This window comes from Tachysurus vachellii, chromosome 13, assembly GCF_030014155.1.
Source record: "Tachysurus vachellii isolate PV-2020 chromosome 13, HZAU_Pvac_v1, whole genome shotgun sequence".
Classification (NCBI taxonomy): Eukaryota; Metazoa; Chordata; class Actinopteri; order Siluriformes; family Bagridae; genus Tachysurus; species Tachysurus vachellii.
Window position 1 is genome coordinate 18287804 of NC_083472.1, and position 70158 is coordinate 18357961.

At 38.8% G+C, this 70158-nt stretch overlaps 5 protein-coding genes across 13 annotated transcripts; 1 reads left to right on the forward strand and 4 right to left on the reverse strand.

The window, feature by feature from the left end:
- Window positions 1-1214: 1214 nt before the first annotated feature.
- nsdhl (NAD(P) dependent steroid dehydrogenase-like) lies at window positions 1215-9526 on the reverse strand. 4 transcript variants are annotated; one of them, XM_060885447.1, is made up of 8 exons: window positions 9399-9526; window positions 8929-8959; window positions 8154-8315; window positions 7694-7840; window positions 6443-6571; window positions 6095-6237; window positions 3258-3360; window positions 1215-2215 (listed from the first exon to the last, which is right to left on the reverse strand). In XM_060885447.1, exons 2-8 carry the CDS (start codon window positions 8947-8949, stop codon window positions 1883-1885), a joined length of 1038 nt encoding a protein of 345 aa, XP_060741430.1. In that variant the 5' UTR covers window positions 8950-8959; window positions 9399-9526; the 3' UTR covers window positions 1215-1882. The 4 variants fall into 4 exon arrangements, with proteins under 4 accessions (XP_060741430.1, XP_060741429.1, XP_060741428.1 ...); XM_060885446.1 differs by lacking the exon at window positions 9399-9526 and adding an exon at window positions 9071-9102; XM_060885445.1 differs by lacking the exon at window positions 9399-9526 and having other exon boundaries at window positions 8929-9136.
- A 221-nt stretch (window positions 9527-9747) lies between these two features.
- cetn2 (centrin, EF-hand protein, 2) lies at window positions 9748-13026 on the forward strand. Of its 2 annotated transcripts, XM_060885450.1 has the most exons (6): window positions 9748-9899; window positions 9970-10244; window positions 10576-10734; window positions 10814-10942; window positions 11017-11154; window positions 12184-13026. In XM_060885450.1, the coding sequence occupies exons 2-6, from the start codon at window positions 10185-10187 to the stop codon at window positions 12271-12273; spliced, it is 576 nt and encodes a 191-aa protein (XP_060741433.1). In that variant the 5' UTR covers window positions 9748-9899; window positions 9970-10184; the 3' UTR covers window positions 12274-13026. The 2 variants fall into 2 exon arrangements, with proteins under 2 accessions (XP_060741433.1, XP_060741432.1); XM_060885449.1 differs by having other exon boundaries at window positions 9748-10244.
- A 736-nt stretch (window positions 13027-13762) lies between these two features.
- On the reverse strand, window positions 13763-21991 carry gcna (germ cell nuclear acidic peptidase). The gene is made up of 13 exons (XM_060885042.1): window positions 21879-21991; window positions 21574-21667; window positions 20711-20894; window positions 20569-20632; window positions 20291-20340; window positions 20135-20201; window positions 19321-19397; window positions 18790-19158; window positions 18519-18678; window positions 17392-17536; window positions 16382-16517; window positions 16006-16210; window positions 13763-14295 (listed from the first exon to the last, which is right to left on the reverse strand). The coding sequence occupies exons 2-13, from the start codon at window positions 21661-21663 to the stop codon at window positions 14064-14066; spliced, it is 1779 nt and encodes a 592-aa protein (XP_060741025.1). The 5' UTR covers window positions 21664-21667; window positions 21879-21991; the 3' UTR covers window positions 13763-14063.
- Window positions 21992-23105: 1114 nt separating this feature from the next.
- On the reverse strand, window positions 23106-39559 carry LOC132856337 (UDP-N-acetylglucosamine--peptide N-acetylglucosaminyltransferase 110 kDa subunit). 3 transcript variants are annotated; one of them, XM_060885875.1, is made up of 22 exons: window positions 39126-39559; window positions 37608-37758; window positions 36319-36562; window positions 36139-36207; window positions 32668-32784; window positions 32500-32579; window positions 32198-32393; window positions 31584-31724; window positions 31390-31490; window positions 31148-31301; window positions 30868-30969; window positions 27734-27913; window positions 27429-27587; window positions 27254-27343; window positions 27031-27156; window positions 26776-26946; window positions 26577-26693; window positions 26304-26468; window positions 25241-25393; window positions 24889-25141; window positions 24574-24697; window positions 23106-24060 (listed from the first exon to the last, which is right to left on the reverse strand). In XM_060885875.1, the coding sequence occupies exons 1-22, from the start codon at window positions 39160-39162 to the stop codon at window positions 23883-23885; spliced, it is 3108 nt and encodes a 1035-aa protein (XP_060741858.1). In that variant the 5' UTR covers window positions 39163-39559; the 3' UTR covers window positions 23106-23882. The 3 variants fall into 3 exon arrangements, with proteins under 3 accessions (XP_060741858.1, XP_060741857.1, XP_060741859.1); XM_060885874.1 differs by having other exon boundaries at window positions 37608-37788; XM_060885876.1 differs by lacking the exons at window positions 36139-36207; window positions 36319-36562; window positions 37608-37758; window positions 39126-39559 and adding an exon at window positions 34045-36100.
- Window positions 39560-49664: 10105 nt separating this feature from the next.
- Window positions 49665-66969, reverse strand: LOC132856338 (UDP-N-acetylglucosamine--peptide N-acetylglucosaminyltransferase 110 kDa subunit-like). Of its 3 annotated transcripts, none has more exons than XM_060885879.1 (22): window positions 66627-66969; window positions 64977-65127; window positions 64328-64571; window positions 64155-64223; window positions 60798-60914; window positions 60631-60710; window positions 60328-60523; window positions 55881-56021; window positions 55681-55781; window positions 55439-55592; window positions 55109-55210; window positions 54387-54566; window positions 54080-54238; window positions 53900-53989; window positions 53677-53802; window positions 53422-53592; window positions 53221-53337; window positions 52976-53140; window positions 51902-52054; window positions 51548-51800; window positions 51235-51358; window positions 49665-50612 (listed from the first exon to the last, which is right to left on the reverse strand). In XM_060885879.1, the coding sequence occupies exons 1-22, from the start codon at window positions 66661-66663 to the stop codon at window positions 50435-50437; spliced, it is 3108 nt and encodes a 1035-aa protein (XP_060741862.1). In that variant the 5' UTR covers window positions 66664-66969; the 3' UTR covers window positions 49665-50434. The 3 variants fall into 3 exon arrangements, with proteins under 3 accessions (XP_060741862.1, XP_060741861.1, XP_060741863.1); XM_060885878.1 differs by having other exon boundaries at window positions 64977-65157; XM_060885880.1 differs by lacking the exons at window positions 64155-64223; window positions 64328-64571; window positions 64977-65127; window positions 66627-66969 and adding an exon at window positions 61982-64125.
- Window positions 66970-70158: the final 3189 nt, after the last annotated feature.

Genomic DNA, 70158 nt, shown 5'->3' on the forward strand with positions numbered 1-70158 from the left:
GGCTCCTGTGGGAATCCAGTGATCTCTGTTAAGCTCTGTTAAGCTCAGTGCACATAGTGGGCATCACTTTAATTAGGTCATATCAGCATGGGAATAGAGTGACATACTAATTATTACTTACAATAGGCAGAACTGTACGTCAGCGATTCTTAGTTATAATGCAGGTGGTCACATTTATAAGGGAAAGATCTGCTGAGTGGCTCACAGAGAAGTGACAACAGGAAAATTTACACATGGGACGTGCTATGTTGTCAGTAGCAACACAACACTGAAAGAAGAGGTGTGACTATGAGAATGAAGTCGCACACACGTATTCATTAAGACTTTACTACTCAGGGGTGGCTAGCAGGCTGGTTTCACCCTGGCTACTACATTAAAGATGACTCAAAAACAGGTCAGACAGCCTGAGCCACTGATAAACTATCAGAGTTTACAAGAATGCCAGGTATCTTTTCTATGTCTCCCCCCACATACATAACCACACCAAGATGAGGAATGACAGAATTGTATAAAATGACAAGCTGTGCGAATGCTTAAACGGTCAATGTGATGTCTAAACAAGCGCAGCTAATGAGGTGAAAGGATTGATAATGGCTTTGTCATCGAGGGCGTGGTCCAACAACCTGCAGTGTGTTGTGCAACACTCATGACACAAAGACACAAGCATGAAAACTCAACTTGCCCATCCCTAGCATCTGGAACATTCTAAAAATTTAGTTACTAAATATTCATCTTTTAATGAATATCAAGGAAGCAGCAACTGGAAAAAGTTACAACAAAAAAAAAACCTGCTCAGACTCCTAAGGCAAGTCAGATGTTAGCACAGGTATGAAAAAAACACTTTGTTAATACACAGCCAGTAGTGTAAACATAGCTGAAGCAAATGTAAATAGTTCCACTCCTATATTTGGAAGAGTTTTGAGTTAGCAGCAAAAATAGTGAAGGTGACAACAAATGTGAACTGCTCATATATTGTATTATATACCAAGAACCCTCATGGAAATATATAGCAGTAAAACCATGACTCCACATCTGGACTGCTCAAGTTATTTTAATAATACCACTGGAAAGGGTAAGAAAAGGTGAATTTGATCCGAAGGCAAATATCATGGAAGGAATTAAATAGGACAGGGCTTGTTATAACAGAAAAATATACTTTTATTTATTGAAGAACATCACATCATAGATGTTACTATGATACAGTACTTGATACAGTTTAGTTATATAGTTCCCACTATCACTTTAAACATCATAGCAACTATAAATATTTCATTTATATTGATTAATAGGCCAAAAAAAATCATAGCTTGTTATTGATGGTAAGAAGAAACTGAAGATTTTGCTATGTCAAAAAAATGAAAGTTACAGTGGTGTAACTTTACAGGGTTTAGTTGAATTACTTGGTAAATATTTGTAAAGGATTCTGATTGGACAGAAGGCACTGATATATTTTCTATAACAGCTGTTAGTGTCAGCTGTGATTCAATAACTGGTTTATATTAGGCTGGATTTGTTTTTTATTAACACAAAAACGAAAGAAAAAGATATGTAATAATTGTAGTTGTTATATTGCAAGTGATAACAGGAACTTGTTCAACAATATTAAATGTAACTATGAACAGAAAAAGTATGACATGTCAAAATGGTTAGCTTTGGGATGTGCCGTTATAGAAGAAGAAAACTGTTCTGTTTTTTTCCTTAAAAAGGTGCCAACACTGCTATATCCCTTGTGCATCATTTTCTTGAGCTGAAACATTTTTCACATTAAGACTGGAACAAAGCCATTGTTTGTCTTCCGTTCTTTTTTCCATCTACAGAGACCAGCAGCAACCAAGATGCAGTGATCCACACATCGTCCACATGATACAACTTTCATAAAACATTAGCTTCCGCTTTTCAGATGTGGGTAGCTGGCCACAGTTCGAGCTATAGCCTCCTGCAGCCTCACCACTGGCTGGTAGCCCATGTCCTGCTTGGCACGGGAACAGCTGTAGTAGTGATGGGTGCCAGCCAGTGCCACACGCATGGGGGTGAAGGTGGGCTTGATGTTCACCAGGGGGCGCAGTAGAGAGGTAATCAGCCACAGCAGAATAGCTATTCCATAAACCAGAGCATAGGGCAGGTGGTAACGAGGGGCATCGTAGCCTAAACCGACCAGCACCTGGGACATGAAATCCCAAAAACGGATTGGCTCATCATTGGTTATGTGGTATGCCTGTGAAATGATGAGATATAAAAAGGTTCTAAAAACAGTTCTGTGAAACAGTCAATCAACCACCAAATCAGAGCAAAAACATTCTATTATATATTAATTCCTTTTGAAAAGTAAAACATATAGCAGCTATAATTAGAGTGCTCCAAATATCCATGAAATAGGAATGTCCTCTTAATAGGAATTTTGCATTAATGGCAAATCAATATTCTCAAAAAGTCACCAAATTTCAATGCAGTTAAAGACTACACAGGACATTCCTGGCCTTGGTTTTCAACCACAGCACCACCATGTGATGGACATTCTTCATGTTATCACTTGGAGACAGAAATCCCACTAAACATTTATATCTATATTCCTTTAGGATAATAATTAATTTTACATTCAGATTCTGAACACCTGCTCATTTATGTAGTTATGCAATCAGCCAATCATGTGGAAGCAGCACAATACATACAATCCTACAGATGCAGTAAATGAGCTTCAGTTAATGTTCATAATGTTCAAACATCTAATTGGGCTAAAGTGTGATCTCTGTAACACGGCATGGTTATTGGTACCAGATGAGCTAGTTTGAGTATTTTAAAAACTCCTGAGATTTTCAAACACAACATTTTAATCAGAATAGTGTGAAGAACAAAAAAAACAGTGAGTGACTGACAGTTGTTTCTCAAAATACATTTAATGCATAAATATATTAGCACTGTTATCTTCATGTCAGGACAGGCACTGTAGCGTTTCTTGTTGGTGTCAGAATGTGTCACGGGCTGGTTGAAAATGAAAGATTTTTTAGTGACAAAGATGTAATCTAACACTTCAGAATACACAGTGGTTTAGGACAAACTTTACACCCTGATAGTATTTTTGATGTATGATCAAACTTTTTTTTTTTGAAGCAAGATTGATTAGAATTTGAGTATGTTGGCTCTTTCAAACTATAATCGTAAGCATTAATGCTATCTAATTAAACAGAATGTACTTTTCTGGATGCCAAACCTCCTACTGTCACCTGCATTGTTAATAAAGCACATAAACCCATACACACCTTTCCACAAAGTGGGGAGTCTGCTTTCAGATGCTCAGCAGCTAGAATGTGTCCGTGCACTACATTTTCCACATAGGTGAAGTCCACAAGGTTAGTTCCATCACTGTAAAATCACAAATTAAAAGAAGTTAACTTCTTTCTGTGAGTTGTATGTATTTCTAGCGATATTAGCACATTTATTATATTTTATTAGTAACTCTAAAACTAAATAATAATCAATAATTACTTTTAGACATTAACGCATCATGGAAATTAAACTGTACCATGTACTGGGCCCCAGTTTTCATAGTCTGATCACAAAATTATGCCAGAGACCCATTAAAATGCTAAGGCTTTTTGCTTCAATGCCCTGTACTGTATTTTGTCAGTCAGTGAGGAACTTCAGAAGTTTCAGTTCATTAACCTGCAGACATATAAAGCACTCGCCTAAGCTACTGCAGTATGGCAACTATAAGGTGAAGCTATTTGGACATTTCATCAATTCAGTTCTTCATTCCAGTGTGTCTTTGTGAGACAGCAAGAAGTTCTTCTCGCATAGTTTCAGAGAGGATGCAGAGCAACCAAATGTGCTCTCAAATTCAAAATCACTGGCAGAAGAAGAAACGAACCGTCACTGGCGGCTTCTTTCGTATGGATTTAATGGCCAAACCAGCATACTGGGATAAATAAACATTACTGGAAACTCACTGAGCTGTAGCTCTCATTCTGCTAGACATTTTCGTTAAGAGTGGTGGTTAATTATTCAGATGCCTCCTCTACTGTTTTAGCACTTCAGGTGCAAGCATTGACGATAGGGGTGAAGGGACTGTGACACACTTCACCTTGGAAATTATGTTGAAAATCAGTGCTTTGCATTCAAGTACCTCACTGTTTTAGGCCTCCAATGACTACATTGTCACAATCCTCTCATAAGGTGAAATAATCTGATAGTCATAACCAACTCTTCTGTCATAACTCATGACTGTAATAACGCAGCCTCACTCTAGCAGCCATCACCACTGAAAGCCCAGAATCTGATTCAAGGTGGTATTTTCTGTTCAATTTAAGCAATTCCAAGGCCTTCTATCTGGTTTTACTCCACTATCAACTGCAATTATCCTCTCTTAACAGCTGCATACAAGGCATTGGAGGAGTACATCACTTGTAGCACTCATACTAGGATATCTGTCCTTCCACTTCCACTTCACCTGCAATAGCTGGATTGTTCTTTGTTAAAAAAGAAGAGGAAGAAAGGAATCATACTTAAATTTCTTAAACCCTGAATTGATTATCTGGCAATAAATCAAGTCACAAAATATCAATGTCTCTTGCAAGTCACAAAATACAGCAATCCTTTGCATATTGTCTTTGCAGACATAAATTTAAATGATAATGCTAGAGCTATTCCATCTCAGAAGTGCTTACAAGCTGACCAGCATTTGTAACAGTGAATTGTGTAAAATAGCATTTAGCACCCCCTCTGGCCAGCAGAAGTATTGTGGTGTGTTCTCTGATGCCCCCTCTGTCTTACATGTGATATTAAATATCTTGTGATGTCTTGTGAAAGGTACAAAAGGGTACTAATCTTCCTAGAATCATTCTTTATATATGTAATTTCCTGTGCCAAAAACCAAGAGAAGATCAAACCAGAATGAACCTTTTGCGATGTTAAACTTTATCCAGTAACAGCATATGTGACAGGTTTCACCTTCCCTATATCTGGGAATATACATCTTTGGAGATGAGACCCCCTTGTCAGCTGCAACAATTGAAATAATGGTAAAATGGCATGCATAACAACATTCACAGATTAATTTTCTCATATGCCAGCTGTCCTAAGAACACTAACCGCTGTCTACACCACCTCAACACCAATAGTCACACATCACTCTAGGTTTTGCCACTAATCTCCCACTATTACTGTAGAACACAAACACTGTGGTCATTGTAACACAGATTCTCAAATCCTTTCAACTAATTTCCCTACCAAAATTTTATTGATGAGTTAAGATACATTGGACTCCCTGAGGTTTGATTTGATCATGGAGCTCGGTTCACCTCTTGAGTTAAAGAGATTGTTTATGGTAAATTTTGGAGTCAATATAAGCTTTGCATCTGAATATCATGCTCAAACAACTGGAAATGTGTGGAAAACACTCATCAATGGCTTAAACATGTAGCGCAACAAATAAGAAATTTTTAAATGGTCACCAGAGACACCAAGCTGCAAAGGGCAGTATTACCGATAAACATGAACAGTATTCACAGTCAACTTTCTCTCTTGTTCCACATATCCTGACTTAAACCCATGATCTCGGATACCCTGGCTGGGGTAAAACCCAGAAATAAACCCCAAGCAACTGTCAAAGTGTATCTCTAGCATGCATATACTGTTACGAAGATACTGGATTCAAGAAGCAGAGCTTGAAAGCTTTAATATCTCACTGAGGGGTATGGCCCCAAAGCGAGAAGTTGGGTTATGAAGAGTTTCATGCCAGACCTGATCATCTATTCCCATGCCATGAAAAGGTTCAGCTCACATCATGGCTGAATACACATTTCTGCATAATTTAGATTTGATCATTTTGTCTTAGACTTAAAGAAGTTCTCTGGAATGCCTCTAATTTTTTTGTGAGCTTTAGAAACATATATTAAAGCTAAAATAATTCATGAACTCTACATAACCAGTTTCTCCTAAACCAGCAAGTTATTAGCCACATTTATTCAGAAGAATATTTGTCACAGGATTTGCTGTTATACAAATTCTGATGCATGCATGAAGCAGAAGACGATCTCCTCCATGTCTGTAACATACAAGGACTTTTTTTCATTGCTCACCTAAAGTAACAGTCACTTACCCAATTATGAACTTCATCTTGCCTTTGCGTGCTGTGTCTACAAGAATGGGCACAAGCTGAGGGTCTCGCGGACCAAAGATCCCATGAGGACGAATTGCCACGGTGAGGAAATCTTTCTCTTTATTGCATGCCTCCAAGACAATCTACCCAGCAGGCAACAAGAAATAATTCATTGTTTACATTATTTAAAGAATGGCTTTGGTCAAATATATAAGTCCCTATTTAAATCTATATATAAAATATATAAGTCCCTATTTAAATCTATATATAAAATATATAAGTCCCTATTTAAAAGAAAACACAGTACTATAACAAAGCCAACAAACATAAAATACCTATAAAACCTACCTTCTCCTGGTGAATTTTGGTCTCTGTGTAATAATCAATGGGTCTTTTTGCATAAGGCAAATCTTCTTTTCCATTCTTGATGTCGGCTCCTTCAAACACCACACTGGCACTGCTGGTTAGGACAAGTTTCTACAAACCAGATAATAAGGTCATGAAATAATATCTGGCAATTCAGTGTTCAAATGAGTAGTGACTTCTGGGGATTCTAATAGATCACGATAAATGAACACACCATTCTGTCTTAAAGCAACAGCTTCTAAAAGTTTTGTCCAGAAAATATCCAGAGCAAATTTTTTATTTTGATCATTCAAGACTGACATTATGGTTACTGTGGATACTGAGTAAATAATTACATAGCTATACATATTAATAAAAATAATAATATAAAAAATGGACAACTGTAACTGACTAAAACAAAGACAAGCTAAAATAACGTTGTCAAAGATCTTTAATACAGCATTTCGATCTGAAAGTTTTGTCATTGTGCTTTTCTTTCACTCAGGAAAAATTTTGACCGGGCTATTTGTCAGTCTGCCCTGCACATAAGCACAATGTTGCCTAATTCAGTTTATGTGCAATTTGAAAGTACTGCTATTTTTTGTGATGCAGGGGGCAGTGTTTCCCCCTCAAAGGTCCAAGGTTCCTGCTTTTGAACTTGGGTTGCTGTCTGTGTGGATTTTCATAGTTTCTTCCAGTCTCTGTGTGGGCTTTATCTCTGGTTTCCTTCTAACTTCTGGCAATGGACTGACATCCTATCCTGGTGTGTATTCCCCACCTTTTTATGTTTGTGCTCACCAAAACTCTGTCTATGATGGAGCACGTACTGAACATAAATAAATAAACTATTTAAATGTAATAAATAGTATGTTTCACATTTGTTTCCCCCATATGTGCTTGCTGAACATCTTTAAGATCAAGAATAGATTTTTGCCATTAGAATAACCTCCCAATCTTATGGGCAGGATTTCCACTAGATTTTGCAGTGTGGCTGTGGGGATTTGTGCAGGACAACTGAGTTCCACTCCAACTTTATCAAACTGAGTCTTAATGGAGGGCATGGTCATTCTAGAACAGGTGTGAGCCTATTAGTTTCAATGAAGGGAGATCTTGATGCTACAGCATACAATGACATTCTATATAATTAAGTGCTGCCAGCTTATTGGCAACAGTTTGAGGAAAAATCACACGTGTCCATTGGTGTTCACAAATTTTTTAGCCATACTGTGTATGTCTGAAGAGAGTGTTCTATACCTGTACCCCAGCCTCTTGGCAAGCCTGAATAACAGAGCGTGTGCCTTCAACGTTAACTTTCCAGAAGAGAGTTCGGTCATCACAGGCTGGTGAAGGGGAAGCACAATGAAACACCAGTGAAACATCCTTCAGGACTTTCAGCAAAGCCTAAAAATGAGAAGAATTGTAAAAAACAATGAAACAAAATCTTGTGTTCTTTACCGATCATCGGATGTCTTAATATTTTATTGTCAGACCAATTATCAGTTATGTAAACAATATTGATGGATGCAAACACTTAAAACTCATTCATATTTCCTGGGATCCTTCCAATAATGTGTGTGTACAGATGAGGTTATAAATTCAAGGTCACTTAACCAGTCATTTCAGCAGTTAAATTTCACTTTTTCACACTTCTCATTAACATTTAATGTTGGAAAAATGCAAAATGTTTTTTAGAGACGTATAACAGTCTGTTCACCTGTTTGTCACATAAGTCTCCTTGGTGAAATGTGACTCCAGGAATATCATATCTCTGTGCAATATCAAACACAGCCACTGAGTATCCTTTTTCCACCAGACGCTCAACAAGGTGCCTCCCCAAAAAGCCAGAGCCACCAATGACAGCACATCGTTTACTGCTCTGTTCACAGGAAACATTGGGCCTTTTTTCAATCTCACATATTTGGACTTTTTCATTATTTTTTCTTTTTAGTACAAAGTTAAGCTTTTACTGTTGTTTTTTTTTTCCATTTCTCCTAGAAATATGTGGATTGTGTGTGTTCATGTTACCCTGCAGTGGACTGGTGTCCCATCGATTCATTTAGCAGATGATTTTATTCAAAGCACCATACAATTAAGAAATCATGAGTTAATAAATCATATTACATATTCATAGATTCTTAAAGCTTTATGTTCATAATCAGGAACTCCCCAGAGTTGTACCAGGTTTATTCATATTCAAATCAAATTGCTTTAATGGCATGACAAACTGCAAAATACAAAAATGGTGTATTTCTTCTACTACTACTACTACTACTACTACTACTACTATTAAAAAAAAATAATAATAATAATCAAAATAATAATAATAATAATAATAATAATAATAATAATAATAATAATAATAATAATAATATAGACAGACAGACAGAAAGCTATTGTTTATGGATGTTTAAAAAATGTTTGATGAACTTCCAAATTATATTGTATTCAACTTAAGAGAAAGAACTTTAAGTAAATAGCTTTACACTCACCGGTCGGATGCGGGTTGCCATTGTAAATGTACTGAAAGGGTCAAAAGCAGATAAAATAGTTTTCATAGAGAGTCAGTGTTCTCAAACCGACAGCAAACTCCTTTACAATGGATAGCTAACATCAAGCAGATAAAGAACACACCAAGTAAATCGCCGCATGCATACACACGTCTAGAAAGAAGACTTTGAACTTGTGATGCGGCTCTTTCAGTGAGTCGAATCATTTGAATCGTTTCACTAGTAAGAGCCAATTGTTTAGGGTTCTAAACGACACATTGCCATTTTTTAAACCAGACAAGAGTTTAACTAGTGATTATTCTGCTCCTTCAGCTACACATGAAATTGTTTAATGAAACTTGTGAAATCACCATAATATTCACAAATACAGTAAGGATCTCTGCATTAAAGAAGGAAATATACGTGTCAGCTCTGAGCCGGTTAAGGAGTCGATTCGTTTTCGAGCTACTTACCAGTATTTTGGTAAACCAATTACCTACTTTCAAATGGCTCACTATTGTCTTCATAAGTGCACTTCTATATGTTTTAAATGAATAGTATTTACATCCTATTTAGGGCACTATTTATCTGTCAATGTGAAATTTAAGTTTCAAGCTATGAACATATCTGCTGACAGGGGAGGCCGCTGCCATTGGTTCAACTGATCGTCTGTTCTCAAGGGAACGCATGTATCTAACCAATAGAGAGAGGCCTACGTAATATTACGCCACTGTCTCGACCAATAGATGGATGGCATCCTTTTAGTGCCCGCCCGGTTTTATATTAGTATATGTTTATTAAAATTTGTCAAGCTTATATAGGATGGGGTAAATTAGAGTAGCATTATAAATGTTATATTATAATCATAACAGTGATGATAAGCAGTTAAAATAATAATGATTTCCCAACAATACACTTCAGTACACTTTATATGCTGATATATGTGAAGTGTATCTCAGTACACTTCTATCTCGGTGAGCAATATTGCTTGTTTTGGGAGGATGTTTGAAGGTTTTTGTTTATTTGCTTGTTTTTCTCTGGCAGGAAAAAGCCACTTCATCGACCAATAAGCGTGTGACCTGCCCACCGAGCCAACCAATCACAGCCCGCTTCTCACCGGAGAGAGAGAGAGAGAAGATGCTGATGCTGATGCTGAAGTGTAGTGAAGAAGCGGCCATGTATTTACATCCTTTATCGCTGTAAAATCTCCTAATATCCGCTACAGGAAATCGGTGAGAGTATTCTAGAGTACTCACCACATGCTGGAAGACTGTAACGACAGAAAGACTCTGTGTTGCTACACTTCAGAGACCATAATGGTGAGTTATGAGTACATCATTCATCATCCGCCTCTCTGTGATCAATGAGGAACCCATGCTGGGAGTCAAGCTCTACAGTAATGGAGATTAAAGCACTAAAAACCACTCAGGTTTCCTGTAAAATAATACTATGTACTGTATCATATCTATGTACGAGCAGCATCTCAAAGATCAATCGATGTGTTGCCTAATATCCTAATATCCTTATATCCTAATATCCATAGCTTCTTTGATGTCAGCATTATAAACATGTGATGATTAAATGAGGATTTACAGCTTTAGTGTCTATTGAAATAACTATATATAAGATATCCCTGGTTATTTACGTTAGGCCACTACCGCCAAAAGGCCATCGCTTGGAGCTGTGGCTCCTCGTAAGAAAGCGAGTCCTAAACCTGAACTGACAGAAGAAATAAGGCAGGAGATACGAGAAGCCTTCGAGCTGTTCGACACAGATGGCTCAGGCTACATTGAGGTGAAGGAGCTCAAGGTGAGGTTTTACAAGGTGCAGAAATAACACATAAAAGCATGGGTGACTTAATGCTAATGTAGTTTTTCCACTGACCCAGGTTGCTATGAGGGCTCTCGGATTTGAGCCCAAAAAAGAAGAGATAAAGAAAATGATCGCAGATGTTGATAAAGATGGGACTGGCAAGATCTCATTTGATGACTTCCTGGCAATCATGAGCCAAAAGATGGTAAGACTTTTTTATTTTGATAGCAAAATTATCAAGAATAACCTGAGTTTTTACCTGTTGTTGATCTTTTTAAGGCTGAAAAGGACTCAAAGGAAGAAATCCTAAAGGCTTTTCGACTGTTTGATGATGATGAAACTGGTAAGATATCATTCCGCAACCTAAAGCGAGTTGCCAAAGAGCTCGGTGAGAACCTTACTGACGAGGAGCTTCAGGTGAGGAGATTCATCTTCAAAAAAAAGTACACCCTCTTTCAAATATATGTTTTAATCTGCCATGGCCTAAATAGATATTTTGCATATTTTCCAAATAATAATATTCATTTATTCATATATTCATATTTTGTTTCCAAATAAAGTGAACCAACCTACAGAAATCTGGTTGGAGGAAAAATATGCACCATCCAGGTATAACTAAAAAAAATGCAGATTATTAAAAGGTGTGAATTCTATAAAAACAGAACTATTGGCACTTGTGGTGTTCTGGAGAACCCAGGTAAGTGTCTACATCATGCTAAGAAGAACGCCTTGAGCCCTGACCTCAGAGAAGCATCGGTTGCTGCTCATCGGTCTTAGAATTCCATCTGCAAATTTGGTTCAGGTTCAGACTATTTATTTCTGAGATATAAATAAAATCCCATTTTCCACATTATGTGACCTACAGGCCTTTGTAAACACATTAAATGCTTATTTTTATTATAGAATAATTAGAAAAAGTCTGAAAAGTACAGCTTTCCTGAAATGTTTTGCAAAATTGCATCTGAACAAATAACTAAAGTTGTTGAACAGTAGTATCCTTTGGAATAAATCGACCAAGGTGGAGGTGTTTGGTCAACATGCAAAGCACCATGTTTAGCGAAACTAAGAAGAAGAAAATGAATCATGTATAAACGTATATATCTTTCAAATATATAAATGAATAAATGAATAACCTCAAATATAAATGCACTGAAGTCATGTTGTAAATAAGAGTTGGTCAAGAGGTGGTTCTAGATGTTATTGACTTTCAGGATGTGCTTATTTTTTTCCATCTGGGTTTTGAATGTTGGTTCATTTTTTTGAATAATTATTAAAAATAATCTTTTCTTTTTTTTGTCACTTGAAAGCGGTTGAGATCCACACAGTTGTTATTTAAGCCCTAATATAAAAGCACAAATTTGAAGGAGGATGTACTTTCTTTTCCCCATGACTATGCATCTACACTTTATTAAAAACAGGCCTCAACACTGATCACTGTTTTATTAGGAGATGATTGAAGAAGCAGACCGAGATGGCGATGGAGAAGTGAGCCAGCAGGAATTTCTTCGTATCATGAAAAAAACATGTTTGTACTGAATAAGAGGAATTTTAGACCCTCATATAGTTTGGTCTCATCACAAATCTCACACATCATTTGCACAGACACTAAAATGCACAATTTCATATTAGATGATCAGAAGTGATAAATGAAGAAATCTATTAAAGATCATTAACAATACGAAGCATTTGGGAAGCTGAGTGTGGTTTATAAAAGTAAATAATGATACTGAATCCTCTGAGAAGTTTTAGGGGGAAATATAGCAAACATTAAATTGTCAGTTAAAAACTTGGGGAATGGAAATTTTACAAATATATCCAAATGTTTGACTTTTAAACAGTGTTGACTTCTACAGTGCATACAATGGCCTTTACATATTAAAATTTGTCCTTAATGTCAGCCCAGTCCAAGGGTTTATTTTAACTTGACAATTCAGCCTGAGTGCGCTGCTTACAACTCCTGAGGCCAGTTTTTCAAGTGTAATTTTATGTGTAATGTCCGCTAAGCTTGCTGTGTGTCAGAATTTTAAGGCGTGCAATTGTTACCTCCTCTTGCCTTTATCCATATTTCTGTACAGTGATCTTAGGACTGTATTTTTCACTTTATACATATTTTGTCTTTATGCCTTCTATTATTAACTGACGTTTGGTGTTTTGTACTAATCAGTATAAATGTTTTAAGCCTAAATTAAATATTAAGTAGTGATTCTTGATTATCATCTCTCGTGTTTTAGCAGAAGAACTAAGGAATGCAAATGATTTATTTACATTTCAATAAGCGTTAAATAATTATTGGAGATAATTATGTATTTAATACTTATGTATTTTAAATGTTCAGATCTGCCAAAATCAAATTAAAAGCATGATTTATATATGCACTATATTTTGTGTACTTAGTTCTGTATATTATAATATAATATATATAATATAATACACATATATATATATATATATATATATATATATATATATATATATATACACATACACACAGAACTGGGCAAAACCTTTAAGCATGTATGAAGAAATGCTTAAAGTAAGGATGCTTTCAAAAAGATATATTTCAACTGACTTTTTAGAAATTTACAAAATGCAAAATGAGAACAAAGAAAAACTAAATCAAATTAATATTTGGTTAATTAATAACTCCCTTTGACAGCAGGGAGCAATTCTTCTAGGTACACAGTTTTTGCAGGAACTCTGCAGAACTAACCAGATCTGTTGATGTACGCTGCCTCAAATCCATCTGTCTCTTCATATAATCCCAGAGACTCAATGTTGTTTTTTTTTTTTACTTTGTAACAGAAGTGTGCAGACTTTTTACATCCAATGTGTATATATCCATTATGTTTCCTTTATTTTAAAGTTTTATTTTTTTATTTCCATTTATTTGTATAAATTGATAGACCTCACAGTAATTATGCTTCATCTATTTTCTACAAAATAATATTTCTACTGTGATTTATAAAGCTTGCAGTATTATTTTACATAAGAAAAATATAGCAGACAAGTATAAAAAAAATCAATATGTATGGAAAATATTTTATTTAAACACAAAAAAACATTTTAAGTTTCCAGGACAGATTAAAGAACATTTCATAGACACATTTATAGACAATATAACATCAGATATAACTGAATTGTGTCAACCAGAGGAATCCTTCACAGTTTACTTTTTAAAACATAATGCTCAAACGACTTGAGGTGATGTACACGAGCAGCAAACAAAATGAATTTTTATCACCCATCAAGCTGCATAATGATTAGTGGATGAAAACCAGAGCATGTGGCAGCACTCCAGTTAAGTTTGATCAAAAAGCACACTCAGATCAGCTCTGACTGAGACGTGTCTTGCTAGCGAAGTCGGCACTGAGTTTTCTCATCACCTCAGCGTGACTCTGGCCAGCCAGCTCCTGACGAACCATACCATAATTCTCCTTCACAAACATGGCGAAAGGTGTGGGGCCGCGAGTATTAGAGGGCGTGAGCAGGACAAGCTGGCCTGTGCACAGTGCACACACAAACCTCTGCGTGTCCAGAGACTTTGAGTGACGCCCAATCCTGAAGCGGAAAACAAGATTTATTTGTAATATATCCGACCATCCCAAAAGCATTTTAGATCTTACAATTCCATTCCATGGCACCATTTCCACTGATTAATAATTTTTTTTGATCAACTGGTAGAAATAAAAGTTTTATTTGACTAGTCATCATAGTGTCATTAATAACTAGATGATTAGAGTGGGCTCTAAACACCATGGCACGTCATTCTGATCAAAGCTATGCGTCCTCTTATGCAGGGAAGAGACATTTTATTTGCCATAGTTCTTGGGATGGGGTTAGGCCTTTCCCAGTATAAACAGGAAGCAGTTAGCTGTGAGTAAACCAGATCTCTGCTGTGCTGAGAGCTGTGGTTAAATGCCTGTGGCTGATCAACCGAATAACCTGTCGAAAAATGCAGTTCTTGGCTGTGTCTGCTGATCTAACAAAAAAATTGTTAGACTGCTACGTTTAAACATACACATCGCAGCGGCAAAGCAACCGGAGCACATTACTTTTCAATAAGGGCCTGGTGACTTCCAGCAACACAAGCAACAGCAACTGTTACAACTAGATGTGTCCAGCGCTGCATAAAAGTTCAGAAACGTTTAACTTTCTACAGATATGGAGTTATGTAATAGATATGTTTAATCTGATAAATGTTTATACCAGGGGTGTCAAACTCAAATTCACAGTGGGCCAAAATATAAAACTGAGATTGACACGGGTCAAACTGAATATTTATTGAAAGTTAACTGCAACTGATATATAATGTTCAACCTTTTTCATATGGAAACAAACTAGTTTAGCTTGAACACAGGATTTGGAACAACCAGAGCTTGATATTACAACACATAAGAAATTAAATTTGAAATAAAAGACACATCAGTGGTGTTCAAATCTTATTTAAATAAATAAAATAAATGATGCCTCTAACTGTATCATTTTAAAGCTCCTTTTTGAAGTGGATCTTTTTCAAAACCAACAACAAAACAACCAAAAATAATAATTTCATTCAATGAAAATCCAACTTTTCGACTAGTGTCTTCTTATGTTATATTCTTTCGTTACAGACACGTTAGCACACAAGACAAACAGGTCTGTCCTTTATATTCGTGAACAGATAATCTGCCTCCCACATGTCTTGAAAGCTCCTATTGTCCATCTTTCGTTTGGACATTTTTGTGGAGGGTTTAGTTAACTTGCCCGATGTGACTGTAACATGGTTGTTAACGACTGTCAACAGAGAATGAGGGGCACTTGCTGTTCGTGACTACGCGTCAATACAATGGCAAGGCATTCTGGGATTTGTAGTATTAGCAGAGCATGCGGCTAGCCAGCTATAATGCACATTTGATATGATCTCGAGGGCAAAATATAAATATATAAATATATAATTTGGCCCACGGGCCTGAGTTTGACACCCCTGGTTTATACTATGGAAACTAGTAGTAGTAACACCTACTGGCAACTTCATAATACAGCAACTGGTGACTTGCAGTGAGAAAATCAACGTGTGTGAAAGTGACAGTGCTGTAATCTATAAACAGATGAGTGCACGAGCCTCATCAACATGACTCTGTATATACACTAAATTAAAAAAAAACAAAAAAACTTTGGTTGACTGGAATTTCTTACAAAAAGAAATCTTACAAAATATACTAAATGTAAACAAAGTTGGCCTGAACTTAACGTATGAAAGCCGAGTTGTTTGAGGATGAACAAACTCACGTGTTTTTGCAGCGGCTGCACTGGTACTGGTATTTGTAGTTGATGTCGTAGCTGTGGCAGCGGGTCACCATGGGCAACTCGGGGTGAGCCAGGGTGGCTTTGCGTGCATAGATCTTCCAGAAAGGTCCATGTCCATCCCGCACCTTGTTTATCAGCCATGTGGCTGCGTGGCACATTTCATGAACTAGTGTGTCCCGCAATCGGTCTGCGAAGGAAAAAGGATTCAGTTAAAGAAAGCGTAGAGAATCATAGCTTCACTCTTCATGTGGAATACAGACATTTCCCAAGAAACAAACTTTTGCAAAGATTTAACTTACGATTACGATTATACTTAAGACATATCTAATATGAATTTAGATCAACAATGAAAATTTACCTGCAGAGTCACAGACTTTGACAGACAATTCAATGCGAGCGTATCGTATGCCAGTGACTTTTTCCTGACCGGTGATGCAATATCCTGCTGTCTTTCTCATCTTTGTATTCCATTTGATCAACATGTCAGTGGGTAGCTAAAGAAATTAAATCAAATTTTCAAGAAAACAAAATATTATTATTATTCAGTTGGGAGTTCAAAAAAAAAAAGTTTTAATAACTATATGAGCCATTAAATTCTTTTCAAATTGTATTTTTTGCAGTTTTATTGCGATTGTTGTTGACTTGATTACACAGCTGTCAGTAGACTGTCCTTGGTTGGAATGAAAGCCTGCACCCGGACCATTCAATTGTAGATACAATTGTACACCCATGATCTATTGGCACAGTAAATTCATCTTACATGTGAAATTTGAGTTAGTACAACCCCTGGCAAAAAGTATGGAATCACCCCTCTCAGAAGATGTTCATTCAAATGTTTAATTGTGTAGAAAAAAAACCCAAGCACATATATGCCACAAAACAATTTTCACTCAACAATCCAAACTTCTGGCTGTATAAAACACTTAAAAAAAACAAAGAAAGATAACAATAGTCAATTACAACTGTTTTTACAGATCAAACAGAGGAAAAAAATATGGAATCACAAATCTGAGGAATTTTTTCTGCACAATTAAACATTTGAATGAACATCTTCTGAGAAGGGTGATTCCATACTTTTTGCCAGGGGTTGTACTACTTCTACACTTTTTTTGCAGTTGTTAATTTCTGAGAAAAACTACTAACGTAATCCTGAAAGCATTAGCCGTAACTCAGAGCGTCACTACAAGAAGCAGCATAGATTACAAAGGGTTAATGATTTAGAGGTCAGGAAGTTATAGTTATTGATTGTATATTGGATTTAAGGTTTTTCATTCCCTTGCAATTTGTAATAAGACTGTCAACCGAATTTGAATTAAACCTTTATGCAATGCTATGAAAACTAATAAATTTTACAATGTGTGTCCTGACCTTGCTCTCAAAAACAGTAGTGTTATAGAGCTGGTAGAGTTTGCTGGTGAGCTCCTCCTTATTCTGCTTGAAGTTTTTGCAGTACTTGGAGTCAGGAAGAGACAGAGACTGCAGGAAACAGCCTGGTGTTTTACACACAGCCACTCTATCAGAAACACACAAAAACAGAATCAAAGTCGGCACTGACTCCATATCAACTCCATACCATCAATACCATCATATGTGATGCACTGACTAGCAGAAAGAGTGTAACATAAGGCAAGGTAAATATAATAAATCAACTTTATATGCTTGTGGAATTGTGCAGTGAAAAGCTGCAAGAGCAATATATCTCTGACTTGTTCCATATTTACAGCGTACTCTCAGATCTTCTTCATCTGTTTCCCTTGTTGTACCTTCTGTTCGTTTAGCCACTATAGGGTCTAAAGCATTTAGTTGTGCTGCTCCTAATCTCTGAAATTCCCTTCCACAATCTATATGAGAAAGTGACTGTCTGACTACTTTTAAATCATGTCTTAAAACTCACTTGTTTAAATTGGCTTTCTCTGATCAATTTGAAACTATTTAATGTCAATAATTGTTGTTTGTTGTAATGTTGTATTGATTTTATCATCACCACTCAACTGTACAGCCTCCTTGAGTGCCCTGAAAGGCGCCTTTAAATAAAATGTATTATTATTATTATTATTAATATTATTATTAATATTATTATTAAGAGCAGCAAATGTGTCTGATGTGTCCACTTCAAATATATTTATTGCTGCCCGGTAGACAATTAGGTTCAATAACCTGAAAAGAAAAAAAAAAAAAAAAAAAAAAAAATAGTACTCATTGTTGTTGCAAAAAAACCTGTTCATTTAGTATGTACCCACATTTCACTACTCTTTCTGAACACAACTGCCTGGTGCATTACAAATCTGTCATAATTCTACTGCTACTGGAACAGATGCCTTATTGAGACAAATATAGTGAGAAAATAAAGGCACTAGATAGAGGTGAATAATATCTTTTACAAGGACAGAGCTTGCTGACTTTCTGTTGAAGGTACCAACATGATATACACCTAGCAGAGGAAGTGGATAATAAGCATGTAATCGTCCATCTCCCTCAGTTAGTATGAACTGTACCTGCTGCTGTGGCCTGCTCTGGGCTCCGTCTGACTCACAGCTCTGCTGATAGGGATCTGTGCTGGAGTTCTGCTCACCTGTGATCCTTTTACTGGGACTCCATCACTGCCCTTTTGTGCTTTCACAGATGGAGTCACACAGGCTGTTGCAGCCTTGGGCTCTAACGCATAAATGACAAAATTGTTTAGAAATAATAAAATCAGCATGAGAATCAGATTTTGACCATTTAATTACCCGTATACATGCACCCATATAGGTGGTGATTTTTAACCTGGAGGTTTAGGAGAAGCATGTGTGCTACTGCTTCCTAACTTCTGGTTTTTCCTGATGCGGTCCAGTAAGGACTGGAACTCATCCTCGGAGCTGCCAGTGTCTTCACGCCATCCACTGTTTGTGGGTGGAGCTGATGAGGGCTTGGGTGTGTGGACAGAAACAAGAGGAGAAGGAAAGCATGGGGTATTTCTGGGTTTATTATTTTTAGCTGGTGCATCCTTTTCCTGCGAGGATGGACGACTGTGCCGAGTCCTCCACGTGCTCTTGATCACGATGTCGCTGTCATCATCCGAATCACTGAGGAACACTGGGGAGTCAAACCGTGACTTCTCTGACTTCAGGCTAGACTTGGGGGTCTTCGGATTGGCTGCATGTACATACAACCCCAAAACATTTATTTACAAGAACCTTTCCTAAACACATTTATAATTGAAGCTTTAATGTTAAAACATCATAACATATTACTAGATTTAGCTCATCTGCTTTCCTGTCCTTCTGTATGCATGAAGAAAGAATGGACAAAAATTACCTCTTGAAACGTACGGCTTTTTCTCCACAACAAAATCATCATCAGAAGACAAGTCGTCTACTATGAACTGTTTAAGTCTGTAAATATGAATACAAATTCGATTTTAGATTAGACATTTTGTGTTACCTACCTACAGCACAGTGTGCAAGCAATTTCCATTTGGCTCCAATATCACCACACATTAAAGAAATAAAAAGATAAAGTGGTGATATAAGGAAAATAAAAAGTTGTAGCATGACAGTATATAATAAAAGAATAAAGATATTTACAATGCATCACACACAGCTTTATTATTTATATAATAATATATATACGTTGAACTTATAGACACAGGCATGAGTTGGGTTAACAGTTAGTCATTTCGACTGCAGATAAAAATATAATTTAGCAATAATAAAATTACAAACATTTTGGCGTACTCCACGCTGCAAAACCATAAGTCCAGGCGGTGGAGTCGATCCAGGCCTGATCCTCATCCTGCTCAGATAGAGTCAAACCAAAAGTTCATGGGGTAAAGATAACTCTGTGTTTCTTTTGTTGTCATATGTAGATAAACTTACAGGTGAAGGTAGGGCTGGAGTTATGTGGAGTTATGTGTGCATGTCGAGCTCCACTACTGGACTTATGGTTCAATAACGAGGACTACACCAATGTTTTGGAGAAGCATGTAAAGATTGGCTGTAAAAATTCTTTGTTAAAAGAATAAAGAAAAAGTTAATTAAAGAATTGCAAGAATTTAATCCTGTCTTAGAGCCTACTATGCTATCAAGAGCTTATAAGATAAGAAAATTATACTATCACGGATCCCACTGACCTTTCATCACTACCACTCACAGACTGAGGTCTCGGTTGAGCCTTTGGGGTCTTCACACGTCTCAAAACTAAAAAATGAATTGTCATACTTAATCTTTTAGGATTGTAGTAATAAAACATTATTAAAAATGAACAATAACAGTGAAAAATAACTTACAGGTTTCAAAGCCATCATCGCTATCTGAGGACAAAATCTGAACTGGATCCCTAGAAACAGACGCAAAATAAATCATCTTAGACGCATATTATATCCAGACTAATGCTGACACTTGACATTTACAAAATGTTAATCAGAGACATTTAAAAGGTCATCACAGGATGCCAACTTTATCAGCTTTCGCCGATAGTTGAAATCATGTCAGTCTATTAAGCTCCTATTTCATGCAAGCCGCTTATTAATAACCAGAAATAAGTTAACAAATGAAAACATCTCACCTTGGTTTCTTGGCAGATGAGATTTGTCTGGCAGCAGTTTTGGGTGTAGCCTTTGTTGCAAGAACTGAACAACAAGCATTACTTATTTATAAACACTTAGCTTTCCACTGCTGTGTAAAGATTATTCAATTTAATGACTTACTTTGATCAAAGTCCTCATCACTGGAGTCCAACAGCTTTTTGTTTGAGGGCGGATTTTTCTTTCCAAGCCGATTCTCCTTTTCAGAGGCATCACTGTCTGACAGAAATGAAGACTCTTTCCTTTCAGCAGGCTCAGTATCATGACTGCTAACAGCATCATGTCTGCTTTTCAGACTTTTTCTCAACTGTGCATTAAAAAATAAATGAATGAAAAAAAAAAAATGTAAATGTAAATAATAATAAAACATGACTAACTCTTTAACTCTGGACTGTCACCTTAACTCCGGACTTGCACAGCAAAGTACAATTTTATACACCTTACACACACAGTACTGCACATGGACACTTTAAGGACGATAATTAAAACCTTATGCATATGTGTATACATTATTTTTCTCTTATATTTTCATATTTTATGTTTTTTTTTATATAGTTTATACATTTTTTTTATTTATCTACCTCATTTTGGTTATATTTTTTATCACTAATTGCATTCCTTATGTTTGAATACCGGACAGATGCAAAAAGCATTTCACACTCTGTATGTATGTGTATGTGCCAAATAAAATTTGATGACGCATGCTGTTAGGAAAATAAGACAGTTTAATGATACTTTAAGTCTATCAGCCTGAGATGAATATTTTTTTCCATCTTGAAGCTTTTATTCCTTTTACACTGCAGCAATTTGTCAACAAAAACACTATTTATTTAGTTATTTATTTAATAACAGCACGTGTTTTATCCACTTACAGGTATCTGAATTGTTTTGGCACGTAAACTAACTATATACAGCTATAAAGTGTCATTCTCTCACCGGCCAGTTAATAAATGTTCTCTATAAAACAATACCAGTGCATGATTTACATCTTGTGCTGCTCGGTCCAAAGCTCCAGGTTTGTCCCATCCAAGTTTCTGTGCAACTCTTTCAAACAGCCTTTGGGTCCCAGAGTCCATGATCCTGAGTATTTATAATCAAAATTGATTTCTCTTTACTAAAACAGAGTCACTGTACGTGCATTTATAGCTATCTTAGTTAGCAACTGACAGTTAATGTATTTAAATGTGTGTCTGCTGAGTTAAATGACAAGAAGGCAACATAAATAACTAGCTAGCTAGCTAGCTTCACGAGCCTGTGAATAAACATTTTTATTTCGTAAAACAGTAAATACCTTTGGTGTGAGAACCGAATTCCTTTTCAGCCAGTGATATTTTTTAACTAAAAGCTCTCTTTCTAAAATAATGGAACGGTTTCAAATTTGCCTGACCGGAAACAACATCAGCTACTTCCGGGGGTCTAGCACCCCCTAGCGACCGTCATAACTCTAATCACAAATGGTGACCATATTGTCCTCTAGGGCATTTTGAGCTGCCCTTTATCCATCCTACATGAATACAGACTCCACAGAGAGCAAAAGAATTAACACAAGAGGTTTAATGAGAACATAGTAGTCCAGGATTGTAATGTACAAGAATGTAGCATTTATTTTGTGCACTTAATAAAACAGCTTTTCATCACCCTTAAAATTGTCACTACTTTGTACCCAGAATGTTCTTTAATTTTCTCTTGCATTTGTTTCATCTCCAGATTTGTACAGTAAACTATGATGACAAACAGTAATAAACATAACTTGAGCAATATTCCTGTTAATAAAGCACTGAACATTTGACTTGTTAGTAAATTACACATTTCAGATGTTCACTGTTTTGTACATTATATTTACATAAAATTGAAGATGTTAGGTACAGTAATTAATAAATAATTCCTAGGTAAACCTTTCAAATTTATACATTTATCTAAAACAAGCAGCTGTTTTCAAAATTGATGTTAGCATCTCAGCAAAACTGACAAATGCTAAATTGTGATGGCTAAACCACTGGTACCTACTGAAGAGTTCCAAGGAAGGACAACCAGTAAACCTGCAGGGAGTGAAAGCTAACCTGTGTGGTCCGATCTCACAGAAAAAATCTGAAACTGAAATTCCTGAAAACGTTCATGCTGGCAATGAGAGAAAGATGTCATAACATCCTGTATAATCGCAGCTTTCTGTGTATGGAGCTGCAGACCTGAAGAATCTGCTGTTTGGTGTCAGATACCACAACACACTTTCAGAGGTCTTGTGTGGTCCTTGTGATCAAAGAGTCATGTGTTTTGTTTTCACAAATGAGGACACAGTAATACACGTTTAATTTTATAAGTGTTTGTTGTATACTCTCATTTTCAGTTATAATAGCATCAGCCATGACAGGCTCAAATTTGCATCAAACCCAATACCATCATAGCTAGATTAACAACAACATGCACAAGGACTACTGAATAACATTAATTCAGCACTTATGCCTACTTTTAATAGTCCTGAATTAAAAACAGTACTCAAGGGCAGTTTTTGTAACACAAATTTTGAGGGTTTGCCACATTTCTTTATTATTTCAGCTTTTGTAAGAGGCTTGAAATTTCATTGACAAAGCATAAATAAAATGATTCATAGGAAGACAAAATCACAAACTTAAATACTTACCTCGAACCCTGGTAAAAATAAAACAAATTGGCATTTACGATGAATTTTAGGGGTTGTGTGCAGGCTTTTATCAGATCTGCAGTGAGAAGGTCTTCATTCTAGTTCTCCATAGACATTCTGGGCATGTTTCATGAAAAGATACAACTGAAATTATTACTAACATGAAGAAAACAAAGCATTGGAGAATCATTACAATTCACACTTATCTATTCCAGGTAATGATCATGAACAGACTAAAATAAAGAAACATTTCTGCTAACTAAAAAGGCAAACATTCACGTTAGTATGTTAAAGCCATCAGTAATTTTAACATACTAAAGTGTTCCTCTGATGCTTAAGAAAAAAAAAACCCTTCATCTAAAGACATGAAGGTCACAATTTGACATAAGATTGCTCTGTCTTCAAAAGTCTACACCCAAGCAGAACAGAGAAGCAGCGGAAGTGAAGCAAATGCCAATGGGATTTCTGGGAGAAAGGAGTCTCAGTGAAGGAGGATCAACCATCACAGTCCTCCACTGGCTCCAAGAAATTAAATCTGTGACTGAAGAGTCAGATCATGGTGATGGTGCTCAACAGCAGGCTCTATGGAGTCTCTGACACTGAGAAAAATGAAGAAGAGTGATTGTTTGGTAACTTGTGAAGGGGACAGGGGGCAGCTCAGGCGCTTTCACTGTCAAGCAATTGCATCTTCACCAGATGTTCAGGTTTGGCACCTCCTGCATGGTGCTCCCACATCTGCAGGTAAAGACGCTCCAAGTCTATTGTGTACTGCTTGGTGTTGAAAAGTGGGCTGCAGATACGCTGCTTCCATACGCGGGATCGTACCTTCTTCAAGCTGCCGGAGAAAACGAAAGACGGGTGTTTTAAATGTGCTACAAATGTTAACAGACACATTGTCTGCCCACACAGAGTGCATTACACACACAGCACCATAGTGGCTCAAGCACTGAACACTGTGTGTGCGCAAGTGAGGTCTTTGAGTTTGGACTGCAAGGTCACAGCAAAATTTAAATAGTATTCAATACTTGTTTTCCATTGTGTATAAGGGTTTATTCTTTTTCTTAACTTTTAAAGGTTTCTGCTGCTTGTTCCGCTGCTTGCTTATATATATATATATATATATATATATATATATATATATATATATATATATATATATATATATATATAAGCAGCGGAACAAGCAGCAGAAACCCTTATACACAATGGAAAACAAGTATTGACTACTATTTAAATTTTGCTTTGTGTCCTATTTAAAATATAAAAAAAAGGTATTGTGTCAGCTGTAACTGTTTTTTAAAGTGTTAATAAATAAAGTATTATTATTATCAATTAGTTGATGACTTACAATTCCATGTCTGTGCCGAGCTTAACAGCCACATCTTCGTATTCCTGGCGACTCTGTGCAATGAGCTCAGGGCAGCCAAGACAAGTCAGCTGGGAGGCAGCCACACGGGAGGCAAGTGTCTCACCTAAATGCATCAAATAGAGAAACAGGAAATGGTCAAAGTCAACAGAGTTCTTGCAGACTGGGAACAATAAAAAACCAACAAGACATACAATGCAGTTGCGTTTATTTCCAAATTATATTTGGGATTAAATTTTTTAAACACAGTTTTCTCTGATTTCAACCTCTTGTGTTGTAAATGTACATTATACAGACCTGGCATTGTGACCATTGGGGTGCCAGCCCAGAGCACATCCATGCCAGTAGTGTGGCCATTGCAGAGAGGCGTATCAAGGCAGACATCAGCCAGCTGCCCACGCCTCACATGCTCCTCTTTAGGGGCAACAGGGGAGAAGATGATACGGCTGGCAGGCAGACCCATGTTCTGGGCATACTGCTGGATGTTGGGCTCACCCACAGCTGGGAAGCGCAACAACCAGAGAACGCTGTTTGGCACACGTTTCAGAATCTGAAATAAGAAAGAAAGAATGAGCAATTTAACTACATGTGTACTAGTGACACAAAAAAGAATACAGATCTCCCAAGAATTCTGCCAGGCTGAGCTTACATTAGCCCACATCTGCAGAGTCGGAGGGTCAATCTTGTACAGTTGATTGAAGTTACAGTAGACAATGGAGTCCTCAGGCAAACCATACTGAGAGCGTGTGGTCACAACAATTGTTCTAGGAACCTCTTCTCCTGTGGCAGCCTTGTTATTGATCTTTTGGAAAAGGGGAAAAAGTGCAACACAGACTATGCAGATTATGGGTGACCATGACATGCAAAGACAAAAAAAATTGCAGAAAATTGATTTGCACACTTCAGTTTAAATACACTGGTACACAGGTTCTTATTATGAGCAGTGAAATTTGAGCGGGGAGGGGAGAGAGGGAGAGAGGGAGAGAAATGAGGCAAATGACAGTTCCATAAGACACTGTCAGCTGGTAAGAAACCCAACAGCAGCATCCCCATGCAGAAAGCAAATTCTTAAGGCAGTATGTCTTCAAACTTTGCATTTACTGTAGTTAAAGGTGGGGTCTCCGTTGTTTGAAAGCCAATGTTGACATTTGAAATCACCAAAACAAATACGCCCCTAACCCAAATGGGTCCCACCCCTCTTTTTATAGCTCCACCCCACACATACACCAGACAAGTATAACCCAAGTATAATCCAGACAAGTATTATGGCGGTACCTGTTGGGGCAGTATAAATAAATATAAATGAACTCATTGAGTAATACTATGGTAATACAAATGTGTTTTTGTAGTACTCTGTGTTGTACCGTGAAAGGTTTATCTCCGTTTCACACGGAAGATGTTCAGTTCTCTCCAGCGCTGGAAAGCTGATAATATATTAACACGGGTCCTGCTTCTTGCCTTATCATAAGCTTTTCTTCGCTTTCTTTCTTGTTTTTATCCGCCATGTCAATGTTAAAACCGCTTCCTGCTAATGTCACACATGCGCACTGAACACTCTCTCCACCCATATTGACAAGACACGCCCCTTTCTGCTCATTGGCTACACGTTAGTTTTGTTTTTGTTTTGTTTGGTGGCCCAACGCAGTTTTCTGAAGCATTTCTCAAACAACGGAGACCCCACCTTTAAAGTGTAGACATTTATTAGAAAATACCTGAGTGGTAGCTAAGCCATTGCTGACAGTGAAACTATTGATGGTGACTTGGATCTGGCCTTGGTTGATCATGTTTATAATGGCCTCAGCAGCCGTGTTCATTGGGATGACTGGCATGGAGAGGGTTCCGTTATTATCTGTGGACTCCTGGCTATCACAATCCATCTGGAAAAAATGTGTCTCATATCATCATATCAAAAATGTCTCATATCATCAAAGCAGTCACCTTAAAAGGTAAAAAGGCACAATGTTTTCTAGAAGTTCCTCGCTTACTTTGATGGCCTTGACGTCAGGTAGGCTGTCTAAAAAGGCTTTGAGATCAATTCCATTCAGTATGATGCGATTGTCAAAAATGTGTCCATTGGACTTGAAGTCAATCACAGCCTTTTTCTGAGAATCAAACACAAATCCCTTTGCATAAGACATTGTATATAATTAAAGCAGTTACAAAAATCCATAAACTTTCACTTGCCTTAAGGTGTGGGAACATGTTAGCATGATCCCCAATAAAGAAAGTATTAGGCATGTAGGCCATCTTCTCAGAATACTGCTCAGCCAGCTCAGCTGTAGACGTCTCCTTATCGGTAACGATGTAGTCCATGAAGGGAGCTCCACTGGTGCCCGGGTAGCCAAGCCACATCACCTGATGAGAAATCCATTTATTTGCCAAAACCTTTAAATACATACATGGTAAGCATATTATTCCTGCCAGTTTCTTTATTTTTACCTGAATGGGAGCTGGACGCAAGGCAAACAGCTCATTGCGGGCACCCTTGGTATAGCCATTCATGTTGACTAGGATGTGAACTCCATCTTGGTGAATCCTGTCTGCAGCTTTGCCGTTGCAGGGAATCTTATTCAATAACAATAACACAGGAATGTGAGCAACTTCATCAGCATGGAAAATCAGGAACAAATTCAAATCCGATTTTATCATTGCATGTTCTGACCTGGGAGAGATCAGTGAAGTGATGAGCCTCAGCCATCACTTTCACTCGGAAGTTAGTGCCATCATCAGGACTGAGGGCATAACAGAAGACCTGAAAATTGAACCAGGTTAGCATGGTTTGACCACAAATACATTCACAACTCCCAGAAACCACGCATATGAGTTAATAAACTCACCTCAAACTTCTCTGAGTTATGCATGCCAGGAATGGACTGCATGAGATGGGAGGTGGGGTGGTTGCCAAAGTCCGAGCTGACGTAGCCAACACGCAAACGCCCTCCACTTGCTTTCAGGTCCTTAGGATGCTCATAGGCAGGTTTATGAAGAGCATTGATCTAAAAGCCAGTCATAAGATGTGGTCATTTGATGGGAGTCAAATAATTAGATTAAGTACTATTTATTAATTAACTCTAGACGGTTTTAGGTTTCAGACAGAAAACACAGCAAAGCATTTAATGACACAAAAGTGTGATATAACTACCTTATCCAGGCAGAGGTTGCCATGCCTCTCAGCAATGGCTTTGCGGAAGCCATGGGAAAGAGGATACAACATGCTGTGATGAGGATGAACTGAAGGCAGACGGTTCTTTTCCAACTGGTCAGCCACAATGCTAACCAACTTCTTCATGCGCTCATCGTAATCGGTCCAGTCACACACAATCTGGAAAGAACAACATTTAAAACCTCATGACAATAATCACCAACTGTAAGCATCAAAACTGGTACCTGAAGAGTAAATAACATATGTTGCTTGTTTTGGATCATATTTCACTCAATTATTTTCTAATATTCAAATTTCACAGAGAAAATAAATGAGATCAGTCCTTTGTGGGGATGGCAAGAACAGCATTTTACTGGCTTCAAGTATCTGAAATATGTTATATAATCCCACCCTATTCATTGCACAGATCTGTTTTTATTCTTACTTTTTGTGTTTATCCTCATTTTTTAATATTCATAGATCTATGTTTGTTGTTTATTTTCTCTTTCCTTATTCATCTTTTTATTGCACCTTCTCTTTCCACAACAAGGAACATTCGTCTTTGAATAGTCGTTAAACACATTTCACTACATATCATACCATGTATGTTTATGTATGTGACAAATAAAATTTTATCTTTATGGTTCTTAATTAGCCGTAATTTTAGATATTTTGTTACTGTAGTTAAATTTATCCCGCATATGGGACCAATTTAGAAATATTGTCTGCTGAAATCATCTGTGCATGAAATAGCACAAGCAGTCATTTTTGTGACTATTTCCTAGGGCGCTATCGTATAAAACGATAACGATATGTATCGCGATAGACACGTGATCGATAGCGATAGAAAATGTGCTCAATAAAACGTTCAATTTTTTTTATTCTTAGTCAGAAGAAAACAGAGGTTGCGAAGCATGTTTGGTTGCATTAACAAAGGCACCCACTCTCTGGTAACCTAGCAACTTGGGAAGTGACACTCTAACAGCCAATCATGTAACAGTATCAAGTTTGGTTGTGCCATATCATTGTCGCGTGCTGGTGCTGGATTCCTCTTCAGTAACCGGCAACTGATAAGCAGAAAATGAGCCGCAGCGAGCGAGGAAATTGTAAATAAGAGAGGAAAAGTCAGCTCGCCAGTATGGCAGTATTTTGGATATTATAACTAGGGCTGAAATGATTCCTCGAGTAACTCAATTACAAAAATTATTCGAGGCAAATTCCTCTGCCTCAAAGCCTCTTAATTCATTCGTCATGTTCTTGTGCAATTATTTTGTGCGGAAGGAGACGCGAGGAGTTATCAGTCTTTTGATTTGAGGGCGCGGGCGCGTGCTAGTGCGGGCTGCAAAATGGAAGGGTGCGATAACAATGTCAATGAGCAAAGAGAAGAAACAAACAGGAGAAAACAACAGAAAATGTCCAAGGTTTGGGACGCCACCACCATCTGTTTTCAGCAGCAGGAAACATTGCTTCATAGCGCAGGGCAAGCCTCAGTTCTGAGCAAGTTGATATGTTTACATTTCTTCTTTGCAATCACATGCTCCTTTAAAGACTTTTAAAGCACACACACGTTGAGAGAGAGAGACTTTTATATTCTGATTAATGATATATTTATATATATGCTTAAAGCACTCGGTGTGAAACCATGCATGGACTCTAGGTCCAATTTCCTGTCCATGTTTTTTTGCCTCTTAATTACCACAAAGCATTCCAAATTAGACAGTAAAGGCTTGTGTTATGCCTGAGCTGTAGATTTAGAATATTTTAGTTCTGAAAGTTAAGTTGCATGACTTAAAGGCAGTATTTTTGTATTATTACTATTTATTTTAATGTATGCCTTAGTTTTGATACTAAAAAAAATAAGTAATTTGAAAGCAATTTATATTTTTGTTTTTGCATCTCAGAAAAGGGTTCATTTAAAACCCAGAATATTTGTCACTCAAATGTATTTAATTCTTCTCAGACAACTTTGTCATTGTTCACAGTACAAGTACAGACAGAGAAACAATGGGTAATATCTAAATGTTTATTTTTGATAGAAAATATTGTTGTATGCATTGCATGCTATGCATTTAAAAAATAAAAGTTCATTTTTCTAAAAAAGGAAATGAATTAGTTATTCATTTTAAGAGACCCGTCTTATTTTCTCTTGTATATTTAATATTGCTCTTTAATTAAGCAAAAATACATTTTATCAGATTACTCGATTAAATTTTTGGTAGAATACTCGATTACTAAAATATTCGATAGCTACAGCCCTAATTATAAGGCTACGAAAATATACTTGAATAGTTTAACTTCAAGTATGATTAGAGTAAGAATAACTTGAGTTACTTTTTCATATTTCTGCAGGTTTTATATTTCAAACTATGTTACTGTAGTGTATCGGGTTTGATTTTTATATTACAGATGTATCTCAGTCTACCTCAGTTTTATTTATGTTTACAAAACACTGCACATATTTTAAAACACTTTATTCACCAGAAGGTGAACAGCTAGTGAACTTCCTAGCACTAAATTCTCAGGTTTCTCAATGTTTATATTTAACACTTTGCACTATTTTATTACACTTTATTAAGAATTTCCTTTCATTTTGCACCTTAAATGTTACGATATAAGTGTTCATTGTGACTTTAGACTTATGTTTTCATTTTAATTATTAGAGTTTTCATGGTTGTTGACATTTCTGTCTTAACTGAGGGGATTATGATCAGAGGAAGGTTAAGTTTAAAATAAAAATTTTTAATTGTAATATATTTTTCTCCTGGTCCTTATTTTAAATGGGCCATAAAAATGTTCAATAATTATCGATATCGACCGATATGAAACACTGATTTCGTGATACAGTTTTAGGCCATATCACCCAGCCCTACTATTTAAAGCAACAGAAATGCAATAATATAAGTTTAAGCAAGTGATAAGCAAAGGTACTGCAATGCTGCAAAATATATGCTACGGCTAACAATAAAATGTGCATCAACAACAGCCTACTTACTATCAGGGAAGGTTAAAAATACCCTACATTTAAAGAGTTGTACTCATAAAATCTATCCTCTTAAAAACAATAAAATATCAGAGTATGCAAACAAAAAAATAAATAAATTGAATTAACGGGGTTGATATTTAAAGGGCATTACCTGCAGGCAGTGGGCAAGATTGCAGTAAGCATCTGGGAAGTCAGGTTTGAGCTTCAATGCCGTGCGGTAAGATGCAATTGCTTCTGGAATATTCCCAGAGTCCTGTGGGCACATCACATGTCACAGTGCTTATTATCCAGCAGCAAAAGTTCATATATACTTCAATACTTTTATTTGTAAACTACTAAACTGTGGTATGGTGTTTTTTTTAGAGATTCACTTGGTTTCTTGAAGAGAAAAAACAAAGAAATTAATTTTTTAGTCAGTATTAAGAAATTACCTTGTGTATTGAGGCCAAGTTACTGTGAGCATCTGCAAATGCAGGGTTGATCTGAATAGCACGTGTATAACACTGCAGCGCCCCCTGCACATCCTGCATCTCCTTTAGTGTGTTCCCCATGTTGGAGTAAGCATCAGCAAAGGTGGGGCTGATCCTGTAGGTGTACATGGCAAAAGAACATGCATAAAAAACTCTAAATCCATCATAAACACCTAAATTATTGAGCAAAAATAACAGCATGCCTGATGGCTTCTTTGTAATGCATGAGGGCTTCTTGCAGCTTGCCCTGTTGTTGAAGGACGCTGGCAAGGTTGGAGTGGGCTGCAGCAAACTCGGGAAACACCTGTTCATTCACGCACACACACACTTTAGGAATATGCTTCAGAAAAAAGGGTCATGAGTAAATAGCTACAAAGAGGATGTTAAGAGCCCCAACCTCAAGAGCTTTCCTGTACAGCTGGACAGCCTCTTCAATGTTGCCTTGCTCCCGTTTGATGTTGGCCAAGTTATTGAGCGAGTCAGCATGTGTGGGGCAAAGACGCAGTGCTGTGTTGTAACATTCCTCAGCCTCTGACACCTATGACAGACAGTTTAGTCTTAAACATTACATAGAAACTTTGAATTATTCACTGTGATGAATTTTCTAATATTCCAAGATATTCCTATTTCTGAAAGAAAAATTATAAGACTTCATGCTGAAATGACTTCATTTACTATGCTGACATACCAGTCACCAACGGTACTGGTGTTTTTAAGGGAAAAAGTAATATTAAGCTTGTCCAGTCTGGTTCTGAATATAAGCCACAGTCATAAGTACATATGCACACCCTGAGTCACAGAAACGGTCTGTTAGAGACTGTTCTAACTTTGTTCTTACTGAACACTAATCTGAAGTTTCAATTTGTGTAATTACAAAAAGTAAAGCTGTGGATATTAACGTTATAGAAAAATTTAGCTGCTTCTCTCTACCTCTGCAAAAAGAATACCTTGTGAAGACAGCATATAAAACAGAAAAACAGTACGCGGCACTGTACAAAGACATATTCTTACATTGCCCTTTTCCTTAAGAGCATTGGCAAGATTGCAGTAAGCATCAGGGAAGTGAGGCTGGAGCTCAATAGCACGTCTATAGGTGTCAATGGCCAAGTCTATCAGACCCTGCTCATAGTACACACAGGCCAAGTTCCCATGGACTACAGCATGGTTGGGGCTCAGACTGAGGGCTCGCAGATAACCAGCAACAGCTCTGAAAGAAACACAATTGCTGTAGATTAAAACTCAACCAAACGGTGTACTGAAGCATGATGTAACAACTATTAAAAACACGATAAATAAAAAAATGAAAAGTTTACCTGTCAAAGATGCGGGCTTCTTTAAGCACGTTCCCTAAGTTTATGTAGGCATCCAAAAAATTTGGATCCAAGGTTACTGCCTACAAAAGCAAACAAAAAAAACAACTAAATTACAGTTACTTTAATTGAACCAAGGTGCAATTACTTCCGAATTGGAAGCATACTAACCTTCTCAAAATGATGAATGGCTAGCCAGATCTCTCCCTGAGCATTGAACACGCAGCCCAGGTTGCTCCATGCCACGGCAAAGTTTGGCTGAGTCTCAATTGCCTTCAGGTAGCAGGCCTTTGATTAGGTTAACCATGAAAACAACAGAAAGAGGGGTGGAGAGGAGTAATAGAGCAGAAAGAGGAGATGTGGGGTTGAAAAAAGAGATTGAATAAAAAGGAAGGAAAAAAGGGGTAGAAAAAAAAACAAAACAGAGTTAGTGTCCATACTCTATAAAGCAAAAAGTGAGTCTACAGCGTGGGCTCGCATGCGCATCATACTGCTGCGCTAAGCTGCATGCTTTTTCCTGCGCTGCGCAAAATGACCAGCACCTTCACTCTGACTGACATTTTTCAGTTATGGTCTCATCATTGGAAGATACAGTATGAGACACACTATAATACACAGAAACTGAGTTTCTATATAAAGTAAATAAGGCAAAGGTTACCCTTGAAAAACAAACTAATACAAAAACCCTGACAGATTTAGCCTGACTGTGGTCACAACCTTAAATGCCTGTGCAAAGTGTAGGTGAAGGTCCCTGTAATGCGGGCGCAAAAATAGCCACACGGGCGGCCATTGTGTTGTGCCACGCCGTGGTCGCACTGTATTTGCTCGCCATTTTTCGCTGCGCGACTGCCGGCTCAGAGCACAGACCACAAACCTAAGCCCAGGTACACCTGAGATCACCAGACTGACACACTCTCTGGATCCAAGCAACCCTCAGGAACACAAAAGAGTTTGTTAAGTTTTGTTTGTCCTTTAGGGAGTATGGTGGGAATAATACAAATCTATTAAACTGCTTGCTTGCCAATAGTGTCCTGTACCGGATGTTCGGTCCGCTGGGTGCCATGCTAGGAGGCTAGCTGGGCAGATCTGTAGTCTACAGGCCGGGGGAGAAGGGAGAGGGGAGCATTTGTTGCTCGCAGGCGCGTTTGAATCGCAATAGAGGGCGTTCTCTCGCTGCGCAACCCATGCGTCGCTGCAGACTCACAGCGCATCATCGGCTCAGCAGAACGCTGCAACTCCAAATCAAGAGGAAAAACAAAATGATAAACCAAAGCAACAGGAAAAAAATAATTAACAAGTAAGAGTTAGAGGGTTCTTACTGTGTTTTTGTTTGCTTACTGCATCCAATCCATATTTCTTTTAATTACTGTGTTGGGCGATGTTAAGGTGTACAGAGAGGTTTTAATTTAGCTTAATATTTTTGCCAATTGGTTTCTTTTTCCTCATTTCTTCAAAGGTAGCCACAAGACAGAAGAACTCAGTCATGACGTTTTTGTTGTTGTTTCTTTTTTTTTCTTTTTTTTTTGCTGGCAGTTACAAACCCGTTACCATATTTTTGGACTTTGTCTGGGGGTAGCGGCCGCAGCTGGAAGAAGAGGAGAGGACTGATGCTGCCCTAGTGTTCCTTTCCGCCGGACCGCACCTACGCAGGAAAAGTGTCACCCACCTGAAACCTTCTAAATAACAATATCAGTGGTGGAAGAAACCAAAAGAGACAAAATAAGAAAACAAGAGCGTTAGTAAAAGTTGACAATCAATACATTCTTTTTATCTGGATAAAAAAAAAAATCCAGAAACAAATGGATAAAAAAAGTAACGAGATATTCTACGCAATTTTCAATCATGCTATTTAAAGCAATTTCAGTTGTAAAGTGATAAGAAAATGCTTATGACGGGATGGGAGAGAAGAAAGGCTTTGTGTTACATTTCATTCAAAACGTTTATTCATACTGTTTAAAGGAAGTAAAAGGAGGGAGGCTAACTGGCTTGATCTTCCCCAAATGAACTGAAAACATGTCCTTAGGAATAATATTAATCATAGCATTAATGGCAACACAAAAATGAAAAATCATTCCTGACATCATTTTCTTTACTTTTTTTTACTCTTACATGGTTTAATACATTGTTTGCTTTATCCTGTCCTGCCTTCTTGAATCCTGCCCAATAGGTAAAGAAAAAGGTCTGTGGTTTAATGATTTGTATCTAGATGAATCCTCAGGTCTGAAATAAAAGAGGTCAATGCTTGTGCTGCGCGTGTAATTCTTTCTCTCTATCATCGCATCTGATGCTTGCAGTGGAGTGCAGATAGGGAGCTGCCTGCCTGGCTCAGGCCAGGGCTACCATCACAGTGTATAATCACTGCATAACATCTAAACCTCCCAGATGCTACTGAGCCAATCTAGGTAAAAAAAAAAAAAATAAATAAAGAAATAAAAGGAATATTCAGATTTAAATATGGAGAACATACAGTAGTCTGGTTATTGACAAACACTGTGGAGCCCATAAAGGGCATCAGTAAGCTTGGCTGGAAGGTCAGGCAAGCAGCTCTGTGCGCGCACACACCACGGGCCCTGGGCTAGCGCGCGGGGGGTCGGAGCGACAGAGCTGACATGGAGGGGTGCTGAAACCCTGGTGCTCCTCCCCACTCCTCCCCCCTGAGGCAACAAATAAGAGGGCTTCTAACTGACATGCAGAGAAATTTCTCTGTTGACACTGGCCCAAATCTACAATTAATCCAAAACACAGTGGTCTAGTTAAGGGCAGGTAAGGCCTTTTTCTTTGTTGGTGGAATACCGGCAATTCCATCCAAAAGGAGGTGTGAAAAGAAGCCGATTCACATTTGACAAAATTAAAAAATATCAATGGGTTTGGAAGCCATCTTATTTTCAGCATAGCAAATATCACTAACTTCATATCAAATCCATTGTTTTGTTCAAGACCGAGCCAGCATAATCCCTCCATAACTCTAAAGAAAAAAGCATAGCATAACAATGTCTGTTTAAAAATTCCCCTTTGGTAAGAGACAAAAGGACCCAGCCTTTCTTCCTGTTTGAAGGGGTACTGACTGAGAAAGTAGATAAGAAGGCAGCACAGAATTTAAAGACAGCAAAGCAGAAAGAGTGAGAGAGGGCAACAGGACAGCAATGAAGAAAATGTGTGTGTGTGTGTGTGTGTTTGGGGGAGGGGTTTGTTAAACAAAAATTCAAAAAAATAAATAAATGAATAAAAAGACACTATAAAAGAGTTCCCTCAAACTGTAGTTATAGTGGCTGGTCTTTCAGGTCTTACATAAGAGCAGCCTGATGGTATAAGGTACTGGAAGATGCATCGAGAGCATTGTTGCCCTTCACAACCAATGACACTAGCTGTACTGCCAGGTCTGCTGAACAGTAGATTAAGTGGTGGTATGGGACTGATATGAAGAACATGTGTAAAGGTATGGAGAAGAAAAGAGTAGAAAGCACCACTTGTTTAGAAAGCAGAAGGTCTTAGTGCTTGTTTGGGTCAGGGAAGCACTCACTTCCAAAGAACAGCATTTAAAAAAAAAACAAAAAAGCTATGAAGGAACTCCAAATTAACTAATATCTAAAGGAAAAAGCAAAAAAAAGGACACCATGCACACATAGAAATGTCAAAACAGACCTTTGCCTCTTCCAAACGCCCAAGAGCTTTAAGTAGGTTGCCCAAATCGCTGCGTACACAATACAGATCCTGCAAGAATGAAAAAAAATATTATATATATATATTTATTAGTATTTTATTTTAATTATATAGCTGCTGACCATAATTCATTTGCATTAAATATGCATTACTATTCCTTACCGGGTTGTACTGGAGAGCAGATACATAAGCCTGAACAGCACCCTCCATGTCTCCCGCTGCAACCAGAGCTGCTGCCAGGTTGATGTAGCCATCGATGAAGTCTGGCTTGAGGCGCAGCGCATGACGATAATGTTCAATCGCCTCCTGCAGCTGACCACGCTCCTTAAATACATTGCCCAGGTTGGAATAGGCCTCAGCAAGCATAGGATTCTGCTTGATGGCCAGAGTGCTGAAGTGAGCAGACCTGTGTTCAAGGAAAAAGTCCAAAATATAAACCAAAAGCCAAATGTTGGTGCAACAATAAAAAACAAGAATCATGTTTAAAAGATGCAACATCCCCAGCAAGACCAGCAGTCAGTCTATTCAAAAGTTATGCTGCCCTGCAATTTTGGTATGGCAACACATGTAATTGAATTCAATGGAAAATTTTGCAAGGTCCCTTTTAATGTAAAGAAGAACAGTTGAAAACACTGCAGCAAGTAAAGATAGAAAGATAGATGCTTATAAAAGAGCAGAAGGCTGCCTTGTCTCTCAGCCCAAACAGGGAAAAAACAGTGCAGCTCTGGAAGCCCATGGAAAGGAAACCATTACACCAAAACCCCTTTTCCACCAAAAAGAAGCTAGTGCTTCAGAGCTAGTGCTGATTCAAAGTTGGTTCCACTTGTGATCCTTCTAAGAACTGGTTTGCCTTTCCATCGGTTAGAGAGCCATCACAGAGCCGAATCTGACGTCACAGTATACGTGTCACGTTTCCCAGCAACTTTAGCGCAGCAGCGGGAAACACAAACACAAAAACAATGGCGGATATTGCTTTACTGTTAATGCTCATGGCTTTGTGAACCTACATTGGCATCCAAACGCAACGAATCCAACGTGTATGTGCAGCTCCATGTAATTTGTATAAACGGAGGTTGCAATTCGAGAAAGTCCATAACATTATTTTATCATTAACACAGAAAAAGGTTAGCCTTTGCATGTAGCTATCTACTATCATGTGTGCTGATAATTGATCATATTGTGGTAAAGTAAAAGTGTATTAAACATTAGTATACTTAAGGTACATTATCAAAGGTGCAGCCCCACATTACCTAGCCCCACCCCCAGCTCCTGACACAAGCGGTTCTTAAGTCTATACCAGCAACGTTTTGGTACTACTTAAGAACCACTTTTCCTGGTTCAGAGCCGGTGCTTTGGCTGTCAAAAAAGAACGAACTGGTTCTAAATTAGGCTCTGGCTTCAAACCAGCACTCAAACTGCCTCGGTGGAAAAGAGGCACAAGAATGTCTTACCTGTCAAGCCTGCGACACTGGAAGTGGATAGAAGAAAGCAGCAGCAGAACCCCGGTATTGTCCGGCTCTTGCCGCCACAGCTGCATGCAGTGGCGCTCTGCCGCCTCAAAATCGCCCGACTGATACTCGCGGTGTGCCAGTTCAGCCAACCCTTGGAAGGAAAGCATACGTTTTGTTGGTTCTGTTGCACCAACACAACCCGAAAGGAGGAGGGGGAAAACAAGATGTTAGCAATAATGGAAATGAGGCAAAAATAAAATGATACGAACAGAGATGACATAATTATCATGCTCATGAAATATAGGAGTCAAAAACATGCTAATAATGACTGAGTCTCTCAAGGTAGTAAAGTTTTATTAACTTTAGAGAAATTATGTTTGTATTAAAAAATATCATTCAGAGAAACTCATTCACAGAAGGTGAAAAATAAGATTTGAAAAAATGTCTTAATTGAAAAGAATTTAAAGGATGAATTCAGACAGATCTTCTTGTTTTATAGCTTGCTCATATGTTACAGTTTGCACATTGTGTACTTCTTCAAAAATCCGTGATCTCCATGTCAGGACGACTACCAAATACTATCCTGTATTTGGGTCAAATACTGAACTCATCCTTCAAATAAACAAGATGCAGTTATGGAGGGAGGAGATATGAGAATGAACTTGACAAGAAAAGTAAACATTACTGATACCAAAGAAAGTTTACAGTCAATAATCAACTCCACTATACCCATCTGAAGAAAAACAAAGAAAACCAAATATTTAAGAAGGTTCTGTGTGCTCTTGTATTTGCGTACATCTCGTCCAAACACACATGTTAAAGTTTTCTGCAGTAGGGAATAAGACGTGTTTTAATGCCATATTTAATTTGAAGCTCGGTCCCTTGGGCATAATAATCATAGAAACAAATCCTATTGGCTTTTTTATTTTAAAAAATGCAGCTTGATAGCTTGCTTGCTTGCTCCACAGGGTTTATACTCTCATTCTGAGTAAATACCAGCGGCCATAGAAATGGGACAAATAATAATATCATCAACCACCAGAACTGAAAGCTGAATGATCCTACAAACAGGTGTAGGAGCAAACAGAGGTCTGTGGAGTAGGCAGGTAAATAAGACGAGTTATTTGCTTGTTGGGAGTGACTATTTACTGAAATACTTACTTTTTAATTCCCTTTCACTTTGTCCATTTTTTCCCTGCACTTAGATAAGCCTAGAAAATGTCGCTTTGCAGCTAAAGGTATTAGATATAAGCATAAAACATGCGCATATACATTAATGAAAAGAATATTTCCCTAATTAGCATCACAGAATAGCACTTAATTGTCAAAGTAAACACGAATATAATTTAAACACCGACGAGGATAATATTTTATTAACAAACGAACTGTATGTTTGCACATTTTAGACTCTAGACTATATGGGGCTTCAATTGTTAAACATCAGTCAGTTACATTTGTAGAGGTGAAATGTATTTACTACGTTCTGTTCAAAATAAATTAGCTTGTTGTCCAGTTTACCTGTGCTGTCGGCCACGTTTCCCACAGAGCTCGCCATCTCTCCTCCTATCTTCTGGTCTTGCAGACTGGTCGTCAGTGTGACAATAAATAAGCTACTAGCTCAAATAAATACAACCCAACTGTTACAAGTGGATCCTATTTAATTCAGCAGCAAAAGCCCTGCTACAGCATTTAAAATAAAACTGCCAGGATACTGTAACGTCTTTCTCCTTCTCTAGCTAGCTACCTAGCAATATTAGCTAAACGAAAACCGGTTCATTCAAGTCATGAGCACAAACCAAACACCAAGTCGAATAATTTTTGGTTATTTTGGTGTATAATAACACGCACTATCGTACACCCAAGCCGAAATATAACTGCAAGATTTGTGAAAATCGAATGTTCTAGTTCTTATTCTTTACCACAGCACTTATTCTGCTAACAACCTCCTATAACAAAATGGCGGAAGAAGGCCGGACTACTTTTGTTATAAAAACTAGGTCCACATCTGACCGATTAAAAGCATACTTTGGAACATAAATAAAATATTTATATAGTTAGAAACTGTCTACCTTGTTTACGGTGAGTTACTTAAGCGTACAAGAAAGTCTTGAAATAATATTTATAAGTTATAAAAGAAAATTTATTGGGTATAGTGCGGCGGAGGCACACGGCAAACGTTGTGCTTAGAGTAAAGTTGTATTATGGCGCACAACACTGCGGCAAATCAAGCAGGTGCCATGCGAGATTTAAGGGGGTGAGATTGTATACCACAAGCCGACCACTTTAACTCACATAGTACACTTCTCGCTCTACTGCAAGACAACTATGATATCTACAGGTGCATCTCAATAAATTACAATGTCGTGGAAAAGTTCATTTATTTCAGTAATTCAACTCAAGTAGTGAAACTTGTGTATTATATAAATTCAGTACACTGACAGACTGAAGTAGTTTAAGTCTTTGGTTCTTTTAATTGTGATGATTTTGGCTCACATTTAACAAAAACCTACCAATTCACTGTCTCAAGTTAAAATACTTCATAAGACCAATAAATTTTGGCCTTCTGGGAAATATGTTTATTTATGGTACATGTACTCAATATTAGGTTGGGGCTCCTTTTGCTTTAATTACTGCCTCAATTCGGTGATCAATCTGTGGCACTGTTGAGGTGGTATGAAAGCCCAGGTTTCTTTGACAGTGGCCTTCAGCTCTTCTGCATTTTTTGGTCTTTTAGTCTCTTTTCTGGGGAGCATGCTTGCCACCAGCACTATGGTCATTTAACCAGCTTTTGGGAGTATGGGCAGGTGACAAATACTGCTGGAAAATGAAATCGGCATCTTTAAAAAGCTGGTCAATGGAAGGAAGCATGAAGTGCGCAAAAATGTTCTTGGTAAACAGGTGCAGTGACTTTGTTTTTCAAAAAAAAACACAGTGGACCAACACCAGCAGATGACATTGCACCCCAAATCATCACAGACTGTGGAAACTTAACACTGGACTTCAACTTGTGCTATGAGCTTCTCCACCCTTCCGCTAGACTCTAGGACCTTGGTTTCCAAATGAAATACAAAACTTGTTCTCATCTGAAAAGAAGACGTTAGACAACCGGGAAACAGTCCAGTTCTTCTTCTCTGTAGCAGAGCTAAGATGCCTCTGATGTAGTCTGTGGTTCAGGAGTGGCTTAACAAGAGAAATATGACAAATGTAGCCAAATTCCTTGACTAGTTTGTGTGTGGTGGCTCTTGATGCCTTGACCCAAGTCTCAGTCCATTCCTTGTTAAGTTTACCCAAGTTCTTGAATCGATTTTGCTTGACAAGCCTCTCAAGGCTGCGGTTCTCTCGGTTGGTTGTGCATCTTTTTCCTACACACTTTTCATACACTCAATTTTCTGTTACCATGCTTGGATACAGCACTTTGTGAACAGCCAGCTTCTTTGGCAATCAATGTTTGTGGCTTACCCTCCTTGTGAAGGGTGTTAATGATCATCTTCTGGACAACTGTCAGACCAGCAGTCTACCCCATGGTTGTGTGGCCATTTTTGATGGCTCTGGAAACCTTTGCAGGTGTTTTGAGTTGATTAGCTTATTGGCATGAGATAGGGAATTGGTGGGTTTTTGTTAAATGTGAGCCAAAATCAACAACAATTAAAAGAACCAAAGACTTAAACTTCTTTAGTCTGTGTTTACTGAATTTATAATACACAAGTTTCACTATTTGAGTTGAATTACTGAAATAACTTAACTTTTCTACGACATTCTTATTTATTGAGATGCACCTGTAGATTTCCTAGTTGTCTTGCAGTAGAGTGAGAGAGAGATGTAATAACTTGTGAGTTGCTCAAATATTTACATGAGAACTGTGCGAGACAGTGAATAAGAACAAATAAGAACCCCTATACATATATGTGTAGTTTACCTTGTACGACTTCTTAAGAGTTATCTTCAACAACCAACAAGTTTCATTTCCAATCAATTAGACTGCTGGGTTATGTCAAAAAGTGAATGGCACATAGTTGGTGTCTTAGATTAGGTCGCAGAAAAATCAACATTCGATACTCTTAGTTACACTTATTTAAATTTCTTTTCTGGCCAGATGAGGCTGGACATTGTCATGCACCAGGAGGAACCAAGGGCCCACTGCATCAAGTGTCTGACAATGGCTCTGAGGATTTCAACCCAATACCACTGGCTAGCTAATGGAGGTCTGTGTGACCCTTCAAGGATATTCTTCCCCAGACCATCGCTGACCCACTGCCAAACTGGTCATGCTGGATGATGCTGCATAACATTCCCCACAGTATCTCCAGACTCTTTTACGTTTGTCACATGTGCCCAGTGTGAATCTGATCTCATCCACAAAGTGAATGGTGTGGCAATGGCGGACCTGCCAATTCTGGTCTTCTCCGGCAATTGCCAATTGAGCTGTGAGCACAGGTCCCACTAGAGTATGTCAGGTCCTCATGCCACCCTTATGGAGTGAGTCTGTTTCTGACAGTTTGGTCAGAAACATGCACACACCAGTAGGTCAATTGGTAGGGCTCTGGCAGTGCTCCTCCTGTTCTTCTACACCCAAAAGAGTAGATACTAGTCCTGCTGCATGATTCACTTTCATCAGTGCATTAAAGCTTTGTCAACTTAAATGCAATGGAATGGCAAACTATGTTCACTATTGATGTAAAAGCATTTGCTACCCAGAACTGGAAATATGAAACAGAGTGCCAAATACTTTAAACCCTACGAATAACATTTATTCAAATTTACCTGTATTTAAAACCATATACCAGAATTATTTCATTTTTACAGTGAGATTTGATGAGTGAACAATTTTTATTTGGGAATTCCCTTTTTCAGTCAACAAGGAGGAATGTGTGATAAAATACTATAAATCTATTTCTATAAGATTTTTATTTGATTGCAAAAACCCTAAATACAATTAGAGATCATAGCAACAGACCTTCTTTGTTGCAATTTATAGTAAGAAAAAGGTGGTTGGGGAAAAGTCGATGGTCATCTCTCTTTTGGTGTGCCAGTGTCAGAGATATTTTAGGAATAAAAATAAACCAACATCATCTGTTCATAGAAATGGAATCAAATGTGGCATCTGCTTAGCTGGAAGCAAAATCTGTAGCTACAGTAGACCTTTGTGCATAAACATGAAGACCTACAGTAAGAGCCATGTGATACTCCTGATGTAGGTATAATGATGAATGTTGTTTTATTACTAGAATGAATCCATATACATTTACCAAGCAGTCAAACCTGACACTGGTTTCTCCACCTTGTGCCAGATGGATTAACATATTTAAACAAGATGGATCTAACAATACTACATTTGTATTGTTTATGAATGGATCTACCTTTAGATGGTCAACATGACATTACATTCCTACATTTCAAGGACCAGCTAATATTTCACAGACACTCCCACAAAAGTCACATCTAGAAAAAATGTACAAAAAACAAATATGTTATTACTTGCATCAATAAAGGCAGCCATGGTTACTCTAGCCTATTTGTGTAAAAGTATTTTTTCAGAGGAACTCCATTTGGACAGTCTTGGACTTGCTTGAACACATTATTTTAGCAGCTGCAATTCAACACAATGCTTGTTTTCTCATAAGCAACCTCCTTTCTAATTATTCACTTACAGCACAAGAAGTCAAGAAATCAAGTTCATCACACATTTCCTCTAGATTTTTCATGTGCATTTTCATTTCCTACTTCTTCCCAAATGTGTTCTATCGAATTCAGATCCCTTGACTTGGAAGGCCACTGGATAACACTCATTGTCATGTTCACAAAACAGTCTGACTTTTGCTTTGTGACATGATACATTATCATAATTGAAGTAGCAAGTTGAATATGGGTAAAATGTGGTTATAAAGGGATTCATCTTTTCAGCTAAAATACTCATTCAAGTGATAATTGTGTAATGTGTAGAAAGTCAAGAACAGAGGCTCCCCTACTTTTTGTTGTTGTTTGTAACAATTTTACAATTTAATCTTACAATTTAACAATTTTTAAAACTGTTCATAGAAATGCAGCTTATAAATCCCACCTCTAGATGGCTCTGTAAGGGACACTCTCACTCACTCACTCATTTTCTACCGCTTATCCGAACTACCTCGGGTCATGGGGATCTCAGGCGTCATCGGGCATCAAGGCAGGATACACCCTGGACGGAGTGCCAATCCATCACAGGGCACACACTCTCATTCACTCACGCACTCACACACTACGGACAATTTTCCAGAGATGCCAATCAACCTACCATGCATGTCTTTGTACCGGGGGAGGAAACCAGAGTACCCGGAGGAAACCCCCAAGGCACGGGGAGAACATGCAAACTCCACGAACCCCCAACCCTGGAGGTGTGAGGCGAACGTGCTAACCACTAAGCCACGGTGCCCCCCTGTAGGGGACAATGGTCACATAAATTATGCTTTGACAAAGCAAAGAAGTCTTTGCTATTCATTTTCTTTTTTTCTTTATTGACATAGTGATCTAGCTCGACTATGACCTCCTTGGTCCGAGCGAGTAACAAATTCGGTGCTCATCCGGGATAAGCACCACTGAGTGCTTGGAGGCTAATTACCAAAGAATTACAGGACCAGAAGATTGAGTTACAGATCCCAGCATTCCAGTCCTGGCTATGCTGGGACATCAAGAAACGACTATCAGCTCGTCAGCACTTCAAACACCAGGGCATACTTCAGACAAGCAGTTGTTAGCCAGGGGGAAGGATAGTTGGCTACCTGCAAGAAAATCAACTACAAAGCCTGGAGGACCATGGATTGGCCCACTTGCTTAACTTTAGTGACCTCATCAATGATCTGAGCACTACAACCCCAGGTGGCATCATATTTTAAGAATCAAATTGGTTATTCTAATTCTGAATAATAATAACAACAGTACTAAATAACAGTATTTATATATAAAAAGATTGATGAAGGGTTAGTAGAAAATTTTACAGAATCAGGGGTAATTTTAACTGTGTTGAAAGTAATCAAACCTGGTACATTTCATGAGACACTCATTACTAAAGACAACCTCACAGTAGCTGAACTGAAATGGGACTCAACTCAGGGATAAAAGCAGTACTGATTTATTTCAAGAGCTGAGCAAATGCTAGAAAACAGGACAAGGAAACTCCTTAACAATTTGGATACAGGCTAACAGGTGTTTGTTCCTAAATAAATGGGGCTGATTTTCAGAATGTCAGCAAATTAGTCGAAGGAGTATTACTTCATTCTTTATATCAGGGTCTGAATTAACAGCACACTTATCATCAAGAAAGTAATCTCAACACAGGCAGTAAGTGATGGCCAGATTTTAGAACTGATAACCCAGTCTCTGAGTGAAGAGGTTGAGAGACAAAAAAGCATAGGGTCAGACAGTAGGTCCATAGTCACTGTAGCTAGTATAAAACAGCAGGCTGATGTTAATAGGAAGCACAACTCTAAGATGTAGGTCATTTGAGAGGCCATTCACAAATTCCCCAAAATTGTAGAGAAAGGTTTAATGTCCCTTGGAGCAAATACTCAACAGCCAGCAGATACTATGGTTGCTGGTTACAGCATGTAACTAAAGACAGTGATATTTGTACTCATTGTTTCCAATGTGGTAAAACAGGACACAGCTGTGGGTTGCCTTTTAAAAACCAGTTAAAAGCTAAAAGGAATAAGGTCACTGGGGAGGGACCACCAGTGACCAAAGAAAGTCTTGCATTCCAAACTCCTGTAAATGCAGCACAAGACAATGCTGAGGCCACCCAAAGAACACAGAAGTGATGTCAGTGCCTGAGTTCAGATGCAGACAGTGGGGCCCAAGTCAGTATTGTTGAAAATTAGTGGCTCAAGCTAAACTTATCCAATGTCAAAATTCAACAATCATTACTAACCAATAGTTACCTGAAGGTGACGGCAGCAAATTGATCAGTTTGATGGGTGGGTCAAGGTCCTACTTAAATGACCAGTGTCAATCATGAAAACATAGGTGCAAATGCTGGTAAACCAATATGGGTAAGACTGTCCATTAATTGGTTTCAATGTGATAGAATAGCTAATTAGAGAAAGTGGTGGGCTGACAGCTAAAGTTAGCCTAGTTGACCTCCTCTTACAGGCTATGAATTTGCAGAAGGATACAAGTGAAGCTCTAGTTAATACAATATATTCATACAGTCTTCCAGAAGTTTTAGTGAGCCATGCCATGAAGATTGGGAAGATTGGAATTACCATTACATGTGGCCAGAACCATGAGGTAAGCTGTCACTTGTAGGCTTTCCCTAGGGGTGGCACCATGATGTTTGAACCAGTTCTTGGAAGGAACATTCCTGAAGGATTGGATCTGTTGCCTGTATTTGTGAATGTCTTACAGACTGGTTTTAGGTAACATAGCACCAGTGACTGGTACACCAGTGTGTATAGAGCCTCATGCTTAGAGGATGGAAGATTGTGAAAATGGTGCATTTTTGTGTTCAACTCAGCTCAGTTCAACAGATGAGGAGTTTCGAACAGAAAAAGAGCACAATCATTGAAGTCTATAAATACAGTTTATAGTATACATTACCCTGCAAACTGGGTGTTTACAGTCTCTACTTTAAAATCTTGTGGATAACTTTCCAGTTCAGAAATGCTATAACTCTATATCAAAACCCTTGTATAAGGAACTTAAGGAGTATCCCTGCCAAATAGAAAACATGGAGTAAATGTCTGTACAAAAAAATTGTGAGCTCTTTAAAAGTCAAGTGAGGTATGTTGACCTCTTGGTGTCTGGGGACGGAATATAAATAGACTCTCAAGACTTGGAAGCTGTGAGAGCATTGAAAAGTGAGGATCATTCATCCAAGACTTCTCCTGTCTTGCAAAACCTCTCTTCGTATTGCTTCAAAGTCCAGCAGATGGCAGTCAGACCACCCAGGCCTTGCAGCGACATAGGAGTAAAGGCAATCCAAGAAAGTGATAAAGGAAAGCTACCCTCCCGAACCGCTATTACTTGGATGACACAGAACATTAGGCTGTAGTTTTCAAGTTTGTGGAGGTGATAGCCAGCCCACCAATACTAGCTTACCCAGATTCTGAACTGCCATTTGTCCTGCACACAGACACTTCCAACAAAGTTATGCTCTGTGCCTAGCCAAATTGCAACATATTCATAGGTAGGACCCTTCAATGAGTTCTTTCTCCAGGATCACCCCTGAAAATATCAAGGTGGCTCAAAGTGAAGACTCTGCCATCGGTGAAGTTATATCTTTGAATGGAAAAGCCCAACAAACATGACAAGTAGCAGCTACAAAAGAAAACAAAACGGCTTCTCTCTTTTCATGATTGAAATAGACTGGAAGTGGAGGATTGGATACTGTACCAAGTAACTGGACAATACAAACAGCTGGCACTTCCCCAAAAGTTTAAAACCAGCATGCTGAAAATGCTGCATAATGACCCTTTATGCAGAAACACATTGAGGAGTATGTGTTAACTTGTCCCTGCATTAAGCTAAAGTATTATCATGTCCATCAAAGGGCACCAATGGGATCCATTTCTTCAAGTGCACGATTTGAACTCGTGAGTGTAGATTTCACCTTTAGCCCAGTAAAGGTGGTTATGAGTATATTCTCATTCTCATGGACCATTTCATCCAATTTTCCTTAGACATATCCAACAACGTATATATCTTGTAAGACTGCCACAGAAAGGTTTTCCAAGGCTTTATAGCCTGCTTTGAATGCAACAGCTGTCAGGGATTGCACACTCACAAACCACTCCATACTACCGTACTCACAAGGCAACCCAGTAGAGAGACTAATCCAGACACTCCTTCAGATTTTGTGCACCATGGAGGAAGAAAAGTAGAGTGACTGGAAAGAACACTTGGCCCACATTGTTCATGCATATAATTGCACCAGCCATGAAGGGACTGGTTACTCTCCATTTCTCCATGTTTGCCTGTCAACTTACTGCTCAACCTGACAAAGAATCCTTTGCACATCCTTTGAAGTCTTTGCACATAAGTGAAGAAAACAAGAATGAGACAAGCCAATATGATTGTACCTGCAAACAGCCAGAATTATTCATCCAAAGAAAAAAATACTATGCTGGTATAGGCACCATCCTTCAAACAGGTGACCAAGTGCTTGTTAGGAATCTGTCTGAGCAAGGCAGTCCAGGGACATTACATGCTTATTGGGAGAAGAAAGCAAACTCAGAGATGGCCCAGTGTACAAGGTCCAGTCAGAGACAGGCAGTAAGACATTTTGTGTTCCTCACCTCAAACACTTATTGGATAATGAATTGTTAATGAATTGCCCTTAGAGGAACCAGTGCTGGCTAACAAGACAGACAATGGACCAGACAGAGGAATGCCCTAAGACAGGAACCTCAGACATGGAGGAATCTACCTTGAACCTGCAAAAGACAATTCCCTGCTACAAATGAGTTCAGTGACTATGTTCCTTTAGCTTCACGGGACCACTGTGACCTCTGCCCACCTGCTTGTGAATTCTACCCAGTGAGTAGATCTGACCAACAAGAGCACCAGGTCCATGAGTTTAAACAGGAGAGTGCGATCCAGCAAAGCCTAAATACAGGGTCAGTGACTCCAGCCAGAGATCAGGAGGAATGTGTAGGAGACAGAAGTCATGTAGAGAATGAAAGAGTCACAGAGGGTTACAATGCCAAAAGAAATGTTTATGCATGACACTGAGATTGTATGAATGGGTAGACCATTTTCTAGACCTTGGAGAGCAAAGGAAAAATCCCATTGGGCAGAGCAACCAATATGTGGACAAAATTGTTGGTAACTTTACATTAAAGAAAAAAACCCACAATGGTCACTGAAAAAAATGTAAACTGACAAAATTAATAATAAATAAAAAATTACTGAAAGCTGACTAATGAAAATCAGACAAATCAGGTTTTGAATTGGGGTTCGGTAGAAGCATTAAAAAAACAAAAACTAATGAAACAAATGAAAAATTATGATACCCTTAGCTTAATAATTTGTTGCACAACCTTTTGAAGCGATCACTGCAATCCAGCGATTTCCCTAACTCCCAAAGAGACTTCTGCACCTGTTGACAGGTATTTTGGCCTCTAAACCTCTCCAGTTGTCTCAGGTTTGAAGGGTTCTTTCTCCAGACTGCATGGTTCAACTCTTTTCACAGATGTTCACTATGATTCACATCAGAGTTTATAAAAGGCTACTTCAGAATAGTCCAATGTTTTGTTCTTAGATATTCTTGGGTGTTTCTAGCTGTATGTTTTGGGTCATCATCCATCTGGAGGTCCCCATGACCTGTGACTGAGTGCATAGAAATGCAACTTATAAATCCCAACTCTAGATGGCTCCTGGCTCTGAAGGGGACAATGGTCAAATAGATCAAGCTCAGACAAAGTCAAGAAATATCATTAAACTCAAAGCCTGATTTTTTATCTTTTCTGATCGTTGTCTTTTTTTATTGATACACTGATCCAGCTCGGCATTACTCTAACCATTATTGGCTCCAACCTCCTTGGTCTGAGACAAATAACAACTGCAAATGGTATTAACAAGCTTGTGTTTTTAGAAAACATGCATTACACCATTTCACCACCCAGTCCATCCTCCTGAAGGTGATAAGGCCATTCTGAGGCGCATTTCTGTGCACCACAACTAATTTTTGTTAGTGTGATATTAGTGAACATGCTATCTAAATTACTATAAATTTGACTTGTAATACAAAAATAAAAGTTCTGTTTGTAAATGAAACTCTTTCCCAGAGGTCTTGAGTAATTACTATTCATTTGTGATTCTTTGCTTAAACCTTTTTTAAACAATTTAAGATTTTCTTCTCACACACAATTTTGATGCTCCTCGTTGACAAGATCATGTTGTACAGCTTTTAAATGCTAACAAGGCCAGAATCAGCTCAAGGACAATTCTTTTTTTTGGCTTGTTTGCACCAAACCCAATACCATCATAGCTAGATTAAAAACAACACGCACAAGGACTACTGAATAACATTGTCAGCACTTATTCCTACTTTTAATAGTCCTGAATTAAAATTATTCAAGGGCAGTGTTTGTACAGTTTGCCACATTTCTTTATTATTTCAGCTTTTGTAAGAGGGCTTGCAATTTAATTGACAAAGCATAAATAAATTGACTGATATGAAGACTGTACAAAATGACGAACTTACCTCAAACCTTTCTGGTAAAAATAATAAAACAAACTGGCATTTAGGATGAAGTTTATGGTTATATTATCAGATCTGCAGTGAGAAGGTCTTCATTCTAGCTCTCCATAGACATTCTGGGCATGTTTCATGAAAAGATACAACTGAAATTATTACTAACATGAAGAAAATAAAGCATTGGAGAATCATTACAGTTCACACTTATCTATTCCAGGTAATGATGATGAACAGACTAAAATAAAGAAACATTTCTGCTAACTAAAAAAGCAAACATTCACGTTAGTATGTTAAAGCCATCAGTAATTTTAACATACTAAAGTGTTCCTCTGATGCTTAAGAAAAAAAAAACCCTTCATCTAAAGACATGAAGGTCACAATTTGACATAAGATTGCTCTGTCTTCAAAAGTCTACACCCAAGCAGAACAGAGAAGCAGCGGAAGTGAAGCAAATGCCAATGGGATTTCTGGGAGAAAGGAGTCTCAGTGAAGGAGGATCAATCATCACAGTCCTCGCTGGCTCCAAGAAATTCAATTTGTGGCTGAAGAGTCAGATCATGGTGATGGTGCTCAACAGCAGGCTCTATGGAGTCTCTGACACTGAGAAAAATGAAGAAGAGTGATTGTTTGGTAACTTGTGAAGGGGACAGGGGGCAGCTCAGGCGCTTTCACTGTCAAGCAGTTGCATCTTCACCAGATGTTCAGGTTTGGCACCTCCTGCATGGTGCTCCCACATCTGAAGGTAGAGACGCTCCAATTCTATTGTGTACTGCTTGGTGTTGAAAAGTGGGCTGCAGATACGCTGCTTCCATACGCGGGATCGTACCTTCTTCAAGCTGCCAGAGAAAACAAAAGAGAGGACATTTGTAGCGCACTTAATACACCTGCAAAAGCAATAACAAACTAGCTAGGAATTAAAAAATTATTATTTAGAATCATCAAAAACTGATTTTCTGAGATATTCTAAAGGACTGAAATGGTGAAGTGTTGAAATAGTAATCAAAAAGAGAGCATTACACACACACAGCACCAGAGTGGCTCAAGCACTGAGGACTGGTGTGTGTGTGTGTGGGTGTGTGCGCGCAAGTGAGGTCTTTAAGGTTGGACTGCAAAGTCATATAGTTTTACTCTATATAGTATAGTAAAAATATAGAAATAATAACTAAGGATGCACGTTTTAAGAAATGCCATTTTGTATAAGTTGAGAGCTTGAATAATTATCATTTAGGTTTCAGCCTAACTGTGCCTTTAGAAAAATAATAAATCCCTAAAATCTCTCTTCCCCGGCATGACAACATGTTTCCAACAAGCAGCAGAAACCATTAGAAGTTGAGAAATAAGGAATAAGCCCCTACACACAATGGAAAACAATATCACTGTACAGTTTACTGTTATTAAATTCTTTGTGTCCTATTTAAAATATAACTACATAAAGTTCTTAATTACTTGGTGACTTACAATTCCATGTCTGTGCCGAGCTTAACAGCCACATCTTCGTATTCCTGGCGACTCTCTGCAATGAGCTCAGGGCAGCCAAGGCAAGTCAGCTGAGAGGCAGCAATGCGGGAGGCAAGTGTCTCACCTAAATGCATCAAATAGAGAAACAGGAAATGGTCAAAGTCAACAGAGTTCCTGCAGACTGGGAACAATAAAAAACCAACAAGACATACAATGCAGTTGCGTTTATTTCCAAATTATATTTGGGATTAAATTTTTTAAACAGTTTTCTCTGATTTCAACCTCTTGTGTTGTAAATGTACATTATACAGACCTGGCATTGTGACCATTGGGGTGCCAGCCCAGAGCACATCCATGCCAGTAGTGTGGCCATTGCAGAGAGGCGTGTCAAGGCAGACATCAGCCAGCTGCCCACGCCTCACATGCTCCTCTTTAGGGGCAACAGGGGAGAAGATGATACGGCTGGCAGGCAGACCCATGTTCTGGGCATACTGCTGGATGTTGGGCTCACCCACAGCTGGGAAGCGCAACAACCAGAGAACGCTGTTTGGCACACGTTTCAGAATCTGAAATAAGAAAGAGAAAGAATGAGCAATTTAACTACATGTGTACTAGTGACACAAAAAAGAATACAGATCTCCCAAGAATTCTGCCAGGCTGTGCTTACATTAGCCCACATCTGCAGAGTCGGAGGGTCAATCTTGTACAGTTGATTGAAGTTACAGTAGACAATGGAGTCCTCAGGCAAACCATACTGAGAGCGTGTGGTCACAACAATTGTTCTAGGAACCTCTTCTCCTGTGGCAGCCTTGTTATTGATCTTTTGGAATAGGGGAAAAAGTGCAACACAGACTATGCAGATTATGGGTGACCATGACATGAAAAGACAAAAAAAATTGCAGAAAATCGATTTGCACACTTCAGTTTAAATATACAATTTAAATACACTGGTACACAGGTTCTTATTATGAGCAAATACAGTGAAATTTGAGCAGGGAGGAGAGAGAGAGAGAGAAATGAGGCAAATGACAGTTCCATAAGACACCGTCAGCTGGTAAGAAACCCAACAGCAGCATCCCCATGCAGAAAGCAAATTCCTAAGGAAGTATGTCTTCAAACTTTGTATTTAGTGTAGTTAAAGGTGGGGTCTCCGTTGTTTGAAAGCCAATGTTGACATTTGAAATCACCAAAACAAATACGCCCCTAACCCAAATGGGTCCCACCCCTGTTTTTATAGCTCCACCCCACACATACACCAGACAAGTATAACCCAAGTATAACCCAGACAAGTATTATGGCGGTACCTGTTGGGGCAGTATAAATAAATATAAATGAACTCATTGAGTAATACTATGGTAATACAAATGTGTTTTTGTAGTACTCTGTGTTGTACCGTGAAAGGTTTTATCTCCATTTCACACGGAAGACGTTCAGTTCTCTCCAGCGCTGGAAAGCTGATAATATATTAACACGGGTCCTGCTTCTTGCCTTATCGTAAGCTTTTCTTCGCTTTCTTTCTTGTTTTTATCCGCCATGTCAATGTTAAAAACGCTTTCTGTAATATCACACATGCGCACTGAACACTCTCTCCACCCATATTGACAAGACACGCCCCTTTCTGCTCATTGGCTACACGTTAGTTTTGTTTTTGTTTTGTTTGGTGGCCCAACGCAGTTTTCTGAAGCATTTCTCAAACAATGGAGACCCCACCTTTAAAGTGTAGACATTTATTAGAAAGTACCTGAGTGGTAGCTAAGCCATTGCTGACAGTGAAACTATTGATGGTGACTTGGATCTGGCCTTGGTTGATCATGTTTATAATGGCCTCAGCAGCCGTGTTCATTGGGATGACTGGCATGGAGAGGGTTCCGTTATTATCTGTGGACTCCTGGCTATCAAAATCCATCTGGAAAAAATCTCATATCATCAAAGCAGTCACCTTAAAAGGCAAAAAGTCACAATGTATTCTAGAAGTTTCTCACTTACTTTGATGACCTTGACGTCAGGTAGGCTGTCTAAAAAGACTTTGAGATCAATTCCATTCAGTATGATGCGATTGTCAAAAATGTGTCCATTGGACTTGAAGTCAATCATAGCCTTTTTCTGAGAATCATAAACACAAATCCCTTTGCATAAGACATTGTATATAATTAAAGCAGTTACAAAAATCCATAAACTTTCACTTGCCTTAAGGTGTGGGAACATGTTAGCATGATCCCCAATAAAGAAACTATTAGGCATGTAGGCCATCTTCTCAGAATACTGCTCAGCCAGCTCAGCTGTAGACGTCTCCTTATCGGTAACGATGTAGTCCATGAAGGGAGCTCCACTGGTGCCCGGGTAGCCAAGCCACATCACCTGATGAGAAATCCATTTATTTGCCAAAACCTTTAAATACATACATGGTAAGCATATTATTCCTGCCAGTTTCTTTATTTTTACCTGAATGGGAGCTGGACGCAAGGCAAACAGCTCATTGCGGGCACCCTTGGTATAGCCATTCATGTTGACTAGGATGTGAACTCCATCTTGGTGAATCCTGTCTGCAGCTTTGCCATTGCAGGGAATCTTATTCAATAACAATAACACAGGAATGTGAGCAACTTCATCAGCATGGAAAATCAGGAACAAATTCAAATCCGATTTTATCATTGCATGTTCTGACCTGGGAGAGATCGGTGAAGTGATGAGCCTCAGCCATCACTTTCACTCGGAAGTTAGTGCCATCATCAGGACTGAGGGCATAACAGAACACCTGAAAATTGAACCAAGTTAGCATGGTTTGACCACGAATACATTCACAACTCCCAGAAACCACGCATACAGTATGAGTTAATAAACTCACCTCAAACTTCTCTGAGTTATGCATGCCAGGAATGGACTGCATGAGATGGGAGGTGGGGTGGTTGCCAAAGTCCGAGCTGATGTAGCCAACACGCAAACGCCCTCCACTTGCTTTCAGGTCCTTAGGATGCTCATAGGCAGGTTTATGAAGAGCATTGATCTAAAAGCCAGTCATATAAGATGTGGTCATTTGATGGGAGTCAAATAATTAGATTAAGTACTATTTATTAATTAACTCTAGATGGTTTTAGGTTTCAGACAGAAAACACAGCAAAGCATTTAAAGACACAAAAGTGTGATATAACTACCTTATCCAGGCAGAGGTTGCCATGCCTCTCAGCAATGGCTTTGCGGAAGCCATGGGAAAGAGGATACAACATGCTGTGATGAGGATGAACTGAAGGCAGACGATTCTTTTCCAACTGGTCAGCCACAATGCTAACCAACTTCTTCATGCGCTCATCGTAATCGGTCCAGTCACACACAATCTGGAAAGAACAACATTTAAAACCTCATGACAATAATCACCAACTGTAAGCATCAAAATTGGTACCTGAAGAGTAAATAACATATGATGCTTGTTTTGGATCATATTACACTCAATTAGTTTCAGATAATATTCAAATTTCACAGAAAACAAATGAGATCATTGTTTTGTAGGGATGGCAAGAACAGCATTTTACTGGCTTTAGTAGTCATTGGTATTTCCTAACAAGTACCAGAAATACACAGTCTCAGAACCACTCTTGAAATATTTGTGACTATTTAAGCAAAAGAAAGGCAATAAAATTCAAGTTTAACCAAGTAATAAGCAAAGATACTGTAATGCTGCAAAATGTGTTATGGCTAACAATAAAATGTACATCAAGAACAGCCTATTTATTATCAGGAAAGAGCCTAAAAAGAGCCTACATCGAAAAAGCTGTACTCATAAAATCTACCCTCTTAAAAACAAACAAAAAAAAATCTAGAGTATGCAAAAAAAAAAAAAAAAAGAAAAATTAACAGGGTTCATATTTGAAGGGCATACCTGCAGGCAGTGAGCAAGATTGCAGTAAGCATCCGGGAAATCAGGTTTGAGCTTCAATGCAGTGCGGTAAGATGCAATTGCCTCCGGAATATTCCCAGAGTCCTGTGGGCCAAAGTGCACAGATCAAACTAGCATTCATTAATTGTCACATCACATGTCACAGTGCCTATTACCCAGAAGCAAAAGTTTCATATATACTTCAATACTTTAATTTTTGAACTACTAAAATATGGTACCCACATACAACAAGCCAGAGGTTCACTTGGTATCTCACACAGAAAAAACATAATATACAACAATGGGTTTGTTTAGTTAGTATTAAGAAATTACCTTGTGTATTGAGGCCAAGTTACTGTGAGCATCTGCAAATGCAGGGTTGATCTGAATAGCACGTGTATAACACTGCAGCGCCCCCTGCACATCCTGCATCTCCTTTAGTGTGTTCCCCATGTTGGAGTAAGCATCAGCAAAAGTGGGGCTGATCCTGTAGGTGTGCATGGTAAAAGAACATGCATAAAAAACTCTAAATCCATCATAAACACCTAAATTATTGAGCAAAAATAACAGCATGCCTGATGGCTTCTTTGTAATGCATGAGGGCTTCTTGCAGCTTGCCCTGTTGTTGAAGGACGCTGGCAAGGTTGGAGTGGGCTGCAGCAAACTCGGGAAACACCTGTTCATACACGCACACACACACACACACTTTAGGAATATGCTTCAGAAAAAAGGGTCATGAGTAAATAGCTACAAAGAGGATGTTAAGAGCCCCAACCTCAAGAGCTTTCCTGTACAGCTGGACAGCCTCTTCAATGTTGCCTTGCTCCCGTTTGATGTTGGCCAAGTTATTGAGCGAGTCAGCATGTGTGGGGCAAAGACGCAGTGCTGTGTTGTAACATTCCTCAGCCTCTGACACCTATGACAGACAGTTTAGTCTTAAACATTACATAGAAACTTTGAATTATTCACTGTGATGAATTTTCTAATATTTAACTGAAATGCAGTGAAATGCAGATTACTTCATGCAGAATTTACTTAATTTACTATGCTGACATACCAGTCACCAATGGTACTAGTAGGAAAGTCATATTAACTTTGTACAGTCTGCTTCTGACTATAAGCCACAGTCATAATTACATGTCTCTACCCTAAGGGATCAGAAACTGTTTGTTTGATACTGTTCGAATTTTGCTCTTACTGAACACTAATCTGATGTTTAACATTGTGTAATTATAAAAACTAAAGGGGAGGATGTTGTGACTTGGGTGTTCATGGCAATGTCCAGGGAGGTCCCTGCCACACAGGTGCAGATCCAGAGCCCAGAGGATGAGTGGCCACTGATTTTTGGGTTGATTTCTGACCTGCCTGTTCCCCTGCTTCTAGGTCAGGATTGGCCCGGATTCTCAGCCAAACCCCCAGTACAGAGACGCCTCAACCTTCACTGCTCACCCCCAAAGAAGGGTACGTGGCTTGGAGAGAAAGGGACACCCCTACATCGTCTGAAGGTGAGACAACTCATAAATTAAATAATCCTGTCAATGCTTTGTTCCACCAGATTTCCAAGGAGGGCAGTTTTGGTCAGAAGCAGAAAGAGGACATATCTGTCTCATCCAAGATGGCGCCGCGGATGGCAGCCTCGGCACGACTCTCTCTAGTACTTTCTTTCTTTTTGTTTACTTTCTTTGTGTTTGGTTACCCTTCCCTGATAACTTATACCAGAGAAGAACTGCTTAACATCGGGCAATTCACTCCAGACAATTTTTCACCAGTTTTTACAAACCCGGAAGGTTTTTTGGAACTCTTCATTGGAGGAGCAGCTGTGCTCTATGGTACATGGAGGAAGCCCCGGCGAGGGAAGCATGCGCTAGTGAGGCTGCGACGTAGGGGATTTATAACTGTGATCCCATCGTTTCACCTGGCGAACCTCTGCTCACTGCCAAACAATATGGACAAACTGATTCTTCTCAACAGAACAAACAAAGATTTTGCATGCTCTGCTGCTCTGTTTTACCAAAACAAATTACTTCTCTCGGGCTTCCACTTACACCGAGCGTATCGTGTAACGTAGCTATCAGGTAAAATGAAAGGCGGGGGAATCTGCTTCTACATTAACGAAAGTTGGTGCACAGATGTCACAGTGCTGAATAAATACTGCAGCCCAAACCTGGAATCACTGTTCATAAACTGTAAACCCTTTTATTCACCACAGGAATTCTCCTCATTCATTCTGATCGGAGTTTACATCCCACCGCAGGCCAACGTGAGTGATGCACTGCAATATCTGGCAAACCAAATATCAGGAGGACAAAGCTATATATTCAAAACAGAATAGCCAAAAGAAGCTTCTCTGCAAAGCTGAAAAGCAGTTTTTCAGCTAACAATCCTGCATCAGTGTGGAAAGGCCTCACAAACTACAAGCGCTCACCCCCTCCTGAGATGGTGTCTCCCCCTCCTGTCTCAAATCATGTGCTGGCTCCTATCTTCACCCATATCTTCAACAGATCTGTGTGCTGTGTGAAGATTGGAGCTGTGTGAAGTCCCCTCCTGCTTTAAACTCTCCCCAACAATCCCGGTCCCCAAGAAACCCTCCATCACTGGACTGAATTACTACAGGCCTGTTGCTCTGACATCTGTCATGAATGCCTTTGAACAGCTGGTATTGGCCCACCTAAAGACAGAACGGATGCTGGATCCCCTACAGTTTGCCTACCAGGCAAACAGATCAGTGGATGATTAGATCAGATCAGTGGATGATCAACATTGGACTGCACTACATTCTGCTACACCTGGACTGATTCTCTGTGTCAACTTCCGTTCGGCTTTTAACACAATAATTCCGGAAATTCTCCACTCCAAAGGCCCAAGGCTCACTATACCCCCTTCCATCTGTCAGTGGATCACCAGCAGGAAACAACAGGTAGGTCCGGGAGGTGTTACCTCCAGTACTTGGACAATCAGCACTGGCGCTCCTCAGGAATGTGTCCACTCCCCACTGCTATTCTCCCTCTATAATAATGACTGAATGAACTGTTAAACTCCTGAAATTTGCAGATGATACTCCGCTCATCGGTCTCATCCAAGATGGCGATGAGTTTGCATACCAGCAGGAGGTGAAGCGTCTGGTGCTGTACTGCAGTCAGAATGGCTTTGAGCTAAACACCCTCAAAACTGTGGAGATGATAGTGGACTTTAGAAAAGACCCCTCAACACTACACCCCCTCACAATATTCAACAGCCCTGTTGACAACACTGCAGTCATTGAATCTGTCCTGTGCACATCCATCACCATCTGGTTTGGAGCAGCAACAAAACAGGATATGTACATAACTGATCAGTCATATATTTTGTATTCATATTTAGCACTCATACTGTCTATATTGTATCACATCGTCTGCATTGTCTTGTATAGTCTGTATTATCTTGTCTTGTATAGTATAGTGTTATTTATGTCTGTACTTTTGAGTGTCACAAACAACTGGAAACAAATTCCCTGTGTGTGTCAACACACTTGGCCAATAAACCTGATTCTGATTCTGACTTCGACATTGCTGGGTCCAGGTGCAAAAAAATTGAAGGCCAAAAGGTAGACCCAAGTCAAAGACTTCCCACCACACATTTCGTGATTCGAAAAGAGGAGCTAGATAGAGGGGCTCCTATACCAGAAAACAGAACACTGTAAATTGTCAGTGGTTCTCAAAACTAAGAGCATCCTCCTCCTGCACCTGGCCCATGCTCATGCTTCTGGGGTCCACCTGGGGGCCTAAAACACCTGGGAAAAACTCAGGGGTCACGTCTTCTGGCCTGGCATGGACGTCCAAGCTTTTTGTCAACGCTGCCCCCCAGTGCTAATGCACGGCCCCAAAAAAGCCTGCTCCCACACCAATGATTCCCATGCCTATCATTGGCATCCCTTTCGAACGTTTGGGTACGGATGTTGTCGAGCTGCTCTGATTTAATCCCGGGGTCATGAGTACATCTTAGTGATTGTCGACTACACCACCCAATACCCCGAAGTGGTCCCACTTCAGAAGGACACCACCCGCAACAATGCCTGAGAGTGCTCCTCTTCAGCGAGGTGAGAATCCCTTCAGGTCACTTCTTATGGTCGATCTGTGCCGTCTGTTGCAGGTTAAACACCTGAGGACACCTGTCTATCACCCACAGAGAGACGGCCTGGTGGAGAGGTTCAAACAAATCCTAAAGAGGATGCTACGCTGGGTGACAGACGAGTACATAAGGAAATGTGACCATCGAAGACAGCTAGACATGGCCCAGAAAGCCTGGGAAAGACAGCCCTCTCTGTTCAGGTCAATCATTGATTACGTTCAAGAAATGCAGTCCTGTATTTAACATATTACTCCTTATTGTCATGGAGCACATAAAGGAGCACATGGAACACATTAATTTGAAAACGTTGTGATCCACTCATCCACCTGGGCTGACCACTTACACATTCTAGGAGAGGCCTTGGGAGCCCTCTGGAAGGCTGGGCTGACGGCCAACCCGAAGAAGTGCTATCTGGGGCTGACAGAGGCACAGAACCTGGGATTCCGGATCGGCCAGGGCCTGCTCATGCCCCAGGATAGGAAGGTAGAAGCTGTCCGTGAGTACCCTCAACCTTTAACTAAAAAACAGGTATGTGCCTTTTTAGGGCTGGCTCGGTACTACATATGATTTGTGGCTAACCTCTCTTCTATAGCTTCGCCATTTCAGACCTCAAAAACAGAACACTGAAAGAAGTCCTCACTAGCAGTCCAGTCCTCCGCAACCAAGACATGAGCCTCCCTTTCCTGATACACACAGACGCATGAGAGACGGGACTCTGAGCCATCCTGCCCAGGTATTCAACTAAGAGGAGCGCCTGGTCCTATACATCGACCGCAAACTGGTGGAACTTTGCCTCAAGCTACGCTTAAGTGCACTCTTTCTTGACACTTTTGTTACTGGTGCTAAGCTTTTGCCCATTGTGCCTGCCTGAGCTCTTCAATTACTACAGTGAGAATAAATGTGAGAAATAATGTGAGAATAAATTGCTCTTCTGTTGCCACCGTGCCTCCTTGTGTGTCTGTTTAACCACTAGCGGCTCTGAGTAGCCACAATGATATTTTATAACTTTAGAGAAAAATGTAGGTGCTTCTCTCTACCTCTGCAAAAATACCTTGTGAAGACATCATATAAAACAGAAAAACATAACATGGAACTGTACAAAGACATATTCTTACATTGCCCTTTTCCTTAAGAGCATTGGCAAGATTGCAGTAAGCATCAGGGAAGTGAGGCTGGAGCTCAATAGCACGTCTATAGGTGTCAATGGCCAAGTCTATCAGACCCTGCTCATAGTACACACAGGCCAAGTTCCCATGGACTACAGCATGGTTGGGGCTCAGACTGAGGGCTCGCAGATAACCAGCAACAGCTCTGAAAGAAACACAATTGCTGTAGATTAAAACTCAACCAAACGGTGTACTGAAGCATGATGTAACAACTATTAAAAACACGATAAATAAAAAAAATGAAAAGTTTACCTGTCAAAGATGCGGGCTTCTTTAAGCACGTTCCCTAAGTTTATGTAGGCATCCAAAAAATTTGGATCCAAGGTTACTGCCTACAAAAGCAAACAAAAAAAACAACTAAATTACAATTACTTTAATTAGCCAACGTGCAATTAATTCCGAATTGGAAGCATACTAACCTTCTCAAAATGATGAATGGCTAGCCAGATCTCTCCCTGAGCATTGAACACGCAGCCCAGGTTGCTCCATGCCACGGCAAAGTTTGGCTGAGTCTCAATTGCCTTCAGGTAGCAGGCCTTTGATTAGGTTAACCATGAAAACAACAGAAAGAGGGGTGGAGAGGAGTAATAGAGCAGATAGAGGAGATGTGGGGTTGAAAAAAGAGATTGAATAAAAAGGAAGAAAAAAAAAGGGAAGAGAAAAAACAGAGTTAGTGTCTGTACTCCATAAAGCAAAAAGTGAGTCTACAGCGTGGGCTCGCATGCGCATCATACTGCTGCGCTAAGCTGCATGCTTTTTCCTGCGCTGCGCAAAATGACCAGCACCTTCACTCTGACTGACATTTTTCAGTTATGGTCTCATCATTGGAAGATACAGTATGAGACACACTATAATACACAGAAACTGAGCTTCTATATAAAGTAAATAAGGCAAAGGTTACCCTTGAAAAACAAACTAATACAAAAACCCTGACAGATTTAGCCTGACTGTGGTCACAACCTTAAATGCCTGTGCAGAGTGTAGGTGAAGGTCCCTGTAATGCAGGCGCAGAAAAACACGGGCAGCCATTGTGTTGTGCCACGCCGTGGTCGCACTGTATTTGCTCGCCATTTTTCGCTGCGCTAATGCCAGCTCAGAGCACAAACCACATCTAATGCCTCAGGTACACCGGAGATCACCAGACAGACAAACTCTCTGGATCCAACCGAAAAGGGGAAAGGGGAGCATTTGTTGCTCGCAGGCGCGTTTGAATCGCAATAGAGGGCGTTCTCTCGCTGCGCAACCCATGCGTCGCTGCAGACTCACAGCGCATCATCGGCTCAGCAGAACACTGCAACTCCAAATCAAGAGGAAAAAAAATTGTAAACCAAAGCAGTAGGAAGAAAATAATTAACAAGTAAGAGTTACAGGATTCTTACTGTTTTTGTTTGCTTACTGCATCCAATCCATATTTCTTTTAATTACTGTGTTGGGCGATGTTAAGTTGTACAGAGAAGTTTTATTTCAACTTAAAAAATTTTTCCAAATACTTTTTTGTTCTCTGTTGTTTTCATTTCCTCAAAGGTAGCCACAATACAGAAGAACTCAGGCATGTAGGTTTTTTGCTGTTATTTTTTTTTGCTGGCAGTTACAAACCCGTTACCATATTTTTGGACTTTGTCTGGGGGTAGCGGCCGCAGCTGGAAGAAGAGGAGAGGACTGATGCTGCCCTAGTGTTCCTTTCCGCCGGACCGCACCTACGCAGGAAAAGTGTCACCCACCTGAAACCTTCTAAATAACAATATCAGTGGTGGAAGAAACCAAAAGAGACAAAATAAGAAAACAAGAGCATTAGTAAAAGTTGACAATCAACACTTTCTTTTTATCTGGATATAAAAAAAAAAATCCAGAAACAAAAGAATAAAAAAGTAATAAGATATTCTACTCAAATTTCAATCGTGCTATTTTAAAGAAATTTAAATTTTAAAGTGATAAGAAAATGCTTATGACGGGATGGGAGAGAAGAAAGGCTTTGTGTTACATTTCATTCAAAACGTTTATTCATACTGTTTAAAGGAAGTAAAAGGAGGGAGGCTAACTGGCTTGATCTTCCCCAAATGAACTGAAAACATGTCCTTAATCATAGCATTAATGGCAACACAAAAGTGAAAAATCATTCCTGACATCATTTTCTTTACTTTCTTAAATTTTTTTTGTTTTCTTAACATCACTTGCTTTATCCTGTCCTGCCTTCTTGAATCCTGCCCAATAGGTAAAAAAAGGTCTGTGGTTTAATGATTTGTATCTAGATGAATCCTCAGGTCTGAAATAAAAGAGGTCAATGCTTGTGCTGCGCGTGTAATTCTTTCTCTCTATCATCGCATCTGATGCTTGCAGTGGAGTGCAGATAGGGAGCTGCCTGCCTGGCTCAGGCCAGGGCTACCATCACAGTGTATAATGACTGCATAATACCCCCTAAACCTCCCAGATGCTATTGAGCCAATCTATGTGAAAAAAAGAGAGCTAAAAGGAATATTCAGATTTAAATATGGAGAACATACAGTAGTCTGGTTATTGACAAACACTGTGGAGCCCATAAAGGGCATCAGTAAGCTTGGCTGGAAGGTCAGGCAAGCAGCTCTGTGCGCGCACACACCACGGGCCCTGGGCTAGCGCGCGGGGGGTCGGAGCGACAGAGCTGACATGGAGGGGTGCTGAAACCCTGGTGCTCCTCCCCACTCCTCCCCCCTGAGGCAACAAATAAGAGGGCTTCTAACTGACATGCAGAGAAATTTCTCTGTAGCTTTAATCTCCCACAAATCTACAATTAATCCAAAACACAGTGGTCTAGTTAAAGGCGAGTAAGGCCTTTTTCTTTGTTGGTAGAATACCAGGAATGCTATCCAAAATGAGGTGTGAATATATTTGAATAAAAAATAATTAACATTTGACAAAATTAATGAAAAACATCACTGGGTTGGAAGCCATCTTATTTTCAGCATAGCAAATATCACTAACTTCATATCAAATCCATTGTGTTTTGTTCAAGACCGAGCCAGCATAATCCCTCCATAACTCTAAAGAAAAAAGCATAGCATAACAATGTCTGTTTAAAAATTCCCCTTTGGTAAAAGACAAAAGGACCCAGCCTTTCTTCCTGTTTGAAGGGGTACTGACTGATAAAGTAGATAAGAAGGCAGCACAGAATTTAAAGAAAGCAAAGCAGAAAGAGTGAGAGAGGGCAACAGGACAGCAATGGAGAAAATGTGGGTATTCTAAGCTTGTTATCATGTAATATAAAAAAATAATAAAAATAAACAAACAAACAAAAAAAAAAAAAAAGGGGGAAAGATAATAGTCATAATAATAAAAAGGCACTAAAAAGAGTTCCCTCGAACTGTAGTTATAGTGGCTGGTCTTTCAGGTCTTACATAAGAGCAGCCTGATGGTATAAGGTACTGGAAGATGCATCGAGAGCATTGTTGCCCTTCAAAACCAATGACACTAGCTGTACTGCCAGGTCTGCTGAACAGTAGATTAAGTGGTGGCATGGGACTGATATGAAGAACATGTGTAAAGGTATGGAGAAGAAAAGAGTAGAAAGCACCACTTGTCTAGAAAGCAGAAGGTCTTAGTGCTTGTTTGGGTCAGGGAAGCACTCACTTCCAAAGAACAGCATTTAAAAAAAAACAAAAAAGCTATGAAGGAACTCCAAATTAACTAATATCTAAAGAAAAAAGAAAACTGAAAAAACAAAACAAAAAACAAACAAAAAACAAACAAACAAACAAACAAAAAACTGGACACCATGCACACGTTGAAATGTCAAAACAGACCTTTGCCTCTTCCAAACGCCCAAGAGCTTTAAGTAGGTTGCCCAAATCACTGCGTACACAATACAGATCCTGCAACAATTAAAAAAAATATATATATTTATTATTATTTTATTTTAATTATATAGCTGCTGACCATAATTCATTTGGATTAAATATGCATTACTATTCCTTACCGGGTTGTACTGGAGAGCAGATACATAAGCCTGAACAGCACCCTCCATGTCTCCCGCTGCAACCAGAGCTGCTGCCAGGTTGATGTAGCCATCGATGAAGTCCGGCTTGAGGCGCAGCGCATGACGATAATGTTCAATCGCCTCCTGCAGCTGACCACGCTCCTTAAATACATTGCCCAGGTTGGAATAGGCCTCAGCAAGCATAGGATTCTGCTTGATGGCCAGAGTGCTGAAGTGAGCAGACCTGTGTTCAAGGAAAAAGTCCAAAATATAAACCAAAAGCCAAATGTTGGTGCAACAATAAAAAACAAGAATCATGTTTAAAAGATGTAACAGGCTTCAACATAAAAGATCCAACAGACCAAACTGAAAACACCACTAAAACATCCCCAGCAAGACCAGCAGTCAGTCTATTCAAAAGTTATGCTGCCCTGCAGTGTTGGTATGGCAACGCATGTAACTTGAATTCAATGGAAAATGTTGCAAGGTCCCTTTTAATGTAAAGAACAGTTGGAAAACACTGCAGCAAGTAAAGATAGATGCTTATAAAAGAGCAAAAGGCTGCCTTGTCTCTCAGCCCAAACAGGGAAAAAACAGTGCAGCTCTGGTAGCCCATGGAGAGGAAACCAGTACACCAAGAATGTCTTACCTGTCAAGCCTGCGACACTGGAAGTGGATAGAAGAAAGCAGCAGCAAAACCCCGGTATTGTCTGGCTCTTGCCGCCACAGCTGCATGCAGTGGCGCTCTGCCGCCTCAAAATCGCCCGACTGATACTCGCGGTGTGCCAGTTCAGCCAACCCTTGGAAGGAAAGAATACGTTTTGTTGGTTCTGTTGCACCAACACAACCCGAAAGGAGGAGGGGGAAAACAAGATGTTAGCAATAATGGAAATGAGGCAAAAATAAAATGATACGAACAGAGATGACATAATTATCATGCTCATGAAATATAGGAGTCAAAAACATGCTAATAATGACTGAGTCTCTCAAGGTAGTAAAGTTTTATTAACTTTAGAGAAATGAAACATATCATTCAGAGAAACTCATTCACAGAAGGTGAAAAATAAGATTTGAAAAAATATCTTAATTGGAAAAGAATTTAAAGGGTGAATTCAGACAGATCTTGATGTTTTATAGCTTGCTCATATGTTACAGTTTGCACATTGTGTACTTCAAAATCTGTGATCTCCACATCAGGACGACTACCAAATACTTTCCTGTATTTGGGTCAAATACTGAACTCATCCTTCAAATAAACAAGATGCAGTTATAGAGGGAGGTGACATGAGAATAAACTTGACAAGAAAAGCAAACATTACTGATACCAAAGAAAATTTACAGTCAATAATCAAATCCACTATACCCATCTGAAGAAAAACAAAGAAAAACAAATATTTAAGAAGGTTCTGTGTGCTCTTGTATTTGCGTACGTCTTGTCCAAACACCTATATTAAAGTTTTCTGCAGTAAGGCGTGTTTTAATGGTTTCATTTTGATTAAATACCAGCGGGTATAGAAATGTGACAAATAATAATAATATTATAACCAACATCGACCACCAGAAGGGAAAAACAAAACAAAACAGAGGCCTGTAGAGTAGGCAGGTCAATAAGATGAGTTATTTACATTTACATCATTTAGCAGACACCTTTATCCAGAGTGACTTACAATTTATACAACTGAGCACTTGAGGGTTTAAGGGCCTTGCTCAGGGGCCCGGCAGTGGCAGTTTGGTGGTCCTGGGATTTGAACTCATGACCTTCTGATCAGTAATCCAGCAGCTATTTACTGATGACTTACCTTTTAATACCCTTCCACTTTGTCCATTCATATCATCAGCACAGTCTTTCTTTTATTTATACATATCTATTCACTTAAATAAGCCTAGAAAATGTTGCTTTGCAGCTAAACGTATTGCACATAAGAAGACACCAAGTGCATATACGTGAAAGAAAAGCATGTTTTCCTAATTAGCATCACAGAATTGCACTTCATTATTATTGTGACCACGAATACAATGTAAACACCAATGTTCACTAATGAACTATACTTCTGCACAAGAAAATACATTTCAAACCTGCTTATACAGAGCATCCAACGTGTAGGTCCATGTGGCCAATCAGAACGAACAATCTGCGTCACGTGACGTCAACACAAACCGGAATTAACAGCGTTTACGATAAATACATACCATGTCTGAAAAATAAATGGCTGTATCTTCTGGACTCCAATAAAATCAGTCAGTAGAGGTGAAATGTATTTACTAGGTCGTTAGACATATATGATGTTGTCCAGTTTACCTGTGCTGTCGGCCACGTTTCCCACAGAGCTCGCCATCTGTCCTCTGGTCGTCAGGGTGACAATAAACAAGCTACTAGCTCAAATAAATATTCAATTTCAGTTTAAATGTTTAATCCAGCAGCATTGAAAGCCTATTTACAGCATTAAATACAACACTGCCAATGTGCTGTAACGTTAAACCAAATACAGCCGAGCAGCTTCTTCTTTCTCCTTTTTCTAGCCAGTTAGCAATGTTAGTCTGCTAACCTGTGCTCATCCAGATTGAAATATAACTGCAGGATTTGTGAAATCGACTGTTCTATGGCTTATTTTTTGTTTACCATCACGATGCTACAACAATGGTCTATAACAAAATGGCGGAAGAGGGCGGGACTACTTTTTTTTAAATAAAAACTAGGTCCATATTTGACCAATTAAAAGGAGATGCAGGAGCAAAATAAGATATTTCCTTAGATATAAAATAGTATGTCCCTGTTTATGGTGGATTGTGTAAGGCTAGAACAAATCGAGTTTTAATTTACAAAAGAAAATATATTTGGTTTAATGCGGCGGAGGAACTAAGTTGTGCTTAGAGAACCGCTGTATCAATGCGCTCAACACTGCGGCAAATCAAGAACATTCTGTGCGAGATTTAAGGGGGTGAGGACCATTTTATTTATTCATTCATTTATTTAGAGAGAGCAATGGCTCGTGAGTTGCTGAGATATTAACATGTGAACTGTATGAGACCGCGAATAAGAACCGAACATTCCCCTATACATATATGCATGTATCACCTTGCACTACTTAAGAGTCATCTTCAAGATAAGGTTAGGTTAGAGACAGACCACATATAGAAAGTAATTTCCATACAGAGTTAGGAAGGGAAAGTACAGTGAGTTTTATTCTTCCAAACAGGCCAAGGCCAACTAGTCTATGTAGTATTATGATAACAGACGTATGTAAATATGTGTTAATGCAATTTACTTGAAAGACGTGTGACAGCCAGCAGATGGCAAAAGAGGACAAAGAGCCACACCAAGCACAGTACTTGCATCTTTATGCTATATGCTGACAAGTACAGTTCTATTACTGTATATATGTGTGTACACTCTTGAAAACAGATGTGAATGAACTTTAAGTGAATGTGAATATCAGAAGTGAATGTAATTCTCTACATTGCATTTCACTTTCATCAGTGCATCGTAGTTTGTCAACTCAAAAGCAATGGAACGGTAAATTACATTCACCACTGTTGTAAAAGCAGTATTTAATATCCTGAAATTATTTCAGTTTTACAGTAAGATTTGAAGTGTAAACAATTTTTATTTGGGAATTCCCACTTATAGTAAACATGAAGGGATATTGACAAAATACTATAAAATCTATTTCTATTACAAGCTTTGTTGCGTATAGTCATACTTAGTTTCACCATTACACTCTTCTTTTTCTTATTTCTCTCTCAATAAAAATATATTCAAGATCAGTCACAATAGGAAGATGAGATCCCACCATGCACTGCAGTCTTAACATGATAAATTTCTTCTTAAATAATAGTTATGCTTTATATTGCATGTAGTACCTTCTAATATTTAGTTATGAGTTTCAATTATTATATCCTCAATGTACTGCTTTACATTTTTTATATATATAAATTTTGACAGTAATGTTGTCTACCTCTCTCCCTCAAAATTCCATTGCTTTTCTATGGTTTACAAAAAAAAAGCAAACACACCCTCAACCAATTCACCATGGCTTTTTGCCCCAACCTCTTGGCCTGACTGACATGTTTAAAGAGCCCCTAAAAGCTTAGACCTGTGATGTGAGAGTCTCATTAACATCCCATGTTTTTCTCTTCTCTCCCAGAGTCCAAGTGCAACTTTGTTTGCCTCTCGGCGGCTCTCTATGAGAAGAGGTTGACATCATCGGCCCTGATGAGCAGGCAGTGTGTGCTCAGTGCACCCCAGTTCAGTGTGGGAGTTTACCTTCATTCCCTATTTGCCTACTGCACTGCTTGGCTGTTGCCTTGGGAAAAAACTGTGTGGAGTGATGTCATGGCTATGTCTTCAGCAATTGCATCTGACATGCTTTATCTTTGTGCATGCCTGCTCCTGACCAGGCTAGGATAGTCATCTCTCTTTTGGTGTGCCAGTGTCACTTTCCAGCACGTCAGTCTTTTCACACTGAGTTATTTTAGGAAATAAAACAAGCCTACTCTACCTTATTTCTGTTTGTTTAATTTTTGGACAATACTTAAAAAAATAATGGAGCAGAATAATGTGGGTTATATAATAGTCTGTAATATTTGATGTTTATATGTAATGTATTTTAATTCCTAGGTAATTTATGTTGCATCTAATAATTTAGATGTATGTTTTTATTGTTAAATAATGTCAGCTTATAACTTAATCTGTACATTTGAGGGGAAAACTGTTTTAACTGTTTGAACACTCTACTCTTTATCTTTACTTTCTGGCCTTGGCAACACCGGTATAATACATTTTGTGTAATAGCAATGATTTACCTGCATAGTGAAATATTCATTATGTCAACAAATGTAATCTTTGATTTATAGCATGTATAAATAATTAAAATCTATTCCATGGTTCTTTAGTTTATAAGTGTTCATTATTATGAGATCATGGCAGAGCACAAAAGATGTATCTAAACTCTCAAAGTGTGCTATTGAGATTTGTCTTCCATCTCATGCGACTCTAAAGTAACTGAAGAATGAATGAATGACTAAACAATAAATATACCAGTGATGGTGATAAATGGCTATATCCCAAATGAATGGTGTGTGGTTGCATTCTTTCTTTCATGAAAAACAGAAGTCTCACCTACCAGCTCACTTAAGACCAAGATCATCTGATCAAACGGAATCAGGTGTGGCTTCTGCTTCAGTGGAAGGAAAATCTACAGCCACAGCAGTCCTTTGTGGATAAACGTTTAGACCACTGGCATACAGTAATGGCCATGTGATACTCCTGATGTAGGTATAATGAATGTTGTTTTAATGCATCCATATACATTTACAAAGCAGTCAAACCTGACACTGCTTTCTTCACCTTGTGCCAGAGGGATGAACATATTTAAGCAAGATGGGTGTAACAATAGCCTACTACTGTATATATGTATTGTTTATGAATGAATCTCGGCCTTTAGAGGGTCAACATGACATTACATTTCTACATTTCAAGGCCCAGCTAATATTCCATAGGCACACACACCTAGAAAGTCAAATCTAGAAAGAATAGACAGTAAAATAACATTACCTGCATCATTAAAAATCTGGCATGGTTATTCTAGCCTCTCGATGTAAATGTATTGTATTACCGATTTACATTTACAACATTTGGCAGACGTTCTCATTACTTTATCTCATTTTTATACAACTGACGGTTAAGGGCCTTGTTCAGGGACCCAACAGTGGCAGTTGGAGGACCTGGGATCCAACTCACAACCTTATTATTTTATTGCCAATCCAACACTACTTGATTTCTCATAGGCAAGTCACCAGTTCAATCCATTCTCAGGACACCCAACCTCCTT

What these genes read in the sequence shown, in the direction of transcription:
- nsdhl (XM_060885445.1), bottom strand. Translation starts at nt 8,994, where the DNA reads ATGAAAACTATTTTATCTGCTTTTGACCCTTTCAGTACATTTACAATG. An exon ending in GCCAAGAGGCTGGGGTACAG is followed by an intron (nt 6,572 to 7,693) that starts GTATAGAACACT and finishes TCTGGTTTGTAG; the next exon opens with AAACTTGTCCTAACCAGCAG. An exon ending in ACTCCCCACTTTGTGGAAAG is followed by an intron (nt 2,216 to 3,257) that starts GTGTGTATGGGT and finishes ATCATTTCACAG; the next exon opens with GCATACCACATAACCAATGA.
- cetn2 (XM_060885449.1), top strand. Translation starts at nt 10,185, where the DNA reads ATGCTGGAAGACTGTAACGACAGAAAGACTCTGTGTTGCTACACTTCA. An exon ending in ACACTTCAGAGACCATAATG is followed by an intron (nt 10,245 to 10,575) that starts GTGAGTTATGAG and finishes TATTTACGTTAG; the next exon opens with GCCACTACCGCCAAAAGGCC. An exon ending in TTGAGGTGAAGGAGCTCAAG is followed by an intron (nt 10,735 to 10,813) that starts GTGAGGTTTTAC and finishes CCACTGACCCAG; the next exon opens with GTTGCTATGAGGGCTCTCGG.
- gcna (XM_060885042.1), bottom strand. Translation starts at nt 21,663, where the DNA reads ATGGACTCTGGGACCCAAAGGCTGTTTGAAAGAGTTGCACAGAAACTT. An exon ending in CAAAGTCTGTGACTCTGCAG is followed by an intron (nt 16,211 to 16,381) that starts GTAAATTTTCAT and finishes TTTCCTTCGCAG; the next exon opens with ACCGATTGCGGGACACACTA. An exon ending in TGCAGCCGCTGCAAAAACAC is followed by an intron (nt 14,296 to 16,005) that starts GTGAGTTTGTTC and finishes TTTCCGCTTCAG; the next exon opens with GATTGGGCGTCACTCAAAGT.
- LOC132856337 (XM_060885874.1), bottom strand. Translation starts at nt 39,162, where the DNA reads ATGGCGAGCTCTGTGGGAAACGTGGCCGACAGCACAG. An exon ending in ACATGTTCCCACACCTTAAG is followed by an intron (nt 26,694 to 26,775) that starts GCAAGTGAAAGT and finishes TTTGATTCTCAG; the next exon opens with AAAAAGGCTGTGATTGACTT. An exon ending in CTGACGTCAAGGCCATCAAA is followed by an intron (nt 26,469 to 26,576) that starts GTAAGCGAGGAA and finishes CATTTTTTCCAG; the next exon opens with ATGGATTGTGATAGCCAGGA.
- LOC132856338 (XM_060885878.1), bottom strand. Translation starts at nt 66,663, where the DNA reads ATGGCGAGCTCTGTGGGAAACGTGGCCGACAGCACAG. An exon ending in GAAGCCCGCATCTTTGACAG is followed by an intron (nt 60,524 to 60,630) that starts GTAAACTTTTCA and finishes TGTTTCTTTCAG; the next exon opens with AGCTGTTGCTGGTTATCTGC. An exon ending in TGCGTCCAGCTCCCATTCAG is followed by an intron (nt 53,593 to 53,676) that starts GTAAAAATAAAG and finishes ATTTCTCATCAG; the next exon opens with GTGATGTGGCTTGGCTACCC.